General features: G+C 42.7%; 3 protein-coding genes across 3 annotated transcripts in view; all 3 read left to right on the top strand.

The window, feature by feature from the left end:
- The first annotated feature begins 18,253 nt into the window (after positions 1 to 18,253).
- LOC139226749 (uncharacterized) lies at positions 18,254 to 30,050 on the top strand. Its single transcript, XM_070857735.1, has 5 exons — positions 18,254 to 18,394; positions 22,290 to 22,439; positions 26,808 to 26,884; positions 27,937 to 28,316; positions 29,515 to 30,050. The coding sequence occupies exons 2-5, from the start codon at positions 22,381 to 22,383 to the stop codon at positions 29,641 to 29,643; spliced, it is 645 nt and encodes a 214-aa protein (XP_070713836.1). The 5' UTR covers positions 18,254 to 18,394; positions 22,290 to 22,380; the 3' UTR covers positions 29,644 to 30,050.
- A 727-nt stretch (positions 30,051 to 30,777) lies between these two features.
- On the top strand, positions 30,778 to 68,314 carry LOC139226748 (uncharacterized). The gene is made up of 11 exons (XM_070857734.1): positions 30,778 to 30,803; positions 35,507 to 35,572; positions 42,212 to 42,360; positions 42,870 to 42,900; positions 50,169 to 50,234; positions 52,017 to 52,136; positions 54,654 to 54,777; positions 57,124 to 57,148; positions 60,687 to 60,843; positions 61,857 to 62,024; positions 64,562 to 68,314. The coding sequence occupies exons 4-11, from the start codon at positions 42,892 to 42,894 to the stop codon at positions 65,294 to 65,296; spliced, it is 1,404 nt and encodes a 467-aa protein (XP_070713835.1). The 5' UTR covers positions 30,778 to 30,803; positions 35,507 to 35,572; positions 42,212 to 42,360; positions 42,870 to 42,891; the 3' UTR covers positions 65,297 to 68,314.
- A 2,485-nt stretch (positions 68,315 to 70,799) lies between these two features.
- LOC139227157 (uncharacterized) overlaps positions 70,800 to 72,089 on the top strand; it is a 45,660-nt gene continuing 44,370 nt past the window's right edge. The window contains exon 1 of the mRNA XM_070858221.1: positions 70,800 to 70,863. The gene's annotated coding sequence lies outside the window, so the exon portion shown is untranslated. The remainder of the gene's footprint in view (positions 70,864 to 72,089) is intronic.

The raw sequence follows: 72,089 nt of genomic DNA, 5'->3' as shown, positions 1-72,089 counted from the left end.
CCTTGTGCATGAAACTCTTTTAGAGTCTACCTATGAAACATAAAACATTAAACCGTGCCACCCGACCTGGATGACACACCAGACATTTACAAGGCCCTTTTTTTTCTTTTTTTTTTGTTTTTTTTTTGGTGTTTTTCTTTTTTTGGGGTTTTTTTTTTGGGCACTAAAATCACCTTTTTTCCCCAGTGCCCCCTATAAAAGGGAAGGGGACACTAAAAACACCGGCAATTAAAACAAATTAAACTTTAAAACGTAAAATCAAATTAAAATTTGGTTGCCGGGCGTGATGATGCACTCCAGTCCCTCCGGTGCCCCCCTCTCGCGGAAGGCCGCGAGCGTACCGGTGGACACCGCGTGCTCCATCTCCAAGGACACCCTGGACCGGATGTAAGAGCGGAAGAGAGGCAGGCAGTCAGGTTGAACGACCCCCTCGACCGCCCGCTGCCTGGACCGGCTGATGGCACCCTTGGTCCTTGTGCATGAAACTCTTTTGAGTTTATCTGTGAAAACATAAAAACATTAAACGGTGCCACCCGACCTGGGTGACACTCCAGACATTTACAAGGCCCATTTTTTTTTCCCCCTTTTTTGTGTTTTTTTTTTGTGTTTTTTCTTTTTTTTGTTTTTTTTTTGGGCACTAAAATCACAATTTTTCCCCAGTGCCCCCTATAAAAGGGAAGGGGACACTAAAAGCACCGGCAATTAAAACAAATTAACTTTAAAACGTAAAATCAAATTAAAATTTGGTTGCCGGGCGTGATGATGCACTCCAGTCCCTCCGGTGCCCACCTCTCGCGGAAGGCCGCGAGCGTCCTTGTGCATGAATTCCAAAATGTTAGTTTGCAGGTGCAGCAGGTAATCAGGAAGGCGATTGCAATGTTGGCCTTCATTGCGAGAGGGATGGAGTACAAAAGCAGGGAGGTCCTGCTGCAACTGTATAGGGTATTAGTGAGGCCACACCTGGAGTACTGCGTGCAATTTTGGTCACCTTACTTAAGGAAGGATATACTAGCTTTGGAGGGGGTATAGAGATGATTCACTGGGATGATTCCTGAGATGAGAGGGTTACCTTATGATGATAGATTGAGTAGACTGGGTCTTTACTCGTTGGAGTTCAGAAGGATGAGTGGTGATCTTATAGAAACATTTAAAATAATGAAAGGGATAGACAAGATAGAGGCAGAGAGGTTGTTTCCACTGGTCGGGGAGACGAGAACTCGGGGGCACAGCCTCAAAATATCGGGGAGCCAATTTAAAACCGAGTTGAGAAGGAATTTCTTCTCCCAGAGAGTTATGAATTTGTGGAATTCTCTGCCCAAGGAAGCAGTTGAGGCTAGCTCATTGAATGTATTCAAATCACAGATAGATAAGATTTGTAACCAATAAGGGAATTAAGGGTTACGGGGAGCGGGCGGGTAAGTGGAGCTGAGTCCACGGCCAGATCAGTCATGATCTTGTTGAATGGCGGAGCAGGATGGAGGGACTAGATGGCCGACTCCTGTTCCTAATTCTTATGTTCTTATGTTGTAAATCTTTTTCTGCACTTTCTCCAGTGCTTCAATACCCTTTTTGTAATATAGAGACCAGAACTATGTGCAGTACTTGGAAAGTGTGGTTTAACTAAAGTTCTATAAAAGTTTTACATTACTTATCTGCTTTTGAATTCTATCTCTCTAGAAATGAATCCCAATGTTTTGTTTTCACTTTTTATGGCTTTGTTAACCTGTGTTGCTACTTTTAATGATTTGTGACCCCTTGATCCCTTTGCACCTCTACCCTATTTGGACTCTTATTTAAGAAAGACTAGGTGGCCTCCTTATTCCCACCTACCAGAATGCACCTCTTATCTATATTAAGATTAATTATTTATATGCTCATTCTGCAGTTTGTCCATGTCTTGTATTTTGTCACAGTCTTCCTCTATATTAACTATACCCCCAATATGCTGATTTATATTGTCAATAGGTGACATTTGTATTATGTGCTTAAAAAGGCTTGTAATATGGGTGACATTCTGTAGTAATTGGCATAACTTTTTGTTAACCTAGTGATGAAAATCTTTTTTTCTCCAAAGCCAAAAGAGCCTTCAGATCTCATTGGTCAGTTGTTTCCTTCATGGTTTTGTAAAGTGTAGGGAACATAAAATCAATAAACTGCAGAAATTATGGTGAAATTAGTGTTATCGCAGCATCTGTTCCACAATCCAGGTCACCCTTTTAGACGACAATTTACTACTGTTGCTCCTGGCCTCCTACATGGTTTCATGCTGTTGTTCTGGTGTGACTAGAAAAATCTGAATATAAAAAGACACTGCTGAAGCACTTATAGAACCTTTCTTTTCCAACTGAAGAATGTGTAAAAACAACTTATGATGCAATTATTGCATCATTTTGTAATAATGATACAGAAAACAAATATATCATTGGGTACACGAGAATACTTGGAAGTTTGACAGCTCCAACCCACACCAATGGTTTCCAAAATCTGCTATAATAAATGTAAAAGGAATATCTCTGTAAACAAATGCTCTTCCCTCCTTGCACCCTCCGTAAACTTGATCTCATCCAAAACTCTGCTGCCGTATTCGAACTCACACCAAGTCCTTCTCCAATCATCCCTGTGCTTGCTGACCGATATTGCCTCCCAGTCCAGCAATGCCTCGATTTAAAAAAAATTCTCATCCTTGTTTTCAAATCCTTCCATGGCCTTGCCCCTCCCTATCTCTGTAACCTCTTCCCCCTGAGAACTATGGGCTCCTCCAATTCTGGCTTCTGATTTTAATCACTCCACCATTGGCGGCTGTGCCTTCAGCTGCTTAGGCCCTAAGCTCTGGAATTCCCTCCCTAAACCTCTCTGCCTCTCTACCTTTCCTCCTTTAAGGTACTCCTTAAAACCTAGCTCTTTGACCAAGCTTTTGGTAACCTGTCCCAATCTCTCCTTATGTGGCTCTGTGCCAAATTGATAACACTCCTGTGAAGTACCTTGGGGTGTTTTACTATGTTAAAGGCGCTAGATAAATGCAAGTTATGTAGTTTATATAAAGCAGTAATTCAAACTTGGGGATAATTTGATGACTAAATAACAAAACTCAGGGTCCTCCTTTCGCCTGCCAGTGCTTGATTAGATTTCTTCTTTATAAATACACTCCCAATGATTGCCTATTATAACTGGAAACCAGAGAACACTGGTTATATCCACCTTGTCAGCCTGCAGTGTTGACTTTGGCTTTTGTTGCTGTGGTGAAATCAATTTGAGCTGAAGGGTAAATGGTCACCCAGAGTGACGGCACATATCCACTCAACCATGGACACCAATATTGTGCTCTTAAGCATCTAAATGGATGAGTACTTTGGTTCAAATTACGTTGCTGGGTAAATAAGGAAGTTCACACTTGTCGCCAAGTAAAATCAGACTTGCTTCTTGAAAATGGGTAAAGTGGATTTGACGTTATGCAAACAGAAACTCTACCTGTGTAGGTTTCTTCGTAACTAAGTTTGGAGATTCTTGAGCATGGTGATGGGTTTCTGTGCATGTCAGACACCCAGCTGGCCAAACTGTAATATTATCGAATGATACAGCCATTTGGCCCATCGTATCTGTGCCTCAAAAAGCTCAATATTTATCTTCACCGCTTCAAGAAACTGTTAAGATGAGATTCGAGTGGAAAAGTGATTTTTCTGTACTGATGGCAGAGTGTAATAGGTTCTCACGTTTTAAGAATGTCAAATTACATCCACTGACGGGGTACATTTACACTGCAGGGTTTGTGTTGGCACTAAACAATATCTCTTGAGGTGTTAGTCTCACACCACAGGAGTTTTGCAAGATGTAATTCACAGGATGTGGACGTCGCTGGCAAGGCCAGCATTTATTGCCCATCCCTAATTGCCCTTGAGAAGGTGGTAGTGAGGACATTCGTGAACAAGTTGGGTTTTTACAACAATCTGGTAGTTTCATGGTCACCATGACTCGATAGAAAGAAAAAGAAAGACTTGCATTGATATAGCGCCTTTCATGACCACCGGATGTCTTAAAGCGCTTTACAGCCAATAAGTACTTTTGGAGTGTTATCACTGTTGTAACATAGGAAACGCAGCAGCCATATTTGCGCACAATCAAGCTCCCACAAACAGCAATGTGATAAAGAACAGATAATCTGTTTTTTGTCGTGCTGATTGAGGGATAAATATTGGCCAAGACACCGGGGATAACTCCCTGGCACTTATTGCAAAATAATGCAATGGAATTTTTTTACTTCCACCTGAGAGAGCAGATGGGGTTGTTTAACGTCTCATCCAAAAGACAGCACCTCTGACAGTGCAGTGCGCTCTCAGCATTGCACCAGAGTATCAGCCTAGATTTTTAGTGCTCTCGTCCTTGGAGTGGGACTTCAACCCACAACCGTCTGACTCAAAGGCGGGAGTGCTACCCACTGAGCCACAGCTGACACACGATACTAGCTTTTTATTCCAGATTTATTTAATTAACTGAATTTAAATTCCCCAGCTGTCATGGTGGGATATGAACACCCATTTCCAGATTATTAGTCCAGTAACATATCCACGATGCTACCATACCCGGTAATGTGATGAAACACCTGGTTTACAAAGTGCTTGGGAGATCCATCACAGCTTGAGCACTTTTTAAAATATACCCAATGAAAATGTTAATGTTTAGAAAACAGAGATTCTCACCTACCTGCTCTCTAAACATTTAACTTGCTACGTGAAAGGAGAGAGCTGTGTATATGTATATGTGCTGGTCACAATTCCTGCAAGGCTGGAACCTGAGTGATAGCTACAGGCTAATAATCAACATTCTGTTTCTCCAGGGATGGCGATAAAGGAAAACTAAATGGTTGAGCTGTAGATCTGCAGAACACATTACGTTCTCTAATGGCAGAGATATTTTAAAATGGGATGAGCTGGAGAGCACTAATTACTTTGTGGGAAACTGCTGGTTGTGAGAAACAATCTGGATGTTAAAATGTCCCTCCCTGCTGTAAAGGTAGGAACAATCTTGTCCACACTAAACCTGTAGGCTTTATTATTACCAAGCTTGAAAAATAAAATTATGATTGCAGTCTGGCAAAAAAACTTACATTATTTTTCTCCAATTAAAATATATTTTTTGTGGTTATGACACAGATGAAGTAAAATAGACGTGGTCTAGCATTCCATCTGACATGGGTGCAGGTTCATACCTGTACTGTTGACACAGTAAATTTGTGATCTTACTCCTAGCATTTGAGCAGGCAGACACGAAACATCAAAAGGCAGGGTGTTGTGGTGTACTGTACACGAGCTAATGACTCAACAACACGGGCAGAGGCCAAGCAACAGATCATTTCCGAACCCTCCCACCTCTTGCGTATTCTGTAGACAGGAGCAAAAGCAGAGAAAGGGGAAAATAGTAAAACAAAGAAAATCTTCCTGTGGCGAGGGGCGAATTCCCTCACAATATGGGTTAAATTATGAGATTGTGCCCTAAGAATTGTTTATCAGTGACATTTACCATGTGGGCGGGTCTGTTTTATTAAGGTGGGTGACACTTGTTTTTGAACTAAAATGAATTGACACTTGGGCAGCAGCTTGTTCCTGCTCGGCAGGTTTTTGCAGACGGGAGACGCCCATTACTGAGAAGAGTCTGCGAGCAGTGGCACTTTGGGGTTGCATATTACATAGAATGTACAACAGAGAAACAGGCCATTCGGCCCAACTGATCAATGCTCCACTCGAGCCTCCTCCTACCCTTCTTCATTTAACCCCATCAGCATAATCTTCTGTTCCTTTCTCCCGTGTGTGTTTATCTAGCTTCTCCTGAAATGCATCAATGCTTTTTCAGCTATGTCAGGAGTCAGAAGACCATTAACGATCGTGTAGGTTTGCACTTGTGCAGTTATATCTTGAGAGCTGCAAAAGGTGTTTAATTTTCTAGTTATCGTTGAGATTTGGAGATTTAAATATCTTGTGATGAATCTCTTTTGAATTTGAATAGATAGATCAGTGTCCGAGTCTTCTGTTCCACGCCTCCAGGGATGAGTGGGGAGGGAGGGGGGGCTCTTTGTGTGAAAGCTTACGCCACAAGCAATGCTCTGACAGCCCTGCCCTATCTAACACTTGCCTCCTCTCTCTCTCACTCTTCTCTCTCTCTTTCTTCTCTTAGGTGGTCCCTCATAGGATGAGTTCACAGATGTTTCAATGAAGGACCTAATATTCCAGATCCCGAACTACATGTTGAAGGGTGGAAGATGCCTGTGCGTGGATTTTTTTTAACATGTGGTGGCCTTCTGTGCCAGTGCTGTGTCTCTCTGCTCCAGGTCCCCCAGTGCTGTGCCTTCTGTTTGTGTCAAGCAGTCTGGACCTTTTCCCGGAGGCCACTACAAGTTTCCTTTCACAAACCCTACAAAGGGAGAGACAGCTGATGCCATGAAGAATACACCACCATTGTTTTCTGATGGTTAACTGACAGAAAATTAACAGGAGACACGATGAGAGAAATAAAAGGTATAACAAACCTACAGCATGTGTGAATATTTAAAGCAGCTTCGTTAAGTTGGAAAGGGGAACAAAAATCCCATCAAAGCAGAGCAAACTCCAATGGTCCAGTGACAGCCTAGAAAAGGTTGGATAGTCCCTAGGCATCCCCTATCAGGCTGTGCGCTCCTTCCCCATGTCCACCCCAATCCTGAAGCATGTTAAACGACTATTAATATCATCATCATAGGCAGTTCCTCGAAACGAGGATGACTTGCTTCCACGCCAAAAAAAAACAGACCAAAACTGTGCGCAGTTCTCCAGGTGTGGTACAGTTGTAGCAGGACTCCCCTACTTTTATCCTCCATCCCCCTTGCAATAAAGTTCAGCCTTTCATTTGTCTTCCTGATTACTTGCTGTACCTGCATAAGGAGCAGTGTGCAGCCCAGGGTGCAGCGTGGAGGCCCCGACCTGCGAAACCATCAGCGGCAGGTCAGGGCCATAAAAGGAGCGGCGTGCAGCCCAGGGAACAGTGTGGAGGCATGCCACTACAATGTCCAGCGCGAGCTGGTGCAGGAGGGCGACGGCAGTAAAGTGTGATGTCAGCAAGGTCCAAGTTGGTGACTGTTAATATATAGCACAGCTAGATAACATGTAACCTTTTATCTCTTGGTAAAACAAATGTTACATTTATTGTTTATATATACTTAAAGAGCATTAATTATTAAATGTTTTCCAGTTTTTCTGTTTCAATTTGTAATCTTTAAATGATTGGCTTCTTGAAATAATGCTTTCTGGTTAATTTTATAACATTTGTTACTTCAGAATTAAAGATTTAAAATAATTGAAACATTCATTATAAGTGCAAAAACACAAAATGTTGGAAATACAGGTACTCAGCAGGTCAGGCAGCATCTGTGGAGCGAGAAACAGGAGAGTTAATGTTTCAGGTCAATGGCCTTTCATCAGAACTGCCCCATCCACAGACTGTCCTGAAGGGCTCCACAGTTAATGGATCACTTTGGGCACTGTTGTTCTGTCACCAAACAGCAATGAGATAAATGGCTAGTGTATCTGTTTTGTTGGAACAAAAATAGAAACTGCTGTAAACACTCAGTAAGCCGGACACAGCAGCTGCGCAGAGGTGATAAGTCATCATTTCATAGAAAATAGAAACATAGAAAATAGGTGCAGGAGTAGGCCATTCGGCCCTTCTAGCCTGCACCGCCATTCAATGAGTTCATGGCTGAACATGAAACTTCAGTACCCCATTCCTGCTTTCTCGCCATACCCCTTGATCCCCCGAGTAGTAAGGACTTCATCTAACTCCCTTTTGAATATATTTAGTGAATTGGCCTCAACTACTTTCTGTGGTAGAGAATTCCACAGGTTCACCACTCTCTGGATGAAGAAGTTTCTCCTCATCTCGGTCCTAAATGGCTTACCCCTTATCCTTAGACTGTGACCCCTGGTTCTGGACTTCCCCAACATTGGGAACATTCTTCCTGCATCTAACCTGTCTAAACCCGTCAGAATTTTAAACATTTCTATGAGGTCCCCTCTCATTCTTCTGAACTCCAGTGAATACAAGCCCAGTTGATCCAGTCTTTCTTGATAGGTCAGTCCCACCATCCCGGGAATCAGTCTGGTGAATCTTCGCTGCACTTCCTCAATAGCAAGAATGTCCTTCCTCAAGTTAGGAGACCAAAACTGTACACAATACTCCAGGTGTGGCCTCACCAAGGCCCTGTACAACTGTAGCAACACCTCCCTGCCCCTGTACTCAAATTTCAGGCATGTCCCTTTATCAGTAACAGTAAGGAGGAGCAGTGTGAAAGAAAGGGGAGGGGGAAGAAAGACACATTGACAAGAAAAGAAAATGAGCTGTAAAGTGGCTTAGTGCAGGACAGCAGATGGTTAACTGACAGTTAAAAGGAGACACGATGAGGGAAATAATAAATGTATCAAGCCTAGAGAATCTGTGAAGCGTTAAGACAGGTCCATTGGAAAGGGAGAGCATGAATCCCATCAAAGCTGCGGAAGCTCCAATGGCCCAGGAGTGCTGTGTAAGGAAGGAAAAGGCAGGTCAACACCAGGGGCGCATTAGTTCAGTATCTGAACGGCAGCAACTCGAACTGAGCCATGATTATGTGCTTATCTGGGAGGGTGGGGCTTGAAACCATACAAAGTCACTGAGCTGAGAGCTGCCAACTCTGGTTGGACATGTTCCAAGTTTCATCACATGGCATCCCAACACCAACCGCTCCACTCCCACACTCCTGCCATTGGTTGCCTGAGATGTCAATCCTGGTGGCACACCCCATATCAACTGAATAGCAACACTCTTTGTTACCTGATTGGATGATTCTTGACTGTCAGTTAAACCAGCCCCCCCCCCCCCCATCTCCAATATGTTTATAAGTAAAAAGGAAAGGTTGTAAAGAAAATGGGAAAAAAAACGTTTTTCCAGGTTGCTCACAGCAGTGTCTAGGAGATTAATCTTTAATTTTTGTAGACTCCTGGACAATCCACCAGAGGTGGTAGTACAATGGTTTACAGCTGGGAGTGGCTCGAGCAGTCTTCAACATTGACTCCGGACCCCATAAAGTCTCATGGCATCAGATCAAACATGGGCAAGGAATCCTCCTGCTGATTACCACCTACTGCCCTCCTTCAGCTGATGAATCAGTACCCCTCCATGTTGAACACCAATTGAAAGAAGCACTGAGGAGTGCAGGGAAACAGAACGTACTCTGGATGGGGGACTTCAATGGCTCAGTAGCACCACTACTAACCGAGCTGGCCGAGTCCTGAAGGACATAGCTACCTGTCACAGATGCATCTATCCATGACAGTATAGGTAGCTGTGACCACTGCACAGTCCTTATGCAGACGAAGTCTCATCTTCATACTGAGGACACCCTCCATCGTGTTGTGTGGCACTACCACCCTGCTAAATGGGTTAGATTCAGAACAGATGTAGCAGCTAAAAACTGGGCATCCATGAGGCACTGGAGGCCATCAGCAGCAGCAGAATTGGATTCCACCACAATCTGTTACCTCATGGCCTAGCATATCGCTCACTCTACCATTAACATCAAGCCAGGTGACCAGCCCTGGTTCAATGAGGAATGTAGTAGAGCAGGCCATGAGCAGCACCAGATGCACCTGAAAATGAGGTGCCAACCTGCAGAAGTTGCAGCACGTGACAACATGCAAACGAAACAATGAAAGCAGCATGCTACAGTCAGAGCTAAGTGATCCTACAACCAACGGATCAAAGAACATAAGAACATAAGAATTTGGAACAGGAGTAGGCCATCTAGCCCCTCGAGCCTGCTCCGCCATTCAACAAGATCATGGCTGATCTGGCTGTGGACTCAGCTCCACTTACCCGCCCGCTCCCCGTAACCCTTAATTCCATTATTGGTTAAAAATCTATCCATCTGTGATTTGAATACATTCAATGAGCTAGCCTCAACTGCTTCCTTGGGCAGAGAATTCCACAGATTCACAATCCTCTGGGAGAAGAAATTCCTTCTCAACTCGGTTTTAAATTGGCTCCCCCGTATTTTGAGGCTGTGCCCCCTAGTTCTAGTCTCCCCGACCAGTGGAAACAACCTCTCTGCCTCTATCTTGTCTATCCCTTTCATTATTTTAAATGTTTCTATAAGATCACCCCTCATCCTTCTGAACTCCAACGAGTAAAGACCCAGTCTACTCAATCTATCATCATAAGGTAACCCCCTCATCTCCGGAATCATCCCAGTGAATCGTCTCTGTACCCACTCCAAAGCTAGTATATCCTTCCTTAAGTAAGGTGACCAAAACTGCACGCAGTATTCCAGGTGCGGCCTCACTATTACCCTATACAGTTGCAGCAGGACCTCCCTGCTTTTGTACTCCATCCCTCTCACAATGAAGGCCAACATTCCATTCGCCTTCCTGATTACCTGCTGCACCTGCAAACTAACTTTTTGGCATTGACATGATATGGCAGCATAGTGGTTATGTTATTGGACTAGTAATCCAGTTTAATAATTTGTGTCCCCCTTCCCTTTTATAGGGGGCACTGGGGAAAAATTTTGATTTTAGTGCCCAAAAAAAAAAACCAAAAAAAAAGGAAAAAAAAAGGGCCTTGTAAATGTCTGGTGTGTCACCCAGGTAGGGTGGCACGGTTTAATGTTTTTTGTTTTTGCAGATAAACTCCAAAAAGAGTTTCATGCACAAGGAGGGACTGGAGTGCATCATCACGCCCGGCAACCAAATTTTAATTTGATTTTACGTTTTAAAGTTTAATTTGTTTTAATTGCTGGTGCTTTTAGTGTCCCCCTCCCCTTTTATAGGGGGCACTGGAAAAAATTGTGATTTTAGTGCCCAAAAAAAAAACCAAAAAAAAGAAAAACACAAAAAAAAAAGGAGAAAAAAAAGGGCCTTGTAAATGTCTGGTGTGTCACCCAGGTCGGGTGGCACGGTTTAATGTTTTATGTTTTTGCAGGTAGACTCTAAAAGAGTTTCATGCACAAGGACCCCCAGGTCCCTCTGCACCACAGCATGTTGTAATTTCTCCCCATTCAAATAATATTCCCTTTTACTGTTTTTTTTCCAAGGTGGATGACCTCACATTTTCCGACATTGTATTCCATCTGCCAAACCTTAGCCCATTCGCTTGACCAATCTAAATCTCTTTGCAGCCTCTCTGTGTCCTCTACACAACCCGCTTTCCCACTAATCTTTGTGTCATCTGCAAATTTTGTTACACTACATTCTGCCCCCTCTTCCAGGTCATCTATGTATATTGTAAACAGTTGTGGTCCCAGCACCGATCCCTGTGGCACACCACTAACCACCGATTTCCAACCCGAAAAGGACCCATTTATCCCGACTCTCTGCTTTCTGTTAGCCAGTCAATTCTCTATCCATGCTAATACATTTCCTCTGACTCCGCGTACCTTTATCTTCTGCAGTAACCTTTTGTGTGGCACCTTATCGAATGCCTTTTGGAAATCTAAATGCACCACATCCATCGGTACACCTCTATCCACCATGCTCGTTATATCCTCAAAGAATTCCAGTAAATTAGTTCAACATGATTTCCCCTTCATGAATCCATGTTGTGTCTGCTTGGTTGCGCTATTCCTATCTCGATGTCCCGCTATTTCTTCCTTAATGATAGCTTCAAGCATTTTGGCCTATAGTTACCTACCTTTTGTCTGCCCCCTTTTTTAAACAGAGGCGTTACATTAGCTGCTTTCCAATCCGCTGGTACCTCCCCAGAGTCCATAGAATTTTGGTAGATTATAACGAATGCATCTGCTATAACTTCCGCCATCTCTTTTAATACCCTGGGATGCATTTCATCAGGACCAGGGGACTTGTCTACCTTGAGTCCCATTAGCCTATCCAACACTACCCCCGAGTGATAGTGATTATCTCAAGGTCCTCCCTTCCCACATTCCCGTGACCAGCAATTTTTGGCATGGTTTTTGTGTCTTCCACTGTGAAGACCGAAGCAAAATAATTGTTTAAGTTCTCAGCCATTTCCACATTTCCCATTATTAAATCCCCCTTCTCATCTTCTAAGGGACCAACATTTACTTTAGTCACTCTTTTCCGTTTTATATATCGGTAAAAGCTTTTACTATCAGTTTTTATGTTTTGCGCAAGTTTACTTTCGTAATCTATCTTTCCTTTCTTTATTGCTTTCTTAGTCATTCTTTGCTGTCGTTTAAAATTTTCCCAATCTTCTAGTTTCCCACTAACCTTGGCCACCTTATACGCATAGGTTTTTAATTTGATACTCTCCTTTATTTCCTTGGTTATCCACGGCTGGTTATACCTTCTCTTACCGCCCTTCTTTTTCACTGGAATAGATTTTTGTTGAGCACTATGGAAGAGCTCCTTAAATGTCCTCCACTGTTCCTCAGTTGTGCCACCGTTTAGTCTGTGTTCCCAGTCTACTTCAGCTAACTCTGCCCTCATCCCACTGTCGTCCCCTTTGTTTAAGCATAGTACGCTCGTTTGAGACACTACTTCCTCACCCTCAATCTGTCTTACAAATTCAACCATGCTGTGATCATTCATTCCGAGAGGATCTTTTACTAGGAGATCGTTTATTATTCCTGTCTCATTACACAGGACCAGATCCAAGATAGCTTGCTCCCTTGTAGGTTCTGTAACATACTGTTCTAAGAAACAATCTCGTATGCATTCTATGAATTCCTCCTCAAGGCTACCCCGTGCGATTTGATTTGACCAATCGATATGTAGGTTAAAATCCCCCATGATTACTGCCGTTCCTTTTTCACATGCCTCCATTATTCCCTTGATTATTGCCCGCCCCACCATGAAGTTAATATTTGGGGGCCTATAAACTACCCACCAGTGACTTTTTCCCCTTACTATCTCTAATCTCCACCCACAATGATTCAACATTTTGTTCATTAGAGCCAATATCGTCTCTCACAACTGCCCTGATATCATCCTTTAATAACAGAGCTACCCCACCTCCTTTCCCTTCTTGTCTACCTTTCCGAATTGTCAGATATCCCTGTATGTTTAATTCCCAGTCTTGGCCCCCCTGCAACCATGTTTCTGTAATGGCCACCAAATCATACCCATTTGTAATGATTTGTGCCGTCAACTCATTTACTTTATTTCGAATGTTGCGTGCATTTAGGTAGAGTGTTTTCATACTAGTTTTTAAACCATGATTTTTAGTTTTGACCCCTCCTGCACCCCTTTATATTCATACATACTGTCCCTTCCTATCACCTTGTGGTTTACACTTACCCCAGTGCTACTCTGCTCTGTTGCCTCCTGCCTTTTGCATTCTTTCTTGGGGTCCTGTTCATCTGAGTTCTCACCCACTCTAACTAGCTCAGAGCCCTCTCCTGGGTTCCGAATACTCCTCGCATTGAGGCACCGAGCTTTCATGCTTGCCTTTTTATTACACTTTGACCCTTTAGAATTTTGCTGTCCAGTGGCCCTTTTTATTTTTTGCCTTGAGTTTCTCTGCCCTCCACTTTTACTCATCTCCTTTCTGTCTTTTGCTTTTGTCTCCATTTTGTTTCCCTCTGTCTCCCTGCATTGGTTCCCATCCCTCTGCCATATTAGTTTAACTCCTCCCCAACAGCACTAGCAAATACTCCCCCCAGGAGATTGGTTCCGGTCCTGCCCAGGTGCAGACCTCCGGTTTGCACTGGTCCCACTTCCCCCAGAACCGGTTCCAATGCCCCAGGAATTTGAAGCCCTCCCTGCTGCACCACTGCTCAAGCCACGTATTCATCTGAGCTATCCTGCGATTCCAAATCTGACTAGCACGTGGCACTGGTAGCAACCCCGAGATTACTACTTTTGAGGTCCTACGTTTTAATTTAACTCCTAGCTCCTTAAATTCGTCTCGTAGGGCCTCATCCCTTTTTTACCTATATCGTTGGTACCAATGTGCACCACGACAACTGGCTGTTCACCCTCCCTTTTCAGAATGTCCTGCATCCGCTCCGAGACATCCTTGACCATTGCACGAGGGAGGCAACATACCATCCTGGAGTCTCGGTTGCAGCCGCAGGAACGCCTATCTATTCCCCTTACGATTGAATCCCCTATTACTATTGCTCTCCCACTCTTTTTCCTGCCCTCCTGTGAAGCAGAGCCAGCCACGGTGCCATGAACTCGGCTGCTGCTGCCTTCCCCTGATGAGTCATCCCCCTCAACAGTACTCAAAGCGGTGTATCTGTTTTGCAGGGTGATGACCGCAGGGGACCCCTGCACTACCTTCCTTGCACTGCTCTTCCTGCTGGTCTTCCATTCCCTAGCTGGCTGTGGACCTTTCACCTGCGGTAAGACCAACTCGCTACACGTGCTACTCACGTCATTCTCAGATCAAAGTTCTGCAGTCCTACCACATCCAGTCATGGATGGTGGTAAACCATTAAACAACTAACGGGAAGAGGAGATTCCATGAATATCCCTGTCCTCAATGATGGCGGAACCCAGCATGTGAGTGCAAACGCCAAGTCTGAAGCGTTTTCAACCATCATCAGCCAAAAGTGCGGAGTGGATGATCCATCTCGGCCTCTTCCTGAGCTCCTCACCATCACAGAAGCCAGTCTTCAGCCAATTCGATTCACTCCACGTGATATCAAGGAATAGCTGAGCGCACTGGATACAGCAAAGGATATGGACCTCAACATTATCCCGACTGTCATGATGAAGATTTTGCTCCAGAGCTAGCTGTGCCTCCAGCCAAGATGTTCCAGTTTGGCTACAACACTGGCATCTACCCGACAATGTGGAAAACTGCCCATGTATGTCCACTCCACAAAAAGCAGGCCAAATTCAATCCAGCCAATTACCGCCTCATCATTCTACTCTCAATCATCAGCAAAATTTTGGAAGGTGTTGTCGACAGTGCTATCACGCTGCACTTACCCACCAATAACCCACTCAGCGATGCTCAGTTTGGTTCCGCCAGGTCCATTCGGCTCCAAACCTCATTACAGCCTTGGTCCAAACATGGACAAAAGAGCTGAATTCTAGAGGTGAGTTGAGAGTGACTGCCCTTGACATCAAGACAGCATTTGTCCGAGTGTGGCATCAAGGATGCCCCAGTAAAATTGAAGTCAATGGGAATTTGGGGGAAAACTCTTCACTGGCTGAAGTCATACCTAGCACAAAGGAAGATTTGTAGTTGTTGCAGGTCAATTATCTCAGGCACAGGACATTGCTGTAGGAGTTCCTCGGGGCATTATTTATTTATTTTTTTAAAAATTCGTAGCCAATCGTTCCAATTCTTTGTCAAATCACAAACGCCAGAGGTCACCTTGCACACACCAAGGATCACTCTGCGCCAATGCTCTTAGCCAAAAGGCCTAGAGCCACTGCACCGTTCCTGGAAGTACTGCAATACCAGGTTCGTGCCATGGAGGTGGATGGGTCAGGTCCCCCACACACCTCCGTGGAGGTGGATGGGTCAAGCCACCCCACCCACCTCCTTCCTCGGGGCATTATCCCAGGCCAAACCGTCTTCAGCTGCTTCATCAATGACCTGCCCTACATCATAGGGTCAGAAGTGGGGATGTTTGCTGATGCTTGCAGTGTTCAGTTCCATTCGCAACTCAGATAATGAAGCAGTCTATGCACGCATGCAGCAAGATCTGGGCAACATTTCGGTTCGCTAATGTCCTTTAGGGAAGGAAATCTGCCATCCTTACGCAGTCTAGCCTATCTGGTGACTCCAGACCCACAGCAATGTGGTTGATTCTTAACTGCCCTAACAAGCCACTCAAGGGCCATTCGGGATGGGCAATAAATGCTGGCTTTGCCAGCGACACCCATATCCCGTAAACGAATAAAAACAAAATTGATGTTAGATCAATCGTTAATTTTAAATCTGAGATTGATAGCTTTTTGTTAACCAAAGGTATTAAGGGCCAAAGGCGGCTATAAGGAGTTAGGTCACAGATCATCCATGATCTCATTGAATACTGGAACAGGCTTGAGGGGCTCAATGGCCTCCTCCTGTTGCTATGCTGAGTGTAGATTCAGATTTTCCACTTTTCATGCGATCATAAGAACATAAGAAATAGGAGCAGAAGTAGGCCACCTGAATCCTCGAGCCTGCACCGCCATTTAATAAGATCATGGCTGATCTGATCATGGACTCAGCTCCACTTCCCTGCCCACTCCCCATAACCCTTTATTCCCTTATCGCTCAAAAATCTGTCCATCTCCGCCTTAAACACATTCAATGACCCAGCCTCCACAGCTCTCTGAGGCAGCGAATTCCACAGATTTACAACCCTCTGATAGATGAAATTCTTCCTCATCTCACTTTTGAATGGGCAGCCCCTTATTCTGAGACTATGTCCCCTAGTTTTAGTTTCCCCTATGAGTGGAAATATTCTCTCTGCATCCACCTTGTCTTGCCCCCTCATTACCTTATATGTATCGATAAGATCAGCTCTCATTTTTCTGAACTCCAGTGAGTAGGGGCCCATCCTACTCAACCTATCTTCATAAATCAATCCCCTCATCTCCGGAATCAACTGAGTGATCCTTCTCTGAACAGCCTCCAATGCAAGTATATCCTTCCTTAAATACGGAGAACAAAACTATACGCAATATTCCAGGTGTGGCCTCACCAATTCCCTGTACAGTTAGTTGTAGCAGGACTTCTCTGCTTTCATACTCTATCCCCCTTGCAATAAAGGCCAACATTCCATTTGCCTTCCTGATTACTTGCTGTACCTTCTTACTAACTTTTTGTGCTTCATGCACAAGGACGCCAGGTCTCTCTGTACTGCAGCACTTTGCAATTTTTCTCCATTTAAATTATAATTTGCTTTTGTATTTTTTCTGCCAAAGTGGATAACCTCACATTTTCCTACATTATACCCCATTTGCCAAATTTTTGCCCACTCACTGAGCCTGTCTATATCCCTTTGCAGATTTTCTGTGTCCTCCTCACAATTTGCTTTCCCACTCGTCTTTGTATCATCAGCAAACTTGGCAACATTACACTTGGTGCCTTCATCCAAGACATTAATATAGCTTGTTAATAGTTGAGGCTCCAGCACTGATCCCTGCGGCACCCCACTAGTTACTGTTTGCTAACCGGAAAATGACCCATTTATCCCGACTCTCTGTTTTCTGTTAGTTACCCAAGCCTCTATCCATGCTAATATATTACCTCCGTGAACTTTTATCTTGTGCAGTAACCTTTTATGTGGCACCATATTGAATGCCTTCTGGAAATCCAAATATACCACATCCACTGGTTCCCCCTTATCCACCCTGCTCGTTACATCCTCAAAGAACTCCAACAAATTTGTCAAACATGATTTCTCTTTCATAAAACCATGCTGACTCTGCTTAATTGAATTATGCTTTTCCAAATGTCCCACTACTGCTTCCTTAATAATGGATTCCAGCATTTTCCCATCGACAGATGTTAGGCTAACTGGTCTATTGTTTCCTGCTATTCGTCTGCCTCCTTTTTTAAAATCGACCTGACTTGGTACAGGATCACTCTTCGTGCGAACCTTGACATCGCGCTTCCTATGAAATGAATTAGAATGAGTGAATTCTTGCCCTGGCGGGGATAGAGTGACTTATGTGGCCTCCCACATTCTACCCTACGTAAACTAGAGGTGATCCAAAACTCGACTGCCCTTGTCCTAACTCGCACCAAGTCCCGCTCACCCATCACCCCTGCACTTGTTGACCTATATTGGCTTCCAGTTAAGCAACACCTCGATTTCAACATTCTAATCCTTATTTTTAAATCCCTCCACGGCCTTGTCCCTCCCTATCTCTGCAATCTCCTCCAGCCCCACAATCCACCCCTACCCCCCGCCAACCCGAGATATCTGCGCTCCTCCAATTCTGCCCTCCTGAGCATCATTGATTGTAATCGCTCAACCATTGGTGGCCGTGCCTTCTGTTGCCTCGACCGCAAGCTCTGGAACTCCCTGCCTAAACCTCTCCGCCTCTCTTTCCTCCTTCAAGACGCTCCTTAAAACCTACCTCTTTGACCAAGTTTTCGGTCACCTGCGTTAATTTCTACTTACGGGGCTCGGTGTAAAATTTTTATCGCACAATATTCCTCTGAAACGCCTTTGGGACATTTCATTACGTTACAGGCGCTATATAAATACAAGTTGTTGTTTTTAAATCATACCAGGCCGATGACCTTAAATGGACAAACAGCGACGTCACGACGTAACGCCTGCCTCTTTCCGGTCCGCTTTGACGCAGTTGGAAATCTGAAGCAATCGCCATATTGAACTCGAAGCAGCTAAGGGAAGGGAGCAGGGAGCAGGGAGCAGGAGTGAGGGAGAGCAGAAAAAGGGACGCCAAACCAGGCTTCTCAAAAGATTTTAAAAGTCGGAGAGTGATTCCAAGTGTACGTTAAGGTAATGACGTGGTTTTAAAATTATGATTTAAAAAAAAAAAATTTCATCGACTAAATTGTGGCGCACACGGAAGCGCGGATGTTTTTTTTTTAAAAAGTAAAATTTAATCGCGGCGGTGAATACTTTCGCGTGTAATTTAATTCCGGTTTTGCCCCGTTTAAAAAAAAAAAAAAAAAATTCGTGTGTGATTCCAGTTTTACCCCTTGGAAAATCACACTTTTTTTTTCATCACGTTAAGGGCCGCGACGGAGCCGCGGGAGAATGTGCGGCCCGGGGGAGAGCGAGAAGCCTGGCGTCGGTGGCGGGCAGGGCGCGCCGCACATGCGCCGTGTGGTCGGCCCAACAGCGCCACTTGTTTGTTCCAGTGTCTGACTCACGTTGTGCAATGTCTCTCTCTGACTAACGTTGCACAGTGTTGGGGGTGCGCCTGTTTGCAAGGTCACAGATCGGAGGTGGCCTGTTTCTCGGATCCAAGGGAGTAAACTTTCAAATCATTGCACCTTTTTTTTTTGTTCCTGACATTTCTTCTCGCTGTTTGGGAATCTTGTGTGCTCAATAAATACAGTTCCTCTCAATGAACAAGTCTAAAATTAGTATGTTAGTGCCACACTTGCATCCGCGCCACCACGAAATTTGGCCTAAATCGATTTAGTGTAACTTTTTTTAAAAAAAAATTCAGACGATGGAAAAGTGGTCAAAGACCCACTAAGGAGTGAGAAATTTCCGCCTCTGACCAGGTAACGTGGTGAAATCTTGCGCTCTTCAGAGTGATCACTAGCGATGGCTTAGAGTAGTGCAGAGGTTTGGCCCTCCTTTGTACTACATTTGTAACGAGGCAGATCCTCCATTTTTTAATGACGCAGATCCAACCCCACTTCCCCTAATCAGTTTTTTCCCTTGAAACTAAACTGGAATTAAATTACACGCGAAAGTATTCACCCGCGATTACATTTTATTTTTAATCTCGCTTCCGTGTGCGCCACATCGACTAAACGAGGCGCAGCTGCTTCCTGGATCAATTTGCTACCCAGGGAAGGAGGAACGAAACCTGCTCGTATTTATTTCTACGTGTGTGTGAAATGGCCTGTTACGAGGGCATTTATTATGGTTTGTTCCCTTTTTGAAGCACAGTTCCCACTATTCAATGCTGTCCCGCTTATCCCGAACTGGCGCCTATTTTGGGTAAATGGCGTTAACCATTTGCCATTACTATAGGCGTCAATTAAAAATGGGCCGCATTAAACACACAGAAAATATGTGTAGGAGTCGGCCATTCGACCCTTCGAGCCTGCACCACCATTCAATATGATCATGGCTGATCATTCACCTCAGTACCCTTTTCCCGCATTCTCTCCATACCCCTTGATCCCTTTAGCTGTAAGGGCCATATGTAACTCCCTCTTGAATATAATCCAATGAACTGGCATCAACGACTCTCAGCGGCAGGGAATTCCACAGGTTAACAACTCTGAGTGAAGTAGTTTCTCATCTCAGTCCTAAATGGCCTACCCCTTATTCTCAGACTGTCCCCTGGTTCTGGACTTTAGCAACATCGGGAACATTCTTCCCGCATCTAACCTGTCCTGTCCCGTCAGAACACGTCGGCTGTTTTGGGCAATTCCAATGATCTTTTGCTTTACAATCTCAGTCAAAAGTTTCAGGGCTCTGTTTTATGAATTCAATTTTGAATTTTAACTGCCTGTGGTAACTTCCTCTTGTCCTGCGTTGCCCACCAGTTACAGGATCTCGGGCCGAGGCTTGGGCTTGAGAACCCTGCTCAGCAGAAAGTGTTTAATATCGTGCTTGCAAGTTAACATGTTAATCTGCCTAAATTTCGGATAGTTCTAAATGCTGATGTGTTCAGAAACATTTGATGAAGATAGCATGGGTCTTGAAAAAGAATAGAAATAAAACGGCGAGTGCTTTTTATCATGGTGCTGTGTGGGGATATCGGATGCGTCAAAATGTTCAGTCTTTATTTTAATCAGAAAACATGGTTTGTGTGTCCACGAGGACACCAATGGGCCTACGAGAAGCGATTGGGGAATCAGTATCGTTCAGTTAATCTCAATCTTGTTTTATATTGACCACCATTTTGTGGTGAGAATAGCAGGTGATGCGCATTGTGCCTGTTAAACCCCACTTATAATATGTTTCCAATTTAAATAACTGGCCAAGCATCATAAACCAATTTATTTTTAAATGATCAGCTAAAGTATTCCTATTGAAAATAGTTTATACTGTGTTTAAGACTTTTTGAATTAAATGGGTTACAACAATGTCTTGTGGTAACTTCATGTATGAATAATTACTGGTGGAGAGGGGAGCAAAATAAGTCTTTAATTGTCTCTGAATAGCAGAGCTATATTTTTAATTTGATTGCAGATCAGTGTTGGGCCGAAGAATTTTGAAATTAAAAAAAAAAAATTCCTGTGCTGTGGTTGCCTTGGTTGAGGTTTACCAGAAGACCTGCTTTTGGGTCTCTTTCTAGTATTGACTTGGGGTGGGAAGTGAGGAAATTTTGTGTTTGCAAGAAAACACCTTGCTTTCTGTTGACAGCCCCTCGTACTAATTCGGCGAGAGGCATGATTACTTAATGGAAATTGCAAGCATGAACTTGAATCATATAACCGTCTAGAATACCCACTATTTTGAAGAAAATTAGGCTGTTTTTATGAACACTTGTATTTTACAAACTGTTTAAATCATAAAACTAATAGGATTATATGTTTCCAATTTAAATAACTGGCCAAAATAACTGGCCAAGCATCATATAACTGGCCACGGCCAGATGAAATAAGATGAATTTGTCCAGCCTGTGTATGTCAGGTCTTCCTCTTGGAAGGAAGAAGTTAACATGTTGTTACTCACTTGCAAAAGTTGCCAATAACTATGGTGTAAAATCTGTGTGGTCAAGTGTGGAATTTTAACATGGGAAGATTGTGATTGCACTTATCCAGAAAGAACAGATTTAAGATAATTAGCAAGAATCACAGTTTGGGGGGGGGGGGGGGGTTGAGAAATTTTTTATGATCTGGAATGCACTGTCTTAAAAGGTGGTGGAAGTGGATGAATACTTGAAAAGGAGACATTTGCAGGGCTGTAGTGCAAGATCTTGCAGAGGAGTGAGACTAATTGGATAGTTATTTCCTCCTGTGCTGTATGATTCAGTGATTTTATAGTTTGTTTCTCAATTTTTTTTAAATCACAGGGCAGTCCTGAATATTGTCCTGTACAATAATTGCACCAATTGGTGTGTTCAGTTAATCAAAGGCTGAGTCTTTATTCAAGTCAGTTTCTTAAAACGATAAGGGGTTATGGGGAGCGGGCGGGGAAGTGGAACTGAGTCCATGATCAGATCAGCCATGATCTAATTGAATGGCGGAGCAGGCTCGAGGTGCTGTATGGCCTACTCCTGTTCTTATATTAACCTATTCTATGATGGGATATTGGATTATGGAAAATTTATTTGAATTAATTCAGGCTAAAGCTTGCAGAAGTTTATTTTTTTTAAACTTTTTGATGGGTGGGGGGTGGTGGGGTTCAAAGCTGGACTGAATGCATAAAAACCGATGGGACTATTTTCTTAAATTCAAATGACCTCATTATTATGTTGGTCGGTTTATTGGCATTTTTATCTCTTTTTAAAACCTTCCTTTGACCAAGCTCTAGGCATCCTTTCTTATTTCTGCTTTGGCTTGGTGTCTTTTCCTTACACCTGAAGTGCCTTGAGACATTTTTCTACCTTAAAGGTGCTATATAACTATAAATTGTTCTACAGGTACTTATTTAAAATTGTATTGATGTGTTTTACATGTGCACATTCTAAATTCATGATTCTCTGCCTCCCCTGATGTGTTGGAATTTACTATTCAGTATTTTACTTATTCTGCAGGGTGGTGCAAATATTTCTACAGAGCAATTTATCCTTGTCTGCTTGGTTCATTGAGTTACAGTTGCGAAGAGCATTTGAAACAACTTCAAGCATGACCACCGCTATTGTGAAAATAGGCTCTTGTGTTGTTTCCTCTGGAGATAACTATCGGTAAGTTTTTTAAAAAATTCAGATGAATGAGTATTGTGAATAGGAAAAAGCCATTCGGCCCAATGGGCCATCCTCAAGTTAGCAATGATTTGAGTCCTATTATAGCTGAACGTGTCATTTCTCACAGGCACATGTACAGCAAATGTGGTGGATAGAGATCTGGCCCTAATATTTCTTTTTTCACTTGTCTGCCCGTTCCTCTTTCTCTCCAAGCCCAGGGGTTGTTGGAATAGTTTGAACTTTCTTTGCTGCATAGGCGGGACTCTCAGGCTACCTGAGAATAATTCAAGGGTCAAACACAGGATTGTGTTCTTCTACCATTCCCAAATCATCTGCCCCATCTTGTCTTCTGGAACAATGATGTGTTCAGTTTCACATGCCTACTAAATACCAAGGTGTCCATCCTTCATGTGTGAATTCGGGAAGAATGTTAACTTACACTTTGGGAAGCAATACTGCGGCACTTTGATCCTCTCTCCCTCCACTCAAACCTGTCCAATGACACTGGAAAGTAATCAAGTAATCCCTGGGGACATTGACGTCAACTGTATTCTTCCCTGGCTTTGAACAACTTCTTCCTTGAGACAGCTATTGATTACAAATGGAACTGGATGTTTGAGTGTTTAATGCATCTCAAGATAACAGCCTCTTGGGAGAAATCAGAAGAATGCTACTTAACATAATTCAGAAATGTATTAAACAGCAAACCATTACAAAGAACTTGAAGAATTCTGTATTTTGCACTTGTCTTGCTTATCCTAAAGAACAACTGAGCTGATTTATAATGGACTGACCTCCCAGCTTCTCCATCTGTTTCAACTTGTATTTCATTTGAAAGAAGTTCTGCAGTGTTTGACATATTCATGTTAGTCCAGCAGGTGGTGGTATAATAAACTGTGTACCATCTATTGATGTTCTATGAAGATGAGGAATGCTAAAAGATGATGGGAAAGTCAGAACAAAGTAGAGACAGCATTTGAGTTGGTGGTAAGGCTGCACTCTGCTAAACCTACATTGGTATCGACATTACATTTGAATTTTGAGAAGTGCATGTGATTTCCCTGGACCCTCTCTGTTGCCAACTGTAACCCTATCGCTAAACTGCTTGGTTCCCAAATCTATGCCCATGTCTCCAATTGGGTTTCCGCTCTGCCGAATCACCAAAACAGCCCTAACCAAAGTTACAAAAATCTTTGTGACTGGTACATTTCTTTCCCCACCCCCATAATATCCCTGCCCTCAATTGCCTATAAGTATAACAAGAGCATCTCTAGCAATGGCTCCTGTTCCAATCCTTGCACTCATCTTGAGTCCCCAAGGGACCATCCTTGTCCCCCTTTTTACTGGCAACATCATTCACATACATGTCGGCTTCCAAATATACATTGATGCCAAACTTTTATATCTGTCACTTTTCTCTTTACCCTTGCACCACCTCTGGTCAAACTGCTCGTCCAAAATAGAGTCTTGGATCAGCTGCAAATTCTTCCAACTAAACAGTGGGAAGACCAGAGCCATCATCTTCGGTCCTTGTCACCAAGTTCATTTTCCTACCAACTGCTGTCTCGGGTTTAGCCAGACTGTTCACAGCCTCGTTTCCTGTTTGGCAAGCTGAATTTCTGACTCCATATCATATCCATCTCAAAAACTGACTTCTGCCGCCCCCCCCCCCCCCCATGTAATATCTGCTACTTCAGCCCACGAGCCTCTGAATCCCTTATCCATGCATTTGTACGAACCAGACTTGATTCCAAAGCTCACCTGGCTAGCCTTCCATCTTCCACCCTCTAAACTTCAGCTCATCCAAAGTTCTACTTGTAACCAATTCTGCACCGAGTCTTGCGCTCATCACCTTTGCCCTCAGTAACCTATTTCGTTCCTGGTCCTCACTGTCTCGAGGTTTAAAAGCCTCATCCTCATGTTTAAATCCCTTCCTGGAATCACTGCTACTTTATATTTGTAACCTCCAATGCCTTCCCACCCTTTAATGGTACACTTAGTGTTAAAGATGCTATGTAACTGCAAGCTGTGTATAATGCTGATTTTTCAATGAGAAATACTCCACTTATTTATTTGTACTATTTTTCTCATTCAAAATATGTATTGTTTGAGCTTATTTGCACCACTGTACATGTTAAATTGTTGACGTTTTTACAGGTTCGAGTATGTAATGGTCTTAAATATTTTGAGTTTGAAGTTACCTTTCTAAATGTTGCCTTGTAAATACATTTTTGTGCAACTTTGTACTTTATAGTTATTTTGTTCCTGTGACATATGCACGCAGCTGTAGAAAATGTACATTTATTGTAACGAGTAGCGTTTATTGTAATTAATGTATTGCTGGTACAGGTATTCTAAGGCATAAAAACTTGTCTCCCATCAGTGCTATAAAAATATTATCTGTTCTTGGTTCTATTCATGCTTGGTGTTGAGCATGTATATTTGCCTAACTTGTAGTGTCCCTGTTCCATTGTGTTGTTTACAACTTCGTGACCATTTTTAGTATGTTCTATGAACTTACATCTGCTGCTCCCAGTTTGGTTATTTATTTGAGGCAAGTTTCTTTAGAGCAAGACAAAAAGCACCATCCTTTTCATCCCTCTCCTCCATACCCCACATCAAGATAAAACAATGTTGTGAAGCACTGTGGATCCACAGCTAATTTCATCACACTTAAAGTAAATGTTATTGTATCTCAACCCAGAAAGTGAAATCCGCTTAAAATAACTTGCTATCTTTCCAATGTAGATGAGAGATTAATTGATTATTATTGACTACATTAAATCATATACACCGAACTTTAAGAATGCATATAATTGGTATCAATGGACGAATGCTATCCAATTATTGTCTCATGTTTTATTCCAAGTAAGCAATACTTCTTGGATTAAGATCATGCCCAATGCATTCTAATTCTGTTTAAGAATCAGAATACTGAATTTTAAAGGGATGAGCTCAGTATAGAACTGATGCTGTAGTTTACTTTGGGCCTGAATTCGCGACCTCTGTGGGTGTGCACGTGCCCGTAGTAGCCCTGCAAGTTCCGGGTTTAGACATGTGAAGAATCCTCTTGACAAGATCGCATGCATATGAAAGTAGAGGGCCTCCGTGGGCAGAGTTGGGCTATTTGCCCAGCAAAAATGCCCTTGAAATTCTTAGGACTGCTTTTATTGGCGTAAGACTTTTACAGTACAGACATTCATTGTTTTAAATAATGTAAACATTTTTAGACCCTTTTAAAAGATGTAAATTTATTTTTCAAAAAACATTGTTTTAAATAATTACATTTATTTGAAAGATTTTATTATTTACTTTCAGTATTTGTATTTTTGGGGTATTCCCATTCATACTTCTGGTGAGTTCTGTCTTTGTAAAATATATATAAATAGATATATTTATATTACATGCACAGAACTCACCAGAAGTATGAATGGGAAAACGCCTACTCTGATCAGTTGGGCTGGCCCACATGATCCCAGGGATGCGTACGAAGTGCTTATGCTTCTGGGATATTTGGGCCTCTATGCAGGCCTTCGCATGGAGGCCCAGGACCAGAAGTCTCTGGGCCACCAGGTAAGGGTGTAGACATTTGAGGTCGGAAGCATCTGCCTGGGAAAGCATCCGACTGCAAATTCTGGGCCTTATTTGTTTTTGTGCTGCACTTTCCATGGCCTGACCAGAAGCGAGATCAGTGAATATTTAGAGTGTGGTTATTGTCCTATCTCCTGTTTTATAAGAATAGTAATCTCTTGTACTTGTTCTGTAGTATTAATGAAGATCATTTTATTTTACAAAATGAATTTAAAAACTTATCTCACTTTGTTTCTGGGTGTCATCAAAGACCCCTGTACTTTTTAAATTGTGACAGTACAGTTTTAGGTTAATTCTGGGTGATGTCAGCATGCTATAGTGCATATCTGAAACATAGTTAACAAAACAGGCTGGACCCAGTTTGGTTTGTATTTTTGAGCTAGTTTTGTCTACTGGTTCCTAGCAAATGAAATAAAGTCCAGAAGTAAGTAAGTTCTTAGCGTTTTGTCGTGGTAACCTCTAATGTAATAGGGATCAATATAGTTAAATTTAGGCCATGATAGCAATAATTGAAAGATGTAATTGTATTTAATCCTAAGCCCCCCTCTTCTTTCTCCCCCCCCCATGAAATAATTATCATGCAGTATAATTACCTTTGACTAATTGATTTTTGTTATACTCATTCTCGCTAGCTATTCAGAATGTATTGAACAATGTTTTATGTTGTAAAATACTTTTGTCTATAGAATAGTTAAGGAAACTCCAGTGTTTGTGACTTCTGCAGCAGTTTCACAATTTATGTAGTACAATACATTAAAATATTTTTGACTTTCTTAGAAAGCGCAGTATTGAGAACTTCCAACCAACAAGGCCAGATAAATCTTGGATAAATGATTTCTCCAAATTGAAGCCAGGTAAAGGACTTCACTTATAAATGATTATTGTATATACTAAAGCCAGGTTGATTTTGGTTGTGTTCCTTTTAACAAATGTTATATGGTGAATAATTAAGAGCCTTCTATACAGACTCTAATCTTTTTACTATTGCTGTCTTTCAAAAGGTGATTGTACTCTTGTTCTTTAGTAGACGGTTGTAAAATACTTCAGGACTTGAGCATCTAATCTAAATACCAGAGCAATACTGAAGTGGTGGGCATTCAGGGTTTCTGACCCTATTTTGAGAGAGAATATCTTTACAGACGGTGCCAGACTGACAACCTAGCAACCCAGTGTATACCACCATATGGGTAATAAATCTCTGCATTGCCAGAGACACCCACATGCCAAGAATGAATAATATTTATTATTCCTTGAGAAGCACTTGGAATTTAATGGCCTAAAAGTATGTTGCCTGAGTTGCCATTCTTCATGACTGAACTTGCACAGTGAATGTAGAATGGTTGGTACTGTCTACTGGCCCACCTTCCAGCACTATTTAAATAAAACACACGCACAATATATTGCAAAAGTTTGCACTGCTGCAGATAAACAACCAAACTACTGCATGAACGTACTCTGACCGTCAATACTCAAACTGATCAACTTAACAATGAGTTGCTCCACAAATTCAGGCAGTCTGGGACCTCCTCATGCAGTGACAATACTGTTTTGTTTCAAAATGAGGGTAGGTGGCAATCAACACACAATAGATGCAGGAGAGGATGAGATGCTTGTATAACTATTCATAAGTCACGATTCACTCCCGTTAAAACAAGAGTTGTTTAAAAGTTTTAAAACCCTCTTTTCAATTAGCTAACTTAAAGAAAAAAAAGACTTGTGTTTATGTAGCACTTTCACAACCACTGGGCATCTCAAGTGCTTTATAGCCAATGCTCAGCTCACAGCAATCAAATTGAAATCTTTCCAAATGGCATGTTTCTGTACCATACTATGTCATGCATTTCTCCACTGCTTACTGCTTAGGCATTTGCTTTCAGAAATGTTCAGTAACTCTTATTCAATCTAGGTAGCAAATATCTACAGATGGTAACCGAAAAAGTGCATGAACACAGAGAAAAGATTGTATTACTTCCTACGAGAACGCCACTTAGAATTGGAGACCTGAATGACACCATTTATTGGGGAAGACCTGATATGCTTGAATCTTGGCAAGATCTCTACCTGCCAGAGAGAATGGATATGGTGGTGCTGGGTACGATTGATGGTCTTCCCTGCCTAGCTCCAGGACTTCAGCTTGTCATCCTTGCTGGAAAGGACGGTTCAGTATTTGCTTATGAAGAGGAAATTTTGTACAAAATTACCAGTAGTTTACAAGAACTCTTTGAGGAAGGAGCAAAAATTCCTGGAACTGTGATCTATGAATATGGTAAAGGATTCAGGCCCAAGGTAAATAAAGGTTGTACCTCTTCAGTCCGGGACCCTAAGCCGGAAACATCCATGATTCAGCATCAGTCCCAGTGTGGGTGGCGTCCCGGTTTCCTGCGCTGTCCATTGAGGAGTGATTGTAGACACCGGCTAAATGCTGCGCTGTGCGGAACGCTTCCGGGTCGTTGATCCCCCACCATGCGACTGGATTAAATAGATTTGTGCATGCGCACAAATGCTGCGCAAATCCAGCTTCGGGGCCGGGACCCATCTTGTTTCAAGCTGCCTGAAACTGGATGGGGTGGGGGGAGGAGAAAGACGCTAACTTTATATTTATATTTTAAAAAAAAAATAAAGCGGCATACAGAGAGGGAGCGAGGCCTGAGTTTCGCAGCTGGAGCATGGCGGAGGCACTCAAGCCTGGGCGCTGTCATCACGTACCGGCTCGGCGTGACCTCGTGTGGTTCAGGAAATTTTCTGTTCTGGCACTAGTCAGGTCCTGAGGATGCCGGACCTGAGGTCCAACCTCTAGTTCTGTTGTGATAACGGGGTTCAGTTTTCTTGTGTGCTGAAATACACAGGTATTGTGTGAAGGGAAGAGAATTATATTCAAAACAAGATTCAACATAACCCATGGAAAAGTTTTTTTTTAAAGGAAGGAGCTTGTGATTAGTTAAATACTTTTGGCCATTTATATTTTGTATTGCGTTCAGTTTTACATCCTTGATTATATATGGCTGTATAACAATTGCATTGAGATCTGTGAATAGTGCTAGCCTTATTTATATTCATTTAACTCTTGTGCTTTACAGTGGTAACTTTTAACTCATCATTGCGATTATTTAAGGAACAGAATTTATTATTGCAAGCCCATGTTTAGAATGCAATCCCATAATTTGGCTAAACAAGCATTCGAGCACTGATTCTCAATTACCCATTTTGGAACTAGAGGTTCCTCTCCCACAGTTGTGCTTGGTACAGTGTTCTGCTTTGCCATCCAGTTCAGCTAAAGGCCATAGTCCAAAAATCATCCCCTGCTGTTGCTGATTGGCTTTTGCCATAGCAATTAAGCTTCATGTTCGTTCAGTATTCTTTTACTGATATCTTCTACAGTGCATTCTCGGTCCAAAATAACTAATTGAAGTGTATTCTTTCTATGTGAACCACATCATGTGGTAACCATAGAAATACAACTAAAATCTGTTTTAATTATTTCCAGAGCAATGAAGAATATTTAACAGCCCTACAGGAAGCAGGATTGGAAAAGATTTCTCAAGACACAAAAGATTTTGTTAGCAGAAATGCATCTGAAATGAAGGAGCTGATTGATGATTTGGCTTTCTTGTAATTAGTTGATCTTAAAAGATTTACAGATTCATAACTTCTCAGTCCCAGTCTGACTGACACTCAAATACTCCCACCTGCAGCCAAACAATCTCTTGATTCTATGGTACAACACATGGGGAGTTGTTTTGATTTATGCATTTATAAAATGCATGTGTCTATAATTATGTAAATACTGATTTATGTAATACCTGCTCCTGTTGGATTTTTAAAAATCTATAGCGGCTTTGCTGGTTGGAGCAATGCAGGGAAATATTCCTGGAATGTTTGAACATAAAACATTGAATGGCTATCATACCTATTTAAAAAATCTAGCATTGAGGATTGTCCACCTGGCATTCCTCCCACAAATTAATGGGATGAGCTATACATAGATTTTTTTTTGCTGTAAAATAAAAAAATTTTTTTTTACGTGTTTGTTCTATATTCAGTGCTGGGAAAACTGTTGGATGCGTTTATTTTAACAGATTTTCAATAGATCATTACTGTAACTTTAATGGAATCACTGGACAGCTGAATCAATTCATTTTTTAGCAGCTAAATTCACATTTAAAATATTTGTAAATCATAATGCACCACATTAGCCAGCAAAACAGAGGAGAATGTGTTCTTAAAGGCAACTGCTTCAAATCTGTTACTACAAACCACCTGAATTTCCTCACCTTTCTGCCCCCCCCCTGCAAACTGCCAGTGCCCTTTAAGGCCCACTGCAAGCCTGTTCTGTCAGTCACTCCATTTAAATCTATCAGTGGTAAGAGTGGTTGCAATTTACCCTACCAAATTGATGGGGACATTTTTTGTGCTAATGTAGGCTGGTGTTACTTTGTGTAATGTTTTTCTGGTATGGTGGGGGTGAGGTCAAAACTCTTTGAGCAGAGCTGAACAAAAGTACCATAGTGCTGCATTGAGCTCTGAACATGGATTTCTATGGAAATTACATTGATTTTAATGTTATAAAGAGGATGATGAACACGTGGATTTGCAGATAATCTACAGCACAAAAACAGGCCAATTGGCCCAACTGCTCTATTCCAGTGTTAAATCTAATCCTATCATTGGAAGAGGTTGGGATGGAGGCTCTTGGACACAATTGAAGGTATCTCGGCACTATACATAGCCACTCACTCCACAGCACAAAGAGAAATGGAACAGAAGAACCTATGGGTGAAAACTTTAGATAAAGTAGCTTCACATCTTTGTCCTCCTACTACCTTCCCTCCGCCACCTTCAGTGCATGCATACACACTTCCAAAGTCCTTCAACATCCAAGATTTCTACCAAGTACTTAAGATAACTTCAGTTCCCCAGACAGAAAGCAAGAAACCATAGACTAGTTCTCCTAACATCGGTCCTTGGGGAAATGCTGGAGTTAATAAGGAAGCAGTAGCAGAACATTTGGATAATCATAATTCAGTCAAGCAGTTGGCATAGTATTATGAAAGGGAAATCATGTTTGATAAATTTGCTGAAGTTATTTGAGGATATAACGAGCAGGGTGGGTAAGGGAATCAATGGATGTGCTGTATTTGGATTTCCAAAAGGTGTTTGATAAGGTGCCACATAAAAGGTTACTACACAAGATAGGTTGGGGGTAATATATTAGCATAGATCGAGGATTGGCTAACTGTTGTGGAAAAATATTTCCGAGACTGTATAATATATAAAGAGAGATTTATTAAATCGGAGACAAAGCTTTGGGAGAAGTGTTAGAGACTTCTGTCTCTGAACCACTTCTCAAATTGGTATCTTCAGTGAGGTTCTTTTATCTTACAAATTATGTCACTTTACAACACATGCTTTAGCACTACAAAGCTTTTACTATTGAAGGCTAAGCTTTTGATATAAACCATCCTGCATTGTGACAGGGCAGTATAAACAAGTGCAGGCTTTTGGCACCGGTATAAACAAACATACCCAGCACTTAACTAGCCAGTGTTCATTATCTCACTTTCCTATCTCCATAACTCAAGGCCAGCATACCTTGAAGTCTAACTTTTTTTATATATATATAAAGCATAATGCATCAGTATTACCCCTTACAAAATTCATTAAAGGGGAAAATAAAACAAATGTTTGGTCCCGTATACAATCAAGTATATGTCCAAAAATCCACTCCAACACTAACTAACAGAAAAGTGAGAGTTGGGAATAAATGGGTAATTTTCAGGTTGGAAAACAGTAACTGGTAGGGTGCCACAGGGATTGGTGCTAGGGCCTCAACTATTTACAATCTAAATGATTTGGATGAAGGGACCAAGTGTAATGTAGCCAAGTTTGCTGGTACAAAGATGGGTGGGAAAGCAAGTTGTGAGAAGGACACAAAACTGCAATGGGGTATAGAGATGCTGAGTGGGCAAAAATTTGGCAGATGGAGTATAATGATGGAAAGTGAGGTTTTTGAAGTGCAAAAATAGGTTCAATTCTCAGGCGGAAACTGAATAGGTGAAAGTTTGGAAGAAGGTTACCCATGCACTCTTAGCCACAATTATCATATGGTCTTTTTCAGCCTGACCATTTATTTTCAAGTTCAAGAAATTACCATGCTTTTGGCTTGAATTCTTATTACGAATCTCTCAAAGTCAGCAGTGTTCCACTTCACAATGCGATGGATTAACTGTTATTATAATCTGTTTCTGAGAGTGAGCGGAGATGGGGAGGGTCCCCCACGGCCGGCTGTCTGGATCATCCAGAAAAAATAAAAGCAAATCATTTGAATAGAGAAAAACTACAAAATGCTGCAGTGCATAAGATACCTGAGGTCCCTTGTGCATGAAACACAAAAAGTTAGTATGCAGTACAGCAAGTAATCAAGAAGGCAAATGGAATGTGGCCTTTATTGTAAAGGGCATGGAGTATGAAAGCAGAGAAGTCCTGCTACAACTGTACAGGGTATTGGTGAGGCCACACATAAGAGTACTGTGTACAGTTTTGGTCTTATTTAAGGAGGGATATACTTGCATTGGAGGCTGTTCCAAGAAGGGTCACGAGGTTGATTCCTGAGATGGAGTTGCCTTATGAAGAAAGGTTGGGCCTGTACTCATTGGAGTTAAGAATGAGGTGATACTGAAACATACAAGATAATGAGAGGACTTGACAAGGTGGATGCAGGGAGGATGTTTCCACTAATGGGGGAATCTAGAACTATGGGGCATCATTTTAGAATAAGGGGCCGCCCATTTAAAATGGATGAGGAATTTCATCTCGGAGGGTTGTAAATCTGGAATTGTCTGCCCCAGACAGCAGTGGAGGCTGGGTCATTGAATATATATTTAAGGTGGAGATACAGATTTTTGAGCGACAAGGGAGTAAAGGGTTATGGGGAGTGGACAGGGAAGTGTAGCTCAGCCCATGATCAGATCAGCCATGATCTTATTAAATGGCGAAGCAGGCTCGAGGGGTCAAATGGCCTACTCCTGCTCCTATTTCTTATGTTCTAGCCTCCAAAAGTTGAAAGTGTACAGAAATTAACTCAGAACTCTTGTGATCAAATAGTGTTTTCACCAGAAAGTGGCAGAGGAATTCATTCTCCCAATTTTTAACTACATTTATAGCTGGTGTAAACGTGAATTGCCCATTAAAGGCGATGGCCGGTATAAGGGGGCAGTATTCTACTCGTACTTTACTGTTTTCCGCGCAAGGGGCCCTTTAAAGAGGTGTTATTTACAGGTATTTATGATTGTTACAAAAACAAAATGCTGGAAACACTCAGTTTAGGCAACATCTGTGGAGAGCAGTAAGTTTCAGGTCGATGACCTTTCATCCGAATTGGAAGAGATTAGAGATTAACCGTTTATAAGCTAGTACAGAGCCCAGTGGGGGGGAGGGGGGAGACATTGATTAACAAAAGGGATGTGGGGCAAGGCAAATGGGGTATTAATGGGACAAGTAATAAAGGATGTGTAAATGGTAACAGTAGAACCATTACTGGCACCTGTTGTCCCAGAGAATAGGGGCGGTGAATATGATATTCAGAGTTTCATCATCATAGGCGGTCCCTCGAACGAGGATGACTTACCTCCACATAGGTTCACAGATGTTTCAATGAAGGACCCAGTCATCTTTCAGTTCAGAGTGTAGCAATGCGTCGGAGGTGGGTGGGACTTACAGCAAACAAAGTCTTATCTACTCAGGAAACAAAGTTTATTTACCGCTGCAATTATTGGCGCGAACACTAGATCCTGGAACCGCACATGCGTACCTGATTCCCTTCTGCGCATGCATGCTGTTTACCGAAGCTGCACATGTGCAGTACCCACCAGTTGGAAGGTCATGAGTCAGGGGGAAGGGGGTGGGGAGAAACTTGGGCAGGACTAGAAGGTCAGGAACTCTTGGGGTGGGGGTGTTTGATGAAGGGTAGGAACTTGTTTAGCGGGTGGGAGAAGGTCTTAACCCACGACGGTGATCCCTGCCTGGCTGTTGTACTCTTCTGTCTGGAGCCTGGCAGTCTGAACGGCTCGACTTACGCTTTGCAAAGTACTTGATTACTTAGGTAGGCAGGATCTAACTACACGTTCCAGAGAAACTGCTGGGTGTGATGTCCTCCAAGGAGACCAATCAGAAATCAGGTCTTGTCTTCCAAGGTGACCAATGAGAAATCCGGTGTTGGAAATACACGACCTTTATTTACTCAGCAAATAGAACCGGTCTCAACACCAAATTTTTGATTGGTTCCCTTGGAGGACAAGACTGGATTTACGACAAGTCCCCTTGGAGGACAAGACCGGATTTCTGATGGGTCCCCTTGGAGGAGAACACACCTAACAGTTTGTCTGGAATGTGTAATTTAATCCTGCCTGCTGGAGTAATCAAGATCTTTGCAATGTGTGACTTGGTCCATTGATAGTGATAGCCAGAGCTCACGGTGCGAACACTACTGATTTCAGAGAACAGATGAGACTCATCCTCCTGGGTTAAGAGCATTCACAGCGCTTGCACTGCCAAGTTTAGATGGGATGGGGTGAGGCCATGGAGTAATCTTAACATGAGGATTAGAATTTTAAGATCAAAGTGTTGGTGGTCCCTTTAACTGGCTGCGCTGGCCCACTCGAAATTTTGTGCATGCTCAAAGTCTCCCATTTAGAAGCCAATAAGCAGCCTGCATGGGACCTCCAAAGAAGCAGAGTATTTTTTAAATGGTGAGAAATTGGGAAATGTTGGTGTTCAGAGGGACCTGGGTGTCCTTGTACACAAATCACTGATCATTAACATGCAGGTACAGCAAGCAATTAAGAAAGCAAATGGTATGTTGGCCTTTATTACAAGAGTATGAGTAAAGGCGTCTTACTGCAATTATAGAGGGCCCTGGTGAGACCGCACCTGGAATATTGTGTACAGTTTTGGTTTCCTTACCTAAGGAAGGATATACTTGTCATAGAGGGAGTGCAACGAAAGTTCACCAGACTGTTTCCTGGGATGGGGGGATTGTCTTATGAGAAGAGATTAAGTAGACTGGGCCTATATTCTCTGCAGTTTAGAAGAATGAGAGGTGATCTCATTGAAACATACAAAATTCTTACAGGGCTTGACAGGGTAGATGCAGGTAGGATGTTTCGTCTGGCTGGGGCGATTAGGACCAGGGGTCACAGTCTCAGAGTAAGGGGTCAGCCATTTCGGACTGAGATGAGGAGAAACATCTTCACTCAGAGGGTGGTGAATCTTTGGAATTCCCTACTTCAGAAGGTTGTGGAGGCTCAATCGTTGAGTATATTCAAGACAGAGATCGATAGATTTTTGGATATTAAGGGAATCAAAGGATATGGGAATAGTGAAAGAAAGTGTTGAGGTCGAAGATCAGCCATGATCTTATTGAATGGTGCAGCAGGCTCAAAAAGCCGAATGGCCTTCTGATTCTAATTCTTATATTCCAGACAGCTGTGCAGCCAAGCGGGAACATTGTTGGTGGACCATGAGCCAATGTCGATCAATGAGCACAGGTGATGGGTCTTGCTGTGTGTTAGGATAAAATTTTGGATGAGCTCAAGTTAATTGAGGGTGGAAGATGGGAGGCTGGCCAGGAGAACATTGGAATAGTCGAGTCTGGCAAGTAACATAAATGTAATGTTATGCATGTTTTAGGACTAACACAGAATACGCTCTCATTTTTAAAGATTCATTTATTTATGCCCATCCGTAGTTGACCTTGAGAGGGTGGTTGTGAGCTGCCTTCTTGAACCACTGTGGTCTGGGGAGGGGATGGGGAATAACGTGGTTCAGGTGTAAAGTGGGTGGGGCTGGAAGAACGTGATCCAGGCCAAACATAGGGTGGGTGGCTGTGCTCTATCTTCTCATCTGGATCATGTTCTTCCTCTCATTCCCATCCCCACCGCCCCCCCTCCCCCCCCCCCCACTTTAGACCTGGATCACGTTCTTCATCCTCCTCCTCACTGTGCTCCCCCCAACAAGTTCCTGACCTCTCCCCAAGTTCCTGACCTCCACCCCTGAGCTAACCTTCCCCCACCGAGTTCCTCACATTCTCCCCCATCCCCAGTTCCTGACTTCCCGCACCCCCTCCCCCCGCACATCCTGACCTCTCTCCTCTTCAACCTTGTCTCTCCCTTCTCCGAGCTCCTCTCCCCACCTTCAATCCCCTTTCCTCTCTCCCCCTTTGATCCCCTCTCCCCCCATTCAATCCACCCCTTCTATTCCTTCTCTCTCCCCCTTCGATCCCTTTTCCCCCACCCTTGTTCCAATCTCCTTTCTCCCCCCCCCCCCGCCTTCAATCTCCCCCACCCCCATCCCATCCCATCCTCTGACCTTCTCCGCATGGAGCCGAGGAAAGCGTGGCGGTGCTGGCACCGTTTGGTATTGTGCATGTGCAACCGGATCAAGTGCATGCGCAGAAAGAGTCAAAAACGGCATGTAAATAATCACTCCAAATAGGGTATTCAAACAGCAAACTACAGCTGTCTAGTGATAAAACAGAAAATTCTGGAAATACTCAGCAGACCAGACAGCATCTGTGGGGAGAGAAACAGAGTTAACGTTTCAAGTCAATGCAGTTTGCAGAGTCTATTGAAACAGAGTCTTTAGGAACTATTGGAAACAAAATGAAACCATCCAATGATCTCTATTCTGACCCGGAATAGTGGTGTCATTATATGCAGCCTCCAATGTTTAAGCCACAAAGAAAGAATTGCATTTATATCGCGCCTTTTATGACCTTAGGACATTCCAAAGAGCTTTACAGCCACTGAAATACTTTTGAAGTGTAGTCATCGTTGTAATGTGGGAAATGTGGCAGCCAATTTGTGCACAGCAATCTCCCACAAACAGCAATGTGATAATGACCAGATAATCTGTTTTTAGTGATGTTGATTAAGGGATATATATTGGCCAGGACACTGGGGGTAACGTTCCTGCTCTTTGTTTTTATTTGTTCCTGGGATGTGGGCATCGCTGGCAAGGCCAGCATTTATTGCCCATCCCTAAGTGCCCTCGAGAAGGTGGAGGTGAGCCGCCTTCTTGAACCGCTGCAATCCGTGTGGTGAAGGTACTCCCACAGCGCTGTTAGGGAGGGAGTTCCTGGATTTTGACCCAGCGACGATGAAGGACTGGCGATATACTTCCAAGTTAGGATGGTGGGTAACTTGGAGGGGAACTTGCAGATAATGGTGCTCCCATGCGCCTGCTGCCTAGCTGGTAGAGGCCATGGGTTTGGGAGGTGCTGCCGAAAAAATCTAGGCGAGTTGCTGCAGTGCATCTTGTAGATGGTACACACTGTAGCCATGGTGCGCTGATTGTGGAGGGTGTGAATGTTTAAGGTGGTGGATGGGGTGCCAATCAAGCGAGCTGGATGGTGTTGAGCTTCTTGAGTATTGTTGGAGCTGCACTCACCCAGGCAAGTAGTGAGTATTCCATCACACTCCTGACTTGTGCCTTGTAGATGGTGGAAAGACTTTGGGGAGTCAGGAGGTAAGTCACTCGCTGCTGAATACCCAACCTCTGACCTGCTCTTGTTGCCACAGTATTTATCTGGCTGTTACAGTTAAGTTTCTGGTCAATGGTGACCCGCAGGATGTTGATGGGTGGCGATGGTAATGCTGTTGAATGTCAAGGGTCGGAGGTTAGACTCTCGCTTGTTGGGGATAGTCATTCCCTGGCACTTGTGTGGCACAAATGTTACTTGTTACTTATCGGCCCAAGCCTGAATGTCGTCCAGGTCTTGGAGCATGCAGGCATGGACTGCTTCATTATCTGAGGCAAATGGCACTGAACACTGTGCAGTCATCAGTGAACATCCTCACTTCTGACCTTATGATGGAGGGAAGTCCATTGATGAAGCATCTGAAGAAGGTTGGGCCTACGACACTACCCTGAGGAACTCCTGCAGCGATGTCCTGGGGCTGTGTTGTTTGATTTCCAACAACCACAACCATCTTTATTTGTGCTAGGTATGACTCTAGCCATTGGAGTGTTTCCCTGCCGATATCCAATGACTATAGTTTTACTAGGGCTCCTTGATGCCACACTCGGTCAAATGCTGCCTTGATGTCAAGGGCAATCACTCTGACCTCAACTCAGGAATTCAGCTCTTTTGTCCATGTTTGGACCAAGGTTATAATGAGCCGAGTGGTCCTGGCAGAACCCAAACTGGGTGTCGGTGAGCAGGTTATTGGTGAGTAAGTGCCACTTTATAGCACTGTCGACGATATCTTCCATCACTTTGCTGATGATTGAGAGTAGACTAATGGGGCGGTAATTGGACGGATTGGATTTGTCCTGTTTTTTGTGGATAGGACATACTGGGCAGCTTTTCACATTGTCGGATAAATGCCACTATTGTAGCTGTACTGGAACAGCTTGGCTAGAAGCGTGGCTAGTTCTGGAGCACAAGTCTTCAGCATGACAGCTGTGATGTTGTTGGGGCCCATAGCCTTTGCTGTATCCAGTGCGCTAGGCCGTTTCCTGATATCACGTGGATTGAATCGAATTGGCTGAAGATTGGCTTCAGAGATGGTGGGGACCTCAGGAAGAGGCCGATAAGGATCATCCACTCGGCATTTCTGGCTGAAGATGGTTGCAAATGCTTCAGCCTTGTCTTTTGGACGCATGATTAAGAAAGGGAAGATTGACTATGAAAGTAAACTAGCACAAAATATAAAAACAGATAGCAAGAGTTTCTATAGGTATATAAAAAGAAAAAGAGTGACTAAAGTAAATGTTGGTCCCTTAGAGGACGAGACCAGGGAATTAGTAATGGGGAATATGGAGATGGCAGAAATTCTAAACAAGTATTTTGTATCAGTTTTTACGGTAGAGGATACTAACAATATTCCAACAGTGGATAGTCAAGGGGCTATAGGGGGGAGGAACTTTACACAATCACAATCACTAAGGAGGTGGTACTCAGTAAGATAATGGGACTAAAGGCAGATAAATCCCCTGGACCTGATGGCTTGCATCCTAGGGTCTTAAGAGAAGTAGCGGCAGGGATTGTGGATGCATTGGTTGTAATTTACCAAAATTCCCTGGATTCTGGGGAGGTCACAGCAGATTGGAAAACTGCAAATGTAACGCCCCTATTCAAAAAAGGAGGCAGATAAAAAGCAGGAAACTATAGACCAGTTAGCCTAACATCTGTGGTTGGGAAAATGTTGGAGGCCATTAATAAAGAAGCTGTAACAGTACATTTGGAAAAGCAAAATTTGGTCAGGCAGAGTCAGCATGGATTTATGAAAGGGAAGTCATTTTTGACAAAGTTGCTGGATAAAGGGGAACCAGTGGATGTGGTGTATTTGGACTTCCAGAAAGCATTTGATAAGGTGCCACACAAAAGGTTACTGCACAAGATAAAAGTTCACAGGGTTGGGGGTAATATATTAGCATGGATAGAAGATTGGCTAACAAACAGAAAACAGAGAGTCGGGCTAAATGGTTCATTCTCTGGTTGGCAATCAGTAACGAGCGGGGTGCCGCAGGGATCAGTGCTGGGACCCCAACTATTTACAATCTATATTAACGACTTGAAAGAAGGGACTGAGTGTAACGTAGCCAAGTTTGCTGATGATACAAAGATGGGAGTAAAAGCAATGTGTGAGGAGGACATAAAAAAGCTGCAAAAGGACAGAGACAGGCTAAGTGAGTGGGCAAAAATTTGGCAGATGGAGTATAATGTTGGAAAGTGTGAGGTCATGCACTTTGGCAGAAAAAAATCAAAGAGCAAGTTATTATTTAAATGGAGAAAGATTGCAAAGTGCTGCAGTACAGCGGGACCTGGGGGTACTTGTGCATGAAACACAGAAGGATAATATGCAGGTACAGCAATTGATCAGGAAGGCCAATGGAATCTTGGCCTTTATTGCAAAGGGGATGGAGTATAAAAGCAGGGAAGCCTTGTTACAGCTGTACAGGGTATTGGTGAGGCCACACCTGGAATACTGCGTGCAGTTTTGGTTTCCATATTTACGAAATGCTAGCTTGCTTTGGAGGCAGTTCAGAGAAGGTTCACTAGGTTGATTCCGGGGATGAGGGGGTTGACTTATGAGGAAAGGTTGAGTAGGTTGGGCCTGTACTCATTGGAATTCAGAAGAATGAGAGGTGATCTTATCGAAACGTATAAGATTATGAGGGGGCTTGACAAGGTGGATACAGAGAGGATGTTTCCACTGGTGGGGGAGACTAGAACTAGAGGGCATGATCTTAGAGTAAGGGGCCGCCCATTTAGAACTGAGATGAGGAGAAATTTCTTCTCTCAGAGGGTTGTGAATCTGTGGAATTTGCTGCCTCAGAGAGCTGTGGAAGCTGGGATATTAAATAAATTTAAGATAGAAATAGACAGTTTCTTAAACGATAAGGGGTTATGGGGAGCTGGCGGGGAAGTGGAGCTGAGTCCATGATCAGATCAGCCATGATCTTATTGAATGGCGGAGCAGGCTCGAGGGGCTGTATGGCCTACTCCTGCTCCTATTTCTTATGTTCTTATGTTCTTATGTGCTGGGCTCTACCATCATTGAGGATAAGGATATTCATGGAGCCTCCTCCTCCCTTTAGTTGTTTAATTGTCCACCACCATTCATGACTCACAATTCCCGATTCATCTTGGAAATGGTGTCATGGCATCTTTTACATCCACCTGAGAGAGCAAACGGGGCCTCGGTTTAACATCTCATCCGAAAAACAGCACGTCCGACAGTGCAGCGCCCTCTCAGTACTGCATTAAAGTGCCTCATCAAAAGATATGCTGTTCCTCGAGCTTGAATTGAATTTCATTGGAACAGTGGAGGAGGCCGAAGGCAAAGAGGTCAGAGTGGGAGTGGTCCACAGAATTAAAATGATAGGCAACCGGACGCTCGGGTTCTCGTTTGCGAACCGAACAGAGGTATTCCACAAAGAAGTCACCCAATCTGCGTTTGGTCTCTCCAATGTAGAGGAGACCGCATTTTGAGCCGCAAATACAGTATACTAAATTGAAAGAAGTACAAGTAAATCATTGTTTCACCTGGAAGGAGTGTTTGGGGCCCTGGATGTTGGAAAGGGAGGAGGTAAAATGGCAGGTGTTGCATCTCCTGCGCTTGCATGGGAAGGGGAGTGGGTGTTGGGGGTGATAGAGGAGTGGATCTGGATGTTGCGGAGGGAACGTTCCCTCTGGAATGCTGAAAGTAGAGGGGAGGGGAAGATGTGTTTGGCGGGGGGATCATGCTGGAGTTGGCGGGAATGGTGGAGGATGATCCGTTGAACATGAACGCTGGTGGGATAGAAGGTGAGGACAACAACAACTTGTATTTATATAGCGCCTTTAACATAGTATAACATCCCAAGTCCCTTTACAGGAGTGTCATAAGCCACAAAGATTTGACACCGAGCTGCATAAGAAGAAATTACAGCAGATGACCAAAAGCTTGGTCAAAGAGGTAGTTCAGGGAGGGAGTTCTAGAGCTTAGGGTCTAGGCAGCTGAAGATCAATGGTTGAGCGATTATAATCAGGGATGCTCTCGAGGGCACAATTAGAGAAGCGCAGACATCTCGGGGAATTGTGAGGCTGAAGGAGATTACAGAGATAGGGAGGAGCGAGGCCATGGATGGATTTGTAAACAAGGATGAGAATTTTGAAAGCGAGGCAAGACAAGGGGAACCCCATCGTGGTTCTGGGTAGGAAGGGAAGGGGTGAGAACAAAAGTGCAGGAAATGGAGCGGACACGGTTGAGGGGCCTGTCACATCTGTTCTGACGATGTCACATTCCACAGAAGCGCTTCTGATATGTCTTTTTTCCTCAACCCAGGATTCCCCTGCACTGTGGTTGACAGGGCCCTCAACCGTGTCCACACCATTTCCCCACTTCTGCTCTCACCTTTTCCCCTCCATGTCACTGGGGAGACCAAATGCAGATTGGACACTATATCTGGCTCCTGTATTCTATACTTGTCTATTGTTAATGGCCTTGTTTGCCGCTGGCCTCCAATGTCCAAGTTTTGAAAGATGTTCTATTGACTTGCATGAGTGCAATAATTCACTAAAGATAAATTAAAACGTAAATATTTCAATCTACCTTAACTCAGATTAAATTATTCTGCAATATGAACCAATTCAACAAACCTTGTCTTTCATAAAGTGATTTTATCCCCTCGCCCTTCAGAATATTTGATAGGCATCGTCACAGAGGCGGCACTTGTATCAGTTTCGTTTTCCTCGTTCTTACGCCTTATTGTGTGTTGGAATATCAAAAAGGCGGCTTGATTTCCATTGTCCGATTCCGGGTTCATTGGGAAAACTTCCACGACACAGGTTAGTGATTCTTTACTACAATTCAAGACTGGAAACTTGTACAGGGTGGAAATTGTTTAACCGTCTGTCACATATTGAGGGAATAATTTGGAATTTCAGTGTCTTTAAAAATACGTTTTTTTTCAATACGCATTCAGTATTTATGTAAACATATTTAGCTGCATGTGTAGCAACAAAATATATTTGAACCAATAAAAGCGACCAAGGGGTGAGTTCTTTTCTGTGGGGTTATTTGCAGACTGACCCCGCTTCTAAATTTGTTGAAATTACAATTATCAATTTCGAGAAATAACAACGATCGCTGATTCACGGGAAACTTTTGCATGAATGTGTTACGGGATCAGATTTGAGTATCGGATTGAATTCATTGCTTATCGTTATGCATTTGCAAAATACATTTGCCGTTAAAAGTTTTTTGTTAATTGGCAGCTGATTTTATTTGGAATATTGGTGAATGACAGAGTGTAATTATTTTCAAAAGACTCATCAACGTATTTCTCTCTTTTAAGGAGAAGATCCGTTTAATATAACATGGCAGAGGTAAGCTTTCACTCTGGTGCTCTCGCAAGGAATAATTGCTTTGCTCCATAAATTAATAAAACATCTAAAAGCGAGATCTTTAGATTTAGTATCAGCGTGGACATTCGGTAATGCAATTTCCAACTAAAGGTGCTCTTTCCGCCTGTGGCCTATAATTAAAAAAAATCCCCTTTCAGACATTTTGTTTTGCTAACTTTCTCCCGACTTCTAAAGTTGGTGACTTGTTGCTGGGGAATGGTCACTGGGCGCCCTCTGGTGCGTGGCACAAGTAACGGCAGGATATTCAATCACCACTTCTTAGGCAGTTCCTCGCAGTCCAGGATGACTTGCTTCCACACTAATGAGTTCTCAGGTGATTGATGAAACCAATGTGGGATCTACAGACTCTGTCACAGGTGGGGCAGACGGTGCTTGAAAGGACGGGTGGGTGGGCTGCTTGGGTTGTCATGCGCTCCTTCCGCTGTTTGCGCTTGGCTTCCCCGTGCTCCCGGAGAAGAGACTCGAGGTGTTTGGCTCCTCCACTTTGGGGATGTTGCACTTTTTTAAGGAGGCTTTGAGGGTGTCCTTGAAGCGTTTCCTCTGCCCACCTGAGACTCGCTTGCCGTGTCGAAACTCTTGAGTAGAGCGCTTATTTTGTGCATCTAATATCGGACATGCGGACGACGTGGCCTGTCCAGCAGAGCTGATCGAGCGTGGTCAGTGCTTCGATGCTGGGGATGTTGACCTGAGCGAGAACACTGATGTTGGTGTGCCTATCCTACCAATGGATTTGCAGGATCTTGTGGAGGCAGCGTTCACACCCCACACACTGCACACACGTACTCTTTCAGCACGGGTCACTAGACTGCAATCAGGTCCAAGGTTTTCGCCTTCCCCATCTCAGGGGTGCTGAGGCCAGCTGGAAATCTGAGGAATTCCTATTCTTCCTGCACAGCCATTTTCCGGACTCCCCCACCAGCGGAAATAGTTTCTCTCTAGCCTATCTCCATCGTGTCAGCTGTGGCTCAGTGGGTAGCACTCTTACCCCTGAGTCAGAAGGTTTAAGTCCCACTCTTGAGACTTGAGCACAAAAAATCTAGACTCAGGGAGCGCTGCACTGGCGGATGAGATGTTAAACCGAGGCCCCATCTGCTCTCTCAGGTGGACATAAGAACATAAGAATTAGGAACAGGAGTAGGCCATCTAGCCCCTCGAGCCTGCTCCGCCATTCAACAAGATCATGGCTGATCTGGCCGTGGACTCAGCTCCACTTACCCGCCCGCTCCCCGTAACCCTTAATTCCCTTATTGGTTAAAAATCTATCTATCTGTGATTTGAATACATTCAATGAGCTAGCCTCAACTGCTTCCTTGGGTAGAGAATTCCACAGATTCACAACCCTCTGGGAGAAGAAATTCCTTCTCAACTCGGTTTTAAATTGGCTCCCCCGTATTTTGAGGCTGTGCCCCCTAGTTCTAGTCTCTCCGACCAGTGGAAACAACCTCTCTGCCTCTATCTTGTCTATCCTTTTCATTATTTTCAATGTTTCTATAAGATCACCCCTCATCCTTCTGAACTCCAACGAATAAAGACCCAGTCTGCTCAATCTATAAGAACATAAGAATTAGGAACAGGAGTAGGCCATCTAGCCTGCTCCGCCATTCAATAAGATCATGGCTGATCTGGCCGTGGACTCAGCTCCACTTACCCGCCCGCTCCCCGTAACCCTTAATTCCCTTATAGGTTAAAAATCTATCTATCTGTGACTTGAATACATTCAATGAGCTAGCCTCAACTGCTTCCTTGGGCAGAGAATTCCACAGATTCACAACCCTCTGGGAGAAGAAATTCCTTCTCAACTCGGTTTTAAATTGGCTCCCCCGTATTTTGAGGCTGTGCCCCCTAGTTCTAGTCTCCCTGACCAGTGGAAACAACCTCTCTGCCTCTATCTTGTCTATCCCTTTCATTATTTTAAATGTTTCTAGAAGATCACCCCTCATCCTTCTGAACTCCAAAGAGTAAAGACCCAGTCTACTCAATATATCATCATAAGTCAACCCCCTCATCTCCGGAATCAGCCTAGTGAATCATCTCTGTACCCCCTCCAAAGCCAGTATATCCTTCCTTAAGTAAGGTGACCAAAACTGCACGCACTACTCCAGGTGCGGCCTTACCAATACCCTGTACATTTGCAGCAGGACCTCCCTTCTTTTGTACTCCATCCCTCTTGCAATGAAGGCCAACATTCCATTTGCCTTCCTGATTACCTGCTGCACCTGCAAACTAACTTTTTGGGATTCATGCACAAGGACCCCCAGGTCCGTCTGCACCGCAGCATGTTGTAATTTCTCCCCATTCAAATAATATTCCCTTTTGCTGGGTTTTTTTCCAAGGTGGATGACCTCACATTTTCCGACATTGTATTCCATCTGCCAAACCTTAGCCTTTTTGCTTAACCTATCTAAATCTCTTTGCAGCCTCTCTGTGTCCTCTACACAACCCGCTTTACCACTAATCTTTGTGACATCTGCAAATTTTGTTACACGACACTCCGTCCCCTCTTCCAGGTCATCTATGTATATTGTAAACCGTTGTGGTCCCAGCACCGATCCCTGTGGCACACCACTAACCACCGATTTCCAACCCGAAAAGGACCCATTTATTCCGACTCTCTGCTTTCTGTTAGCCAGCCAATTCTCTATCCATGCTAATACATTTCCTCTGACTCCGCGTACCTTTATCTTCTGCAGTAACCTTTTGTGTGGCACCTTATCAAATGCCTTTTGGAAATCTAAATACACCACATCTATCGGTGCACCTCTACCCACCATGCTCGTTATATCCTCAAAGAATTCCAGTGAATTAGTTAAACATGATTTCCCCTTCATGAATCCATGTTGCATCTGCTTGATTGCACTATTCCTATTTAGATGTCCCGCTATTTCTTCCTTAATGATAGCTTCAAGCATTTTCCTCACTACGGATGTTAAACTAACCGGCCTATAGTTACCTGCCTTTTGTCTGCCCCCTTTTTTAAACAGAGGCGTTACATTAGCTGCTTTCCAATCCGCTGGTACCTCCCCAGAACCAGCGAATTTTGGTAGATTATAACGAATGCATCTGCTATAACTTCCGCCTGATGGACTGCATCCCAGAGTACTTAAGGAGGTGGCCTTGGAAATAGTGGATGCGTTGACAGTCATTTTCCAACATTCCATTGACTCTGGATCAGTTCCTATGGAGTGGAGGGTAGCCAATGTAACCCCACTTTTTAAAAAAGGAGGGAGAGAGAAAACAGGGAATTATAGACCGGTCAGCCTGACATCGGTAGTGGGTAAAATGATGGAATCAATTATTAAGGATGTCATAGCAGTGCATTTGGAAAGAGGTGACATGATAGGTCCAAGTCAGCATGGATTTGTGAAAGGGAAATCATGCTTGACAAATCTTCTGGAATTTTTTGAGGATGTTTCCAGTAGAGTGGATAAGGGAGAACCAGTTGATGTGGTATATTTGGACTTTCAGAAGGCGTTCGACAAGGTCCCACACAAGAGATTGATGTGCAAAGTTAGAGCACATGGGATTGGGGGTAGTGTACTGACATGGATTGAGAACTGGTTGTCAGACAGGAAGCAAAGAGTAGGAGTAAATGGGTACTTTTCAGAATGGCAGGCAGTGACTAGTGGGGTACCGCAAGGTTCTGTGCTGGGGCCCCAGCTGTTTACACTGTACATTAATGATTTAGATGAGGGGATTAAATGTAGTATCTCCAAATTTGCGGATGACACTAAGTTGGGTGGCAGTGTGAGCTGCGAGGAGGATGCTGTGAGGCTGCAGAGCGACTTGGATAGGTTAGGTGAGTGGGCAAATGCATGGCAGATGAAGTATAATGTGGATAAATGTGAGGTTATCCACTTTGGTGGTAAAAACAGAGAGACAGACTATTATCTGAATGGTGACAGATTAGGAAAAGGGGAGGTGCAAAGAGACCTGGGTGTCATGGTACATCAGTCATTGAAGGTTGGCATGCAGGTGCAGCAGGCGGTTAAGAAAGCAAATGGCATGTTGGCCTTCATAGCAAGGGGATTTGAGTACAGGGGCAGGGAGGTGTTGCTACAGTTGTACAGGGCATTGGTGAGGCCACACCTGGAGTATTGTGTACAGTTTTGGTCTCCTAACCTGAGGAAGGACATTCTTGCTATTGAGGGAGTGCAGCGAAGGTTCACCAGACTGATTCCCGGGATGGCGGGACTGACCTATCAAGAAAGACTGGATCAACTGGGCTTGTATTCACTGGAGTTCAGAAGAATGAGAGGGGACCTCATAGAAACGTTTAAAATTCTGACGGGGTTAGACAGGTTAGATGCAGGAAGAATGTTCCCAATGTTGGGGAAGTCCAGAACCAGGGGTCACAGTCTAAGGATAAGGGGTAAGCCATTTAGGACCGAGATGCGGAGGAACTTCTTCACCCAGAGAGTGGTGAACCTGTGGAATTCTCTACCACAGAAAGTTGTTGAGGCCAATTCACTAAATATATTCAAAAAGGAGTTAGATGAGGTCCTTACTGCTAGGGGGATCAAGGGGTATGGCGAGAAAGCAGGAATGGGGTACTGAAGTTGAATGTTCAGCCATGAACTCATTGAATGGCGGTGCAGGCTAGAAGGGCCGAATGGCCTACTCCTGCACCTATTTTCTATGTTTCTATGTTTCTATCTCTTTTAATACCCTGGGATGCATTTCATCCGAACCAGGGGACTTGTCTACCTTGAGTCCCATTAGCCTATCCAGCACTACCCCCCTAGTGATAGTGATTATCTCAAGGTCCTCCCTTCCCACATTCCCGTGACCAGCAATTTTTGGCATGGTTTTTGTGTCTTCCACTGTGAAGACCGAAGCAAAATAATTGTTTAAGGTCTCAGCCATTTTCACATTTCCCATTATTAAATCCCTTCTCATCTTCTAAGGGATCCCGTAGCACTATACCGAAGAAGAGCAGGAGCATTATCTCCGGTGTCCTGGCCAATATTTATCCCTCAATCAGCATCACTAAAAACAGATTATCTGGTCATTATTACATTGCTGTTTGTAGTATCTTGCTGTGTGCAAATTGGCTGCCGTTTTTCCTATATTACAACAGTGATTACACTAAAAAAAAAAGTACTTCATTGGCTGGAAAGCGCTTTGGGACATCCTGAGGTCGTGAAAGGCGCTATAGAAATGCAAGTCTTGATTTTTCCTTTCAAAATCCTAAAAACTCAATCATTCCTTACCCTGCTATATTCCAGGGAATACAAGTCTAGTTTATGTCAACTCTGCTCATAATCTAGCCCTTGGAACCCTGGTAACATTCTGGTGTATCTGTGCTGCACTCCTTCCAAGGCCAATATATCCTTTCTAAGGTGAGGTGTCCTGAATTGTACACAGTACTCCAGCTGTGGTCAAACCAGGGCTTTGTATAGCTGCAGTAAACTTCCTGTGTTATGTCCTTGGATGCTGTGATTATGACTCCACGAGGCAATGTGTTGTACTTGAACTGTAGTGACCTGAGTCCTTTATTGATAACTCCAGAGTGAGGATCACACGGTGGCCTGCCTTTTATACTAGGTAACTTGTGCACCGCGCCATCATGGAGTACCTTTACATCCGCGACTGGGATAATTTCATCGGTGTAGATGCACAGCTTTGCCTGAACTGGGATCAACTTGGGTTGTTCAGCTTGATTGTCCCACAGCCTCTTGATTCATTATTGACTGGCTTGCCCCCGTGTCCACTTGCATAAAGACTGGAACGCCATCTATCTCGACTTCCTTAACGGGGAACACTCGGTGGTGCAGGTAAACATGCTGTATACCTCATCGTGGTGCTGAGCTGCCTCTCTGCCTATCATTTGATAATCCATGCTGGATTCATGGCCATCTGCAGACTCCATCGACACAGTGAGTCATATTTCTCTTACACATTCGCTGGAGGTGGCCCTTTGTGCTGCAGCCTTTGCATACATAGTCTTTAAAGCGGCACTGGTGAGCCCTGTGATTCCCTCCATAACGCCGGCATGGAGCTACTCAATTAGCTCCCCTCGGCGGACTCTGAGTTAAGGGACTCGGGGGCCTGTTCTCTCTTGCCTGGGAAGGTTCGCGTTCTACAGTCCAGCCTCTAAAAGATGCCACTCTGTGTACAGTACTTGCCGGGTTTGAGTCCTGAGGGTGAGTCATCTGCCTAGAGCCACAGGTCGAGGTCATGAATGCCTGGCTCACAGAGATGGCCTTCTGCAGTGTGACTGTGGTGTCCGCCGACAGTAGCTTATGAAGAAGGCCCCCATGGCCGATTCCAACGACAAAAATGTCCCGCAGCGCTTCGGTGAGGTGGTCGCCGAAATCACACGGTGCCGCAGCCTCCTGAGGTCTGCAGCGTATTTCGCGATTTCTTGGCCTTCGGGCCGTCGGTGGGTGTAGAACTGCTGTCTGGCTGTGAGGATGCTCTCCTTGGGCTTGAGTTGCTCATGGATCAGGGTTACGAGCTCCTCGTACATCTTGGTCGTTGTCTTCACTGGTGCCAGCAAGTCCCTGACGAGGCCGTAGACAGTGGGCCCACAACTGGTTAGCAAGATAGCTCTGCGCTTGCCAGCCAGTGTGGCCGGGTTGTCTCCTGCCAGGTCGTTTGCTGTGAAGAAATGGTCGAGCTCTCCACAAAGGCGTCCCAATCATCACCATCGGCGAACCGCTGCAACGTACCAAGGGTAGCCATTTTCGCGTGAAAGTCCGTAATCTCGTCACCAATTATTGTGTCCTCGGATGTTCTGATAATGACTCCACGAGACAATGTGTTGTGCTTGAACTGTAGTGACCTTAGTCCTTTATTGATAACTCCAGATTGAGGATCACACCTGGTGGCCTGCCTTTTATACTAGGCCAGGCACACCTGTACAGGTAACCTACAAGTCTCCCACTGCTATGCCCTCTGGTGGCACACCTCAAGATAGTACCAACAGTAGCGACGTAGGATACGTGACACCCTGTTTCTTCCAGTCCTTTACACTTGGAGATCGGACTGGAGGGATGCCAGGCTTCCCTGAAAATCCCACTAGTTATAGCAGTGTAGATCAATAGTGATTACACTGTTAATGGGTCCTACAGTGCCATATTAATATAGAAAGAAATCTAGGAGAATGACACATCATCGGTGGACCAGCTAGTTGTGAAATATAAGAGAGCTTTAAATGAGTAGTAAGTCCTTTGGACTGAGTTACTTTTGATCTTTCTCCCATTTATTATGTTATATTTCTGTTACAGAGAAACGATTACCAACCAGAAGCCATTGATTGCTTTTTCTTTCAATACAAGAATGGCTGTAAAGAAGTAAGTTTTATTCACCTCTTTGTTGATGTAGATGACCAGAATGTTTATTTTGTGCGTTGAAACTTTCCTGAGTAAATATTTGTTCTCAGGATATGTGCAATGCTGACAAGGCCACAGTTGAGTTACCCTGAAAAGGCTGTGATGGGCCTTTCTTTGAACACTGCAGCAGGGGGAGAAATTCAGGAGCGGCTCATTTGAGGCAGTAACTTTTAAAAATTGAAAATATTAGCGCCAGGCGCGAAATTGAGCGCTCCTATCCCTTCCTGGAGCGTACCAGCACGCAGGCGGGTGGTAGTTGTGCAACGCTGCACACTGGGCCGTTCAGTGCTGCCGTGTTCTGAGGCTTCTTCCCCCTCCCCCTTAAAGGGACGGGACATCGCTGCAGGCTCTGCATTGTGCCCAGTGAGCTGGACCCTGATGACAGCCACGATCCGGCCCGATCAGCTCCATGCACTCCGGCAGAGTCCTGGGCCGATCAGTCGCGGCCAAAGAGGAATCCCCAAAAAATGAGAAACGCCATTTTTGAAATTTTTGTACTTACCTCGGCCACCTCGCCTTTAGCGTCGCCCCCGAAGTGCCCGGCCTCCCGATGTTCGTATGAACGCTTCCTGCAGCTGCCGGTGTTTTCGCCCAGCGGTGCTGCAGGAGGCGGAACCGAAGTTCGAGTCATGGCAATGACATCACGATCTCCGGGCGAAGGAAATCGGGACGCAACATCCTACCGCTGCCGCTAACCTCCCACTGAAGTTAGTGGGAGTCATTCATCTCGCCGTGCCTGGTGTGTGGTTAGCGCCCCGGAGGTGATAATGGGAGGCCAGTTACTGGGCCTAGTGTTTACACTATGGTATTACTGCAATTTGTAGCAAATTGTGCAGGGACTTGCTGGGCCACATCAGAGGGCCAAAAGAGTCAACCACATACTGTGGGACTGGCGTACCCCAGGCTAAGTTGGTGTGGCAGATAACCATATTGACGTTTTTAATGACTATTTTTGCTGGTAGCTAGTGCACAAATTACCAAATTTATTGAATTTGTATTTCATAGCATGACATGGTGGAATTTGAATTCGCAACCTCTGGGCTACTAGCAGGGTACAATAGCTACCATACCTACCTATGATTGATGAGCTGGAGGTGTATTCCACTGGGTATATCATATACTAAATGGTTTAGATACAGTGCAACCAAATCATTACTTCAAAGTACACCAAGAAAATAGAAAGAGGAAAAAATGGAAATGAGTGAAAAGTAAATTTAGATCAAATAGCAGGAAAAATGTTTTGCTGAAAGCTGATATATTTGGAATGATCTACTCAGCAAGGTAATAGAGACAAACCCATTGGATACATTCAAAATGCAAAGAGAATTAATGTGCTAAGGGACAGAGATTAAATGGGATTTTCTCATCCCTGGATATTCTTATATTCTTCTAGTATCTATTTGATAGCTCAGTGATTGGAATTACTTAACCATGTACTTTCCTGAATTTAAATCATCTATGTACTCAGTAAGTTACGAATTGTTTATTTTTCTGTATATTTCTCCAATTCTGTGTTTTAATATTCAATGTTAGATGTGTACTGTTATCTATATGACAAAAAAGTCCCACTCTATTTTAAAAGCTGAAAAATAAATTTGTTATTGAAAACGTTTAATTTAAATCTGCTTTATACCACTTCCTGTTAAACTGAGTACATATGAAGTAGATTTTCTGGCTGGAAGTACTGTGATAGCTTCAATGTTTCAGCGTCTAATCTTAAACATCATAAATTTGATTTGACAGGTGCAGTGTCGGTTTCTACACAGAGTGTGCTGCAAGTTTTCAGAAGATGTCTGCCCAGAGTGGCATCACCAAAAGAAGTGCACAAACAGGGCCTGCCCCCAAAAACATTTAAATCGAGAGGTATTGCCTGATTTGTTTGTTACTATTTTTTTATATTGACAGTTTGAACCTGTGTTCTTTGTGTCACTTTTAGTTCACTAGTCTCCTATCCTCTTTTAATCTCTCCCTCCATGTAAACACCCCAACCCATATTCACGGCCAAGGTTAGTAAAGACAAACGTAGGTCCCCTGCAGTCAGAATCAGGGGAAGTCATAACGGGGAACAAAGAAATGGCGGACCAATTGAACAAGTACTTTGGTTCGGTATTCACTGAGGAGGACACAAACAACCTTCCGGATATAAAAGGGGTCGGAGGGTCTAGTAAGGAGGAGGAACTGAGGGAAATCCTTATTAGTCGGGAAATTGTGTTGGGGAAATTGATGGGATTGAAGGCCGATAAATCCCCAGGGCCTGATGGACTGCATCCCAGAGTACTTAAGGAGGTGGCCTTGGAAATAGTGGATGCATTGACAGTCATTTTCCAACATTCCATTGACTCTGGATCAGTTCCTATGGAGTGGAGGGTAGCCAATGTAACCCCACTTTTTAAAAAAGGAGGGAGAGAGAAAACAGGGAATTACAGACCGGTCAGCCTGACATCGGTAGTGGGTAAAATGATGGAATCAATTATTAAGGATGTCATCGCAGTGCATTTGGAAAGAGGTAATATGATAGGTCCAAGTCAGCATGGATTTGTGAAAGGGAAATCATGCTTGACAAATCTTCTGGAATTTTTTGAGGATGTTTCCAGTAGAGTGGACAAGGGAGAACCAGTTGATGTGGTATATTTGGACTTTCAGAAGGCTTTCGACAAGGTCCCACACAAGAGATTAATGTGCAAAGTTAAAGCACATGGGATTGGGGGTAGTGTGCTGACATGGATTGAGAACTGGTTGTCAGACAGGAAGCAAAGAGTAGGAGTAAATGGCGACTTTTCAGAATGGCAGGCAGTGACTAGTGGGGTACCGCAAGGTTCTGTGCTGGGGCCCCAGCTGTTTACACTGTACATTAATGATTTAGACGAGGGGATTAAATGTAGTATCTCCAAATTTGCGGATGACACTAAGTTGGGTGGCAGTGTGAGCTGCAAGGAAGATTCTATGAGGCTGCAGAGTGACTTGGATAGGTTAGGTGAGTGGGCAAATGCATGGCAGATGAAGTATAATGTGGATAAATGTGAGGTTATCCACTTTGGTGGTAAAAACAGAGAGACAGACTATTATCTGAATGGTGACAGATTAGGAAAAGGGCAGGTGCAAAGAGACCTGGGTGTCATGGTACATCAGTCATTGAAGGTTGGCATGCAGGTACAGCAGGCGGTTAAGAAAGCAAATGGCATGTTGGCCTTCATAGCGAGGGGATTTGAGTACAAGGGCAGGGAGGTGTTGCTACAATTGTACAGGGCCTTGGTGAGGCCACACCTGGAGTATTGTGTACAGTTTTGGTCTCCTAACCTGAGGAAGGACATTCTTGCTATTGAGGGAGTGCAGCGAAGGTTCACCAGACTGATTCCCGGGATGGCGGGACTGACCTATCAAGAAAGACTGGATCAACTGGGCTTGTATTCACTGGAGTTCAGAAGAATGAGAGGGGACCTCATAGAAACGTTTAAAATTCTGACGGGGTTAGACAGGTTAGATGCAGGAAGAATGTTCCCAATGTTGGGGAAGTCCAGAACCAGGGGACACAGTCTAAGGATAAGGGGGAAGCCATTTAGGACCGAGATGAGGAGGAATTTCTTCACCCAGAGAGTGGTGGACCTGTGGAATTCTCTACCACAGAAAGTTGTTGAGGCCAATTCACTAAATATATTCAAAAAGGAGTTAGATGAAGTCCTTACTACTAGGGGAATCAAGGGGTATGGTGAGAAAGCAGGAATGGGGTACTGAAGTTGCATGTTCAGCCATGAACTCATTGAATGGCGGTGCAGGCTAGAAGGGCCGAATGGCCTACTCCTGCACCTATTTTCTATGTTTCTATGTTTCTATCAAATCACTGATGGCATCTCTAATATCTTATTATTTCCTCATTTTTCTTCACAAAACAACTTCAAAATACTCTCCTGTATTAAGGCAGCATCAGTGTGCATGAACATGACCGGCAGTGCGAGACCTAAAGAGATGAAATAATATACTTTGTAGAGTAATATACGATTAATTGTGTAGCACCAAAGTTAATTTTATGAAAAAGCAACATAATGCTCATGAGTGAAGAGCCCGTGAGTTTTGCCTGTTTATGAGTGAGCTAGTGGTTGGCATATGTTGTGAGACTGTCTTTTAACATGTGAAACACTGTCCTAAATGAAAGTGGATTCTTGACAGTTCAGTACAAATGTTAAGGATTCCAAAAACCTCTGTCATTGCACCATTGCTACAAGGAAGATATGGCAAATATACAGTTTCTTTCAGCAAGCACTAGTACTAGCACACATGGGCACGAAAATGAGATAAATCACAAAGTTAGTCATTTTATTTAGTAATTGCGTTTGTTTTTGGGAGGAGGCTAGTGTCTAACTGGAAATAATTGTATATTCACAGACCCTGAATAAATACTTCTTATGTGATCAAGAGAAGCTGAAAAAATACTGTGAGCAGCAAAACTGCCGCAAGTACCATGAGAAAGCCATCAATTTAAACATAAGTTACCGTTCTACAATAAAAGGTACTGCTGTATTTGTATGTATCTGTGTACTGGTATTTGTGATATTTATCAGTGACTTGGATTTAAATGTTGCAGGTATGATTAAGAAGTTTGCAGATGACACTAAAATAGGCTGTGTGGTTGAAAATGAAGAAAGCTGCAGACTGCAGGAAGATATCAATGTACTGGTCAGGTGGGCAGAACAGTGGCAAATGGAATTCAATCTGGATAAGTGTGAGGTAATGCATCCAGGGAGGTCTAACAAGGCAAGGGAATACACATTAAATGGTACAACACTGAAAAGTGTAGAGGAACAAAGGGACCTTGGAGTGCAGGTCCACAGATTCCTGAAGGTAGTAGGCCAGGTAGTTAAGGGGTTAAGAAAGCATATGGAATACTTGCCTTTATTAGTCAAGGCATGGAATACAAGAGCAAGGAGGTTATGCTTGAACTGTATAAAACACTGGTTAGGCCGCAGCTGGAGTACTGTGTGCAGTTCTGGTCACCACATTACAGGAAGGATGTGATTGCACTGCAAAAGGTGCAGAGGAGATTTACAAGAATGTTAATTGGATTGGAGAATTTTGGCTATGAGGACAGGTTGGAGATGCTGGGTCTGTTTTCTTTGGAACAGAGGAGGCTAAGGGGAGATATGATTGAGGTGTATAAAATTATGAGAGGCCTGGATAGAGTGGATAGGAAGGACCTGTTTCCCTTAGCAGAGGAGTCAACGACTAGGGGGCATACATTTAAAGTAATTGGGGGAGGTTTATAGGAGATATGAGGGGAAATTTCTTCACGCAGAGGGTGGTGGGGGTCTGGAACTCACTGCCTCAAAGGGTGGTAGAGGCAGAAACCCTCACCACATTTTTTTAAAACTTGGATGTGCATTTAAAGTACTGTAACCTACAGGGCCATGGACCAAGAGCTGGAAAGTGGGATTCGGCTGGATAGCTCTAGGTTGGCCGGCGCTGACATGGTGGGCCGAAATGGCCTCCTTCCGTGCTGTAAATTTCTATGATTCTATTCTATTTTAAATTAATGGATTAGCAGCATTTAGCAGAAAGTAAACCTTTTATGCCATTCTCCTGCTTTCACTCAGATATACTTCGAAACCAGAAACTCCAGCTCATTCAAAGCTCTGTGGCTTGTATCCTGTCCTTAAGCATGCCTCCTCACCATCACTTGTATCCTTGCTGACCTACACTGCCTGACTCAATTTTAATATTGTTATCCTTGTGTTTAATCGCTCCATGGCCTCGCTCCTCCCTATCTGGTTAACCTCCTCTAGCCCCCCCAACCCCCATTTCCTCAAAATCTCTGCTTCTGTGACTTTGGTCTCTTGTACATCTCTTTCCTACCTAGACCCCACTATTGGTGGCTGTGCTTTCAGCTACCTAGGCCCCACTGTCTTATCTGTTTTATCTTCCTAGTTCCAATGTTCGTGGAAGAGAGAAGGTGAGCTGGTTCACCATTTATATCTGTTTGACCAAGTTCTTGGTTATGCCTCCGAATCTTTCCTTCGAGCTTGGCATCCATTTTACTTATATTTCTGTGAAGCGACTTGGTTTCTAAGTATATCTGAATGACAGCAAATATCGTGAATAATTCACTTGCTCTACTCGTGAACAAAGTCAGCGGATCTCCCACACCCTGCCTTAATCTAATGCAAATAAATTAAAAATAATAAGAGTGGCCTTGTAGTATACAGGTAACTGCATTTACCTCTCAACCAGAAGGTCACATGTTAACATCGCATTATTGTTACTTCAATCTACCCACCTTAGAGTAATGAGTGTTATTAATTCTCAGCTGGCAGATTTCATTAGAGATTCCATTGTCCACTCTGCAAGCTTTCTTTAGCACTACCTACCCTAGCTGGTCATAGAGCGACAGAGACTGTGGTCATTGATAGCTCCATGGCCTATTCTGTTCGACCTCACAGAGTTTGATATTGAATATCAGTGGTTGCAGGTCAGAGGCAGCCTTTGCCTTTAAAGGTAAGACAGGAGAGTATTATTTGGACACATGTTGCTCTTGGAGATCATTTTAATGAACTTTCAATCTAAATTAATGCACAATAAAGGATTATTTTTCTTCTTATTTTGCCCTGGATGGAAAAATCACCAGACAAATATCACAGGATAGGGTTCCAACGTTGACATTTTGTTCTTAGCTGTGAGAAATGTTTGTGCATCTACCAGGTTTTATATTGAATAAAATTGCTCGTGGGTCACCAATGAATAACATTCAATCCGTGAAACGTTATCAGGATTTAATTTGAATGTGTTTTATTGGTTAGTAGAAATTATTCACAATAAGCTCATGGAATATTCAGCACTAATACAATCTGTTTTATCTTTCTAGTTCCAGAGTTAGCAGAAAAGAGAAGGTGGGATAATTCACCATTTATATTTGTTTGACCATTTGAGTCCAGATTTTACATTGGTCAATGTTAAGTAAAAGAACAATTTTCAGTAATCTTATATCTCAGAGAATTATGCTATGATATATTACTGTGACGGATGTTTTAAATGACAATGTATGCACACTGTAGGGCAGAGTATAAATCAAGAAATAATGGAGGCTTGTAAGAAAGGTACGGCAATAATCATGGGTGATTTTAATCTTCATATTGATTGGACAGATCAAATTGGCAAAGCTAGCCTTGAGGAAGAGTTCATAGAATGTATGCGGGATGGTTTCTAAGAACAATACGTTGCAGAACCAACCAGGGAGCAGGCTATCTTAGATCAGGTACTGTGTAATGAGACTGGATTAATAAACGATCTCCTAGTAAAGGATCCTCTAGGAATGAGTAACCATAACATGGTTAAATTTCAAATTCAGTTGGAGGATGAGAAAGTTGGATCTCAAACCAGTGTCCTCAGCTTAAACAAAGGAGACTACAAAGGTACGAGGGCAGAGTTGGGAAAATAAATTAAAGTGTAAGACGGTAGATAAGCAGTGGCAAACATTTAAGAAGGTATTTCATAACTCTCAGCAAAAATATATTCCAGTGAGAAAGAAAGTCTCTTAATAGAAGGATGAACCATCCGTGGCTAACTAATGAAGTAAACGATGGTATCAAATTGAAAACGAAAGCATGCAGTGTTGCGAAGAACAGTGGAAGGCCAGAGGATTGGGAAATGTTTAGAAACCAGCAAACAACTAAAAAAATGATAAAGAGAGAGGATAGTTTATGAGAATAAACTAGCAAGAAATATAAAAACAGACAGTAAGAGCTTCTACAGGTTTATAAAAAGGAAGAGAGTAGCTAAAGTAAACATTGGTCCTTTAGAGGATGAGACTGGAAATTAATAATGGGAAACAGGGAAATGGCGAGACTTTGAACAAGTATTTTATATCAGTCTTCACAGTAGAAGACATTAAAAGCATCCCAAAAATTGATAATCAAGGGGCTGTGGGTGGGGGGACGACTTAAAACAATCACTATCACCAGAGAAAAAGTACTAGGCAAACTAATGGGACTAAAGGTGGACAAGTCTCCTGGACCTGATGGCCTGCATCCTAGGGTCTTAAAAGAAGTGATTGCAGAGATAGTGGATGCATTGATTGTAATCTACCAAAATTCCCTGGATTCTGGAGAGGTCCCAGCGGATTGGAAAACCGTAAATTTAACACCTCTATTTAAGAAAAGACGGAGACAGAAAGCAGGAAACTATAGACCAATTAGTCTAACATCTGTCATTGGGAAAATGCTGGAGTCCATTATTAAGGAAGTAGTAGCAGGTCATTTAGAAAATCATAATGCAGTCAAGCAAACTCAGCATTGTTTTATGAAAAGGAAATCATGTTTGACAAATTTGCTGGAGTTCTTTGAGGATGTAACGAGCAGGATGGATTAAAGGGAAACCAGTAGATGTGTATTTGGATTTCCAGAAGGTATTCGATAAGGTGCCACATAAAAGGTAACTGCAGAAGATAAGAGCTCACGGGGTTGGGGGTAATATATTAGCATGGATAGACGATTGGCTAACTAAGAGAAAACAGAGTGTCGGGAAAAATGGGTTATTTTCAGGTTGGCAAACTGTAACTAGTGGGGTGCCACAGGGATCAGTGCTGGGGCCTCAACTATTTACAATCTATATTAATGACTTGGATGAAAGGACCGAGTGTAATGTAGCCAAATTTGCTGATGATACAAAGATAGGTGGGAAAACAAGTTGTGAGGAGAATGCAAAGAATCTGCCAAGGGATATAGATAGGCTCAGTGAGTGGGCAAAAATTTGGCAGATGGAGTATAATGTGGGAAAATATGAGGTTATCACCTTTGGTAGGAAAAATAAAAAAGCAAATTACTATTTGAATGGGGAGAGATTAGAAAATACTGCGGTACAGAAGGACCTGGGGGTCTTTGTACATGAAACACAAAAAGTTAGTATGCAGGTACAGCAAGTAATCAGGAAAGCAAATGGAATGTTGGTCTTTATTGCAAAGGGGGATGGGTAAAAGCAGATAAGTCCTGCTACAACTGTACAGGGTATTGGTGAGGCCTGGAGTACTGCGTACAGTTTTAGTCTCCTTATTTAAGGAGGGATGTACTTGCATTGGAGGCTGTTCAGAGAAGGTTCACGGGGTTGATTCCTGAGATGAAAGGGGTTGTCATATGAAGAAAGGTTGAGCAGGTTGGACCTATACCCATTGGAGTTTAGAAGAATGAGAGGTGATCTTATTGAAACAAATAAGATTCTGAGGGGGCTGGACAGGATAGATGCAGGGAGAATGTTTCCCCCCGTGGGGGAATCTAGAACTAGGGGGCATAGTTGCAGACGAAGAGGTCGCCCATTTAAAACGGAAATGACGAGGAATTTCTGCTCTCAGAGGGTCGTGAATCTGTGGAACTCTCTACCCCAGAGAGCTCTGGAGGCTGGGTCATTGAATATATTTAAGGTGGAGATAGACAGATTTTTGAAAGATACGGGAGTCAAGGGTTATGGGGAATGGGCAGGAAAGTGAAGTTGAGGCTAAGTTCAGATCAGCCATGACCTTATTGAGGGGCCAGATGGCTGACTCCTGCTCCTATTTCTTATGTTCTTATGTAAGACAAAAGCTGGATATTTGAGATATAAATAGAGAATGCTGGAAATACTCAACAGGTCAGGCAGATCTGTGGAGAGAGAAACAGAGTAAACGTTTCTGGAACATTTTCTCTTTATATCTATAATGTAAAATTATTGTTTGGAGTTGTCAAGGTGGCCAAACCTGATGTGATCATGCAAATTATTCAAAATACGGCACCATGTCAGAAAAGTATCATGTGACAAAAGTCGACTGTCTCTTCCTCGTTGGTGATAAAGGCAGTCCTCTTTTAAAACAGGAAGCCTTTATGTCCATTTTCACTGATTCCAGCTTTGACAATCTTTGATGTTCTGTTTTGATGTCTTCTCACATTGTTCATTAAAGACTGATCTCTCCTAATGTTAATTAGCAGCAAGTAGCAAATACTGTTTTCTCATGAGTTTCAGGTACTTGGGCAATCATATAATATAATCCAAGAGTTTGCAAACAATAATGGAGACTCGGCAAGCAACGAGTTCAAATGAGGTCATAAGGCACAGGACCAAACCTTAAGTAGCTTATTACCCTCAAAATGAGATTACAACCGTGAAATCTCTCCCAGTTACCTGTTTTATTTAAATAACATATACTGCAGAAGGGATAGGGATAGTTTTATTCTATTTTGGGTCTGTTTTGTCATGGTAGATACCGACAATCAATGTGCTCCATATTGTTTATGCATGGAGATGTCTACACTGAAGGATGAACTTTTTTGAGACAAACAAGTGAAAATCTACAGTTGATTACTATGCAGTAATGTATTCAGTATATTCATTAATAAAATTGTGTTGTAAATGCAACTTTGTCCTGTTAAATGATATAGATTTCTGTGTTTTCTCTTTCAATAGAATTGAACGCAATAACTTTGTGAAAAAAAACTACACAAAGACGCAGATCTCTCTGAAAAGTGCAAGCCAGTTTTTAAAAATAGCTGTGAAATTCATTCGGATTGCTGTTCAAGACGGGAATCTGTCTGGGGACAGAGCGAAACAATACATGAAAGAGGTTTTGTTTTTGTTTTATCGTCACAATTGTAAAGTTTAGAAAGATAAAGCTCCTACGTTAATTAGCATTGAGTGACCTATATGTTCGTAATCAGCAATGAAAAAGCATTTCAAAAGTTATTTTCTGTACTTTTCCCAACTTTACTTATCAAAAACTGGATTTTATGTCGATATATTCGTTGATTTCAATGTGATTTTAGTTGGACAGAACTCTAAAACATCTTTTAAATCATTATAACTTAAGTGTTAAGAATGTATTTTTAATTTCCTATAAAAGCTCAGAAAATTTACCTTAATATTTCTATGAAACTTGTTTTTCTATGAAATGCAGAGACATTATTATTGCATTTTTAACCTTTATGAGAGTTGGACAATATCGTTTTTGAACACAATTTCTCCCAACATCATTCACTTACTGCAGAATTAAAATACAGTTCTGTGCTCAAACTTAACTTGTAACAAAACCCAGAGAGTTGATTGTAAACATAGAAACATAGAAAATAGGTGCAGGAGTAGGCCATTCGGCCCTTCGAGCCTGCACCGCCATTCAATAAGATCATGACTGATCATTCCCTCAGTACCCCTTTCCTGCTTTCTCTCCATACCCTTTGATCCCCTTAGCCGTAAGGGCCGTATCTAACTCCCTCATGAATATATCCAATGAACTGGCATCAACAACTCTCTGCGGCAGAGAATTCCATAGATTAACAACTCTCTGAGTGAAGAAGTTTCTCCTCCTCTCAGTCCTAAGCCTATGTCCCCTGGTTCTGGACTACCCCAACATCGGGAACATTCTTCCCGCATCTAACCTGTCCAGTCCCGTCAGAATCTTATATGTTTCTATGAGATCCCCTCTCATCCTTCTAAACTCCAGTGAATAAAGGCCCAGTTGATCCAGTCTCTCCTCATATGACAGCCCAGCCATCCCTGGAATCAGTCTGGTGAACCTTCGCTGCACTCCCTCAATAGCAAGAACATAGTACTCACTGAAATGTGTCATTCTTAATTTTGCAGATACTGCACACGATTCTTTTCTTATGTCATATTAACCAGCCTTCTTTTGAACCACAAGACATATTGGAAAAATCGGTGGAATCTTGGTCTCACAAGCTTCCTGATGTCTTTGAAGAGTACAAAACACATCTTCCAACTCGACCACCTTACACAATTCTACTTGAAATAGTGAGTACAAGTGTATGCCTCACAGCACAATTACAGATTCTGATCATTTTACTGGTCCCATTATTTCATAGCTTTATGGCAAATGTAAATAAACATTGTAAAAATTCTTAGCGCAGTTTGATTAGATAGGAGGACATAGTAAGTGGGTGAAGTATTTTCTTCATACTAGTGTTCCGACTGCAGAGTGACCAGTCCTTAGTTCGGACCAACAGGTTTGCACCAGTAAGGCAGAAAAAAACTGAAAATGTCTTGATGTGTGAGGGAAATTTTTAAAAGTCAGAGTTAATTCCAGTGTAAGAGATCACAGAAAGGAACAATGATGTACTGAATAGAGCACATAAATTGAGACTTGTAAATTTGCATATGGAGCAGAGCTAGTGAGCTTTTACTTTTTGTTCATAGTTGGTGTGAAACATAATTGGCCAGAATTTGCTCACTGTCAAAATAATGGCCAATGGTGCTCAGTGTTATTTCTGGGTAAATGGTACAGCAACTTCAGACAAGGAGCAAATGTGCGGTTAAGTGCGAATATCCAAAAGTTGTGTCACTCTGCCGTTGGCTTTGCAAAAATGGCACCTAGCCCTTAGCCTCTCCATTTTTTAGGAACTTGCTGTATTTGCATATTAATTGCCCATAAAACTTGCCACAGAAAGTTGAATCTCGTCCTTACAGGTATAAATACCCTTTTATCAAAGGGTACAAGCAAAGTACCCTTTTTACTATGTGATAAGTGTTAATGACTACCAGTCAACCTCTCTGGTACTGAAAATTAACTATTACAAGTGTGGAGTCTACCTCTTTCAGGTTTTGAATGTTTTGGGGAGATTTTAAAAATGTTTAAAAAAACATTTAAATCTTCCTTCTCATTCCTGTCTCTTTTTTCTCTCTCTTAATCCAATCTTCCTTTCACTCTCTCTACTTCTCTTTCTGTACCTGATTGGACATTGAATTCACCCTCTATCTCAGTCCTTCTGCTGTTTATTTCCCAGTCCTTAAATCTCATTGGTTAAGGAGATACCCTGTTGCTTTCCCTGCTCACTCAGGTCCCAGATTGCCCCGTTTCCCTCGCTGCACCGTTATATGCTCGCACAATTAGTGGATAAAATTGTTTTGAGCTAAAAGGTGCAAGGGAAAGTCTAACTAACGACAGATGCGGTTAAATGCCCTGCTACGGCAAAATCTAGTCCAATGGGCCGGAACTTGCTGGAGCGGGGTATCTCGTGGCGGCACCGTTAATTAGACTATTTCCTGCACCATTCAGCTCAAAAAAATTTGCGCCATAATTTGCTGGAAGTGTGAGCTGGTAACGGGGTGAATGGGACATCTGGAACCTTGGTGAACAATCAGACCTATCAGTCACCCCTCCTCATCTCTCCTGCCATGGTTCAGCACCATTCCTCTATTGCCACTTGTGAAGTGCTTTGGGATTTTTTTTAATGGTAAAAGCGCAATTAAAATGCATGTTACTGTTTTTGTTGAATAACTTGCTATGTATTTCCAGAATTTTATGTTAAAAATAGTATGGCATTTAGTAATTTTATGATAATTACACTGAGATTTAAGCAATGAGTTTAGCTAGTTTCTACTATATTACTACTTACAACCGAGTTGAAAATTTAAGAGTCATTGATGTGACTGAGTGACACAGTGAATTAATCGACTGGCCTTTTAATTCTTAAGAGTTGGGTTCGACTCCAGCCCAGACTGATTAGAAGAATGTTTGCTGAAAATAAATTTGGATACTTTCAACCCAATTCTTACTGTGTGTGAGTACATAATATAAAATGGCGCCTAAGGGAATTCTTAGTTAGAGAGGCCTCAAGATCAACCTCTATGAGAAATGGCAATGTCACATTAATGTGAAGAGAGGTGGCTTGCTCTTCATAGGCAAGGGCTAAGGCACATCAGTGGTGCAGAGTAGAGGAAACTTAATTTGCAACTGACATACTATCCCTGTTGTAAATCTGAGGAATTATCTGCCCCAGAGAGCTGTGGAGGCTGGGTCATTGAATATATTTAAGGTGGAGATAGACATTTTTAAATGATACAGGACTGACGGGTTATGGGGAGTGGGCACGGAAGTTGAGCTGAGCCTAAGATCAGATCAGCCATGATCTTATTAAATGGTAGAGCAGGCTCGAGGGGCCAAATGGCCTACTCCTGCTCTTAGTTCTTATGTACCTACCTGGGAGTGCTTGAAACTGACACTGGGTACCTCGGAAACTCCAGTGCTAACATCCCACACTTTTATGGGCACAAAAATCATCAAAGAAAACAATTATTTCATTAACCACTAAACAATGTTTATGATGAGCTACGGAACTGTTAGCCTAGAAATTAGTTTGCATTACTAGCCTACGAGTGCTCTCTGCTGCTTTGGTGGAGGTTCTAATCTATTTCCAATAAACCTATTAAGACCTCTGTTAAAATAGTGGATGAAGGAATATGATATAAACATGTTAAATGTTCATCCACTAATATTGGGAACAGACATTTCTGGACTCTTGCAAGCTAAGAATTCTATTTTCTTTTCTCAGGTTGTTGACTGCACAGGATCAAACAACACTAAAAGTATTTTAGATCGTCTGTCGAAGCTAAATAGAGAAATGGTTGTGGAACAAAATACCGAAGAAGGCAGGAGGTGTGGAAATGAACTTTGTTTTGTATCGACAGTTATCAGCTGTTGCTTCTTCCAGGACTTGGACAACGGCACAATTACCAACAATTATTTTGGTGCCTCAGTTTCATGTTTTGGAAAACATCAGAAAGAAATTATGATCGACATACTGTGCTGCCACACATGGAATGAAGACATTAGCTTGGCAGTGTGTATGGCTTTGGAATGTCATGGACAGGCTTTAGAGTTCCGCCCTAGGGTATGTTGTATTGCTTACCCAATAAAGGATAGTTCTACCACGCAGCGAGGAGTGCCCACAGTCAATGGTAACCATCAACAATATTCTCCCATACCACCTTGCAGAAAATGCCTAGATATGTTCCCTGACATAGGAGATGATCTACGACAAAGAAATAATGACCATCAATTTTGGCAATACGGGAACTGTGCTGAGGTGGAATCTTTAAGCAGGCTTCTGAATGCCCATGGGGACATTTCCAGGAGATTACCTGCTCCTCCAGGGGACAGATTCACCTCGAGATCTCTTATCCTTAAAAGAAAAAGAAGACTTGTACATAACCTAAAATTATTCAAGTTTCAACTGGGAAATGATCTTTTATTTACCAGATCTTCTGAGCTACAGAATACTCCTTAATGCTAGTTGGCCTAATGTACGAGTGATTTGCGATTGTGAATCTTTAAAGTGCCAATTGGTTTGAAGATTTTCATGCTCCCTTAGCCAGCTATTATTTAAAGTTTTCAGCTCACGGACTGTGACAAACATTAATATTACAGTAATAAAGCTATTCAGATGTCTGGAGTAGCCTTATTACTGTAGTATTGATCTTTTGCAACTAAAATAAATACAATTTAAAGTTTAGAGTAAAAGTGACATTTTATATGTTAAAAACAGGGATGAATTTCTGCGTTAGCATCTCTGCAACATTTTCAATCGACTGCGCTCGGAAATAAAAAATCATTCAAGGTTCTGTAAGGGTTAATTAATTGATAATGTGCTTTTATTTGTTTGAACAATTTTGTAAATGAATCCAAAAGAAATATTCAAAATAAACACCAGAATTCTGAAGCTGCCGCTTGACGATAACTAAATGATAAAAGTGCTTCAAATTTCAATTGTGAATTTCTTGCTTAGACTATGAGAAAGAAAACTCAATGTTATGTTTCTGGGGTTCTTTGTCCTTTGTACATTTAATTCTTTTTAGCCACTCTGTTTCAGACAACTCTTTTAGACAAGTCCTAGTTCCCTACGTCTTTGAGAGGATCGCCATTTCCCTTAAAATATCTCGGCAAAATATTGTAACACACTCAAGATAATGAACAGAAAACCTGCTTTTAGATGACTTCAGGTACTAAACCTATCCTGTGCCTGCATGGGATTCTCATTGATTTTAAAAGTGGTAGAATAGCATTAGACTAACTTGATTGAGTTTTTTGATGCGGTAAGAGAGGGTTGATGAGGGCAATGCGGTTGATGTGGTGTACATAGATTTCCAAAAGGCATTTGATAAAGTGCCACATAATAGGCTTGCCAGCAAAGTTGAAGTCCATGGAATAAAAGGGACAGTGGCAGCATGGATATGGAATTGGCTAAGTGACAGGAAACAGAGAGTAGTGGTGAATGGTTGTTTTTCGGACTGGAGGAACCTTCAGTGGTGTTCCCCAGAGGTCAGTACTAGGACCACTGCTTTTCTTGATATATATTAATGACTTGGACTTGGGTGTACAGGGCACAGTTTCAAAATTTACAGATGAAACAAAATGTGGAAGTATAGTGAACAGTGAGGAGGATAATGATAGACTTCAAGGGGATATTGTCAGGCTGGTGGAATGGGCAGACACATGTCAGATGAAATTTATCACTGAAAGTGCGGTGATACATTTTGGTAGGAAGAAGGAGAGGCAATATAAACTGACGGGTACAATTCTAAAGGGGGTGCATGAACAGAGAAACCTGGGGGTACTTATGCACAAATCGTTGGTGGTGGCAGGGCAGGTTGAGAAAGCAGTTAAAAAAGCAGTTGGGATCCTGGGCTTCATGAATAGAAGCACAGAGTACAAAAGCAAGGAAGTTATGATGAACCTTTATAAAATACTGGTTCAGCCTTAACTGGAGTATTGTGTCCAATTCTGGGCACCACACTTTAGGAAGGATGTGAAGGTCTTAGAGAGGGTACAGAAAATATTTACAAGAATGATTCCAGTGATGAGGGACTTCAGTTACGTGGATAGACTGGAGAAGCTGGGGTTGTTCTTAGAGCAGAGAAGGTTGAGAGGAGATTTGATGGAGGTGTTCAAGATCATGAGGAGTCTGAAAAGAGTAGATAGCGAGAAACTGCTCCCATTGGCGGAAGGCTCGAGAACCAGAGGATACAGATTTAAGGTGAATGGCAGAAGAACCAAAGGCGATCTGAGGAAAAACTCTTTTACACAGTGAGTGGTTAGGATCTGGAATGCACTGCCTGAAAGGGTGGTGGAGGTTGATTCAATCGTGGCTTAAAAAGGAAATTGGATAAGTACCTGAAGGAAATAAATTGCAGGGCTACGAAGAAAGGGCGGGGGAATGGGACTAGCTGAAATGTTCTTGCAGAGAGCTGGCGTGGGCTCGACGGGCCAAATGACCTCCTGTGCTGTAATCATTGTATGATTCTATTCTATAAGAACAAGTGAATAGTAGCAATAATAAAGCATATTTTTATAGCAGTGGTGAAACATTGCCAGCTCCTTGCATTGTAGAAAATGATAACGTGCTCCATCTGACAAATTTTTGCCCACTCACTTAGCCTGTCTATGCTGTAATTAATGTTCTTATGTCGTGATTCTTACTTTTTTTTTTAAATCAACTATGGAAATTATCTACCTCAAATAACTCTTTAGTTTCAGGCTAACTGTCTTTTCAAAGGGTCCAGATCAAACTCACTGATTTGAAAAGTTCGGGTAATCTACACCTTGAAATTATAACCGTGGCTACAAACCAAACACATATTTTGAACAAATCACACAAAATATGTATGATTGAATTGGCTGGCTTGGCCCCTCACCCCCTCATTTGGACACTTATTTCACAGACAGCTTGCAACAAAATGTAACAAACTGAATGTTCTTCTCAGTGAAACTGGCATCCAACCTATTTTTTACCATGACAGAATGTTAAAAAACAATCAAGCTAAATATAAGCATGTCACACATAATTCTATGTTCTCTACACTTTAAACCATTATAATAATAGTTTTTAAAGGGTTGTACCTTTATTGCACCTATTCCCAAGTTGCTACTGCATGTGTAATTTTGAAGATTTTTCACATAGTCATTATTGGATAAACTTATATTTTTACTATAGAATCAATTGTGTATATTTTTGTGAAACTTATTGTGCTGTATTAAATTGTACAGGTTTATTTATTTTGCTACTATGTATCCTTATCTCATGTTGAAATTTTTAGTACTTCTATAACTAACGGAGAACAAAAATAGATTGGCTGGATACTCAGAGTGTCAAGCTACCCTGTTTCTGACAAGAACACTATAGTGTTCACTTTCTCCCATTTTTTTCCCAGTGGGGCAAAAATCTTAGTGAAAGCTAAAGCTATGATTGTACTTGCCTGAGTGCAGTTTGTGACCTAAGTGTTGCACCAAATAAAAAATACACATTTTGCTTTATCTTGTGCTTTTCATGTTGGTTAGTACAAATGCATTGATTCTGTGTTCGAATTCTTCAATTGTTACATTTCTGATGCTCGATAATTCATTCAGGACAGTATGCAGTTTTAAAAGTAAATAGGATTTTCCACAAAGCTTGCTCTTAGACCACTTAAGATTCACAAGAAACAGTCCTTAAATATTTATGGCACCTGTAAACACCCTTGTGTCTTCTTTAAGTACAAGCGGATGAAAATATGGTAAGGATAAAACAAACCTCATAGACGTGTTGGATTGTCCTGAACAATATTCAGAAATATCAAAGTTTATAAACCAACTTTACAAACCATGAGCAGGTGGAGACTGAGCTACAGCACCATATCTTAACCTTTAGGATTTGAGTTTGAATGCAGGACATAAAGGCCCGGAGATTGCAGTCAGCGGCAAAGCGACGGTGCTCACTGCTGACCTTGAAGGAAGCAGCCCACAAAGATTTAGCGATCTCTGTGAATTTCAGCTCTCCTGACCTTTGTTTGAATCTGGCACCAAATCAAGCGAATCTCTAGCGTCCAACAACAGTGATGTCATCAAGGAGGCTAAGCAGCCAATCACATTGAAGAATTCTCACAGACAGCAAACCAGGAAGTAAAATGCACAGATTATAATTTACTCTTCATAAATTTTACGGAGAGTGAAATAATGATTGGGACATACACATAGGATTAAGGTAAAAGCTGAAATATAAGCAATTAAAAACAAAATTATATTAAAAGCCATGTAATTCTTATAATGGAAAAATTTGTTATTCCACAAATATAAAATGAGTTTTTCAGTGTCAGAGCGGTTGTTCAGTCAATACGCTGTTAATAACCCAGTTTCACTTCTTTCAACAAGGCTTAACTTTTTGGGGGGCAGGGGGAGCTAATGCCGATATTCTAGCGTAGTAGGGGAAGTTTGTTAGGAACTGTGATTTGAATTGGTTGCGGCTCTGTGGAGTTCCACAGTCCGCCCTGTGGAAGAGCCAGGAATGACTCTCAGCAACTTCTCGATTCCGCATTTAGCTGTGCATGTGCTGACTCCGGAATTTGCTATCACCTCAGAGGAGTAATGATGGCGAATGCTGATAGTTCCACCATCATTACTGCCAGAAAATCCGGGCCAAAGTCTTTCTTTGAATTTGGGCAGACTATACCCAGTTTCCAATGAGGTCAGGCCCAGACACAAAATTACCTGTAATTTAGCACAAGTTGGCACTTTTGGTGAAAGACACCATAAATACAGCTTGTGTGAGAACCAGAAAAAAATCACATTGGTCTGTTAAATTTGCTTCTTTATCCAACTTTGTGCTGCTGGCTCCCAGTGTGCAGGCAATGAAAGAAAGTAAGATTTACATTTATATAGTGCCTTTCACGACCACCGGATGTCTCAAAGCCCTTTACTGCCAATGTAGTACTTTTGGAGTGTAGTCACTGTTGTCATGTGGGAAATGCGGCAACCAATTTTCACACAGCAAGTTCCCACAAACAGCAATGTGATAATGACTAGGTAATCTGTTTTTATTATGTTGATTGAGGGATAAATATTGGTCAGCACACTGGGGATAACTCCCATGCTCTTCTTCGAAATAGTGCCACGGGATCTTTTACGTCCACCTGAGAGAGCAGACGGGGCCTCGGTTTAACGTCTCCTCCAAAAGACCACCCCCGACAGTGCAGCGCTCCCTCAGTACTGCATTGGAGTGTCGGCCTAGATTTATGTGCTCAAGTTTGTCAGCCTAGATTTATGTGCTCAAGTACAAGTCCCTGGAATGGGACTTGAACCCCCAAACTTCTGACTCAATGGCAACATCAAAGTTTCTGAAGGCACTGGAAGACCCTGTAAAACAAACAGCTGAACTTGGGGCACTCCTGGTCGGTGTGTTTCAGAGTCCCATCATGTGGTGCATTTACCAACTGAGCCATCATAAATAATTTTCTGAAACGTTCATTTGTTGAAAAGAAGCGACGTGAATTTCTAACCCCGGTCTCAGAACTTTCAAATTCTGGTGGTTAGCAATATTTTCTGCAAATTGTCTACCTTAAACGCAATGGGAAAAGTGGAGCATCTCCCTATGGTTTTATCTTGAGCTTCACACTGAAAATCCTCGTTCCTCAGACAGGACTAAACTTGGAGCGAGTTGGCTGAAAACCGCTAATACCAATCGGTTGGTTACAGTGATTGTTGCAATCTGTCACCAGCATTCTGCTGAGAATTCTGTGTGTGTGTGAAGATTGTGTTCCACACCTAATGATCAAAATAGGTCTCCAATATCGAGGAAAACGTTTGCTAACATTTTAATTTCATTTAATCGGTCCAGTTATAATATTAACCTATCCCATGAATAGCAGACATCCGCTTTGACCAATCAAATACGGCGGTCGAAGAAGAAGGAAGTCAAAAATAAGTTTCGTTTCCTCAGTTTTTGCGTCAGCAAATCATCGCATTGACTCGTCGAAACTCATGACAAGCCGCTTCCATTCGCTGATACTGGGACTCTGACTTCTGCTGACATTGTTACGGGATCAGGTAAGAAATCCCGAGTTCCCCCTTCGGTGCAGTCTGACAGTGAACCCCCTCTGCAGGCTGGCCTAATGAATGGTGCAGAACAAAAGGGACCGACACTGAAATAACTGGAGCGATGTTGGGCCTTTGTATGTGGCAATGTTTAGTAACACTGGAGTAAATGGTTACAAGCATAAGGAAGTAAATTGCAAAAACAATAAGGAAAATGTTGTTACAATCAATTATATTTTAAGAGATTTTGTGCTGAATTTTATTGCCGATGAAGGCACTGTAGAATTAGTGCTGGGGAGTGGGACATTTACATCTCGCTTGTGATGCAGAGGTGCAGTTATCAAGAGAACATAATAACATAAGAATTAGGAATAGGATTGGCCATCGAGCCCCTCGAGCCTGCTCCGCCATTCAAAAAGATCATGGCTGATCTGGCCGTGGACTCAGCTCCACTGACCCGCCCGCTCCCAGTAACCCTTAATTCCCTTATTGGTTAAAAATCTTATCTATCTGTGATTTTGAATACATTCAATGAGCTAGCCATAGCTGCTTCCCTGGGCAGAGAATTCCACAGATTCACAACCCTCTGGGAGAAGAAATTCCTTCTCAACTCGGTTTTAAATTGGCTCCCCCGTATTTTGAAGCTGTGCCCCTTAGTTCTAGTCTCCCCGACCAGTGGAAACAACCTCTCTGCCTCTATCTTGTCTATCCCTTTCATTATTTTAAATGTTTCTAGAAGATCACCCCTCATCCTTCTGAACTCCAAAGAGTAAAGACCTAGTCTAGTCAATCTATCATCATAAGGTAACCCCTTCATCTCCGGAATCAGCCTAGTGAATCGTCTCTGTACCCCCTCCAAGGCTAGTATATCCTTCGTTAGGCAAATCTGCACGCAGTACTCCAGGTGCGGCCTCACCAATACCCTGCACAGTTGCAGCAGGACCTCCCTGCTTTTGTACTCCATCCCTCTCGCAATGAAGGCCAACATTCCATTCGCCTTCCTGATTACCTGCTGCACCTGCAAACTAACTTTTTGGGATTCATGCACAGTGGCGCAGCGGAAATGTGCTAGGCCCATAACCCAGAGGTCGATGGATCGAAACCATCCTCTGCTAAAGGCAATTTTTAATGTGGTTGCAGCCAACACTTGCACTGCAACTAATCCCAGCCTTGACAAGGATACATCTCTAAAATCATTCATGCACAAGGACCCCCAGGGCCCTCTGCACCGCAGCATG

The sequence above is a fragment of the Pristiophorus japonicus genome, chromosome 16 (genome assembly GCF_044704955.1).
Source record: "Pristiophorus japonicus isolate sPriJap1 chromosome 16, sPriJap1.hap1, whole genome shotgun sequence".
Classification (NCBI taxonomy): Eukaryota; Metazoa; Chordata; class Chondrichthyes; family Pristiophoridae; genus Pristiophorus; species Pristiophorus japonicus.
The sequence above is the reverse complement of the archived record's forward strand: the minus strand, read 5'-3'. Positions and strand labels throughout refer to the sequence as shown.

Coding starts and splice junctions, on each gene's coding strand:
- LOC139226749 (XM_070857735.1), top strand. CDS start 22,381: ATGACCACCGCTATTGTGAAAATAGGCTCTTGTGTTGTTTCCTCTGGA. Junction 22,440..26,807: donor TCCTCTGGAGATAACTATCG/GTAAGTTTTTTA, acceptor TGACTTTCTTAG/AAAGCGCAGTATTGAGAACT. Junction 28,317..29,514: donor GTAAAGGATTCAGGCCCAAG/GTAAATAAAGGT, acceptor AATTATTTCCAG/AGCAATGAAGAATATTTAAC.
- LOC139226748 (XM_070857734.1), top strand. Junction 52,137..54,653: donor AAAAACATTTAAATCGAGAG/GTATTGCCTGAT, acceptor GTATATTCACAG/ACCCTGAATAAATACTTCTT. Junction 54,778..57,123: donor TTACCGTTCTACAATAAAAG/GTACTGCTGTAT, acceptor TTATCTTTCTAG/TTCCAGAGTTAGCAGAAAAG.